Source organism: Nicotiana attenuata, chromosome 3 (genome assembly GCF_001879085.1).
Source record: "Nicotiana attenuata strain UT chromosome 3, NIATTr2, whole genome shotgun sequence".
In the NCBI taxonomy this organism is placed as follows: domain Eukaryota; kingdom Viridiplantae; phylum Streptophyta; class Magnoliopsida; order Solanales; family Solanaceae; genus Nicotiana; species Nicotiana attenuata.
This window is the reverse complement of record NC_031991.1, coordinates 17592855-17664943: the sequence shown is the minus strand read 5'-3', so window position 1 is coordinate 17664943 and position 72089 is coordinate 17592855. Positions and strand designations below refer to the sequence as shown.

Genomic DNA, 72089 nt, shown 5'->3' with positions numbered 1-72089 from the left:
TCATAACCTCCATGTCTCCTTTAGATATTGTGTGCTCTGATTGGTTTATAGGTAGGCCAGCACCTTCGATTGTTGTGCATGACCAAAAGCTAATCCCTACCTAAGTACATAGGCTCTTTGCAATGGATTCCCAACCCCTGACCCCCCTTTTGGATGAAGTTATTAGCTCTGTGCTTTACTATTACTGTTTTCCTATCACCCTTTACCCCTCTCTTTTGTCCCCTCAGTTTTAAAACTCTATTCCTGCACTTCCACCATATTGTTAGACTTAAGTTCTGTCCCTCTTGTGTGAGCCTTGCCTTGGGACCCATGAGCTCCCTCTGAACTTGGACACATAAGGGCTGGCCCTTCCACACTGCACTCATCTCTATCTGGTTCCATGAACCTGGGTGTAAGCACTGCCCGGGGTCCTTTGAGACTCTTAGGGAACTCTGACACATCCAGGTCTGAGAAAAGCTTTGAAACATGGCATCTTAAGGCAGTTTATTCCATAGCTCAGGGAGGAACCAAGAATCAGGCTTCCTCTGGTTGTAACTGTTTTTTATATTTTGATGTAATTCAGTATTTCTGGTTTGTAATAATTTGTAATAAACACTCGGGGTTGGCTAGTGGAAAAGGGATAGGTAATTATGCAAGCTCAAGGGTAGAGCCTATAGGGCTGCTTTCAATTTTGCATGCTCAGTCTGCATTTAGAAACCATGTCTATAGGACTTACTTTAAATCTTGCATGTTCAACTTCACAAATAGATAACCTGCCTATAGGAATTATCTAAAACTCTGCACGTTTTCCCTACATATATTTTTCAATATGCAAAATACTTTCAAAACAGCATATATATGCATATAAGTATATCCAAGTGTTTTATTATTTTTTCACAATTTTTAAAGATTTAAATCGATTTATTTTTCCCTCTTGTTATTCATAAAATTTCAATAAATACTTCCAAAACTATCATTTGGGTAATTACCTATTGTATTCTCATATTTATGTTAAAATATAGCCAAGGGAATTTTTATACATTTTTTACAAATTTATTTAGTATTTTTAAAGCTAAATTGCATATGATTGCAATATTGGCCTCTTGTAAAATTTAATTGCATTTATGTTCACAAGATTAGGTCTGGTATTTTTTAATAATTAATTATGTACTATACATTATATTAGTACCTTTAATTTAGTTACAGAAATTATTTTATTATTTTTTATAAATTAAAATGGGGAAAATGGCTATTTAAATTATAGCCATATTGGCATTTCAATTACGGCCTAAATTAAACCCAACCTAGCCCAATTTCTATTTAAATTACAGCAAGAAGGAGGAAGGCCCTCTTTTCGCCAATGGATCACTTAGTCGGAATAAGCGGGCTTAGGTTGATGCGGAATAAGCTATTTTCCCCTGGGTAAGCTCGGGTTAGCCTGTCAGGGTGAATGCAGGTAGTGGATGTAGCTTTTCTTCTTAAGCGTCTTAGTTCGTAGCTGCCGAAGTGTAGCATTGAGGTGAGAAGCACTAGCTAGGTGGAGTCTCCTTTCGGAACTACTTCTTTTCCTTTCTCAGGAAAGACTGCACTGCTTTGGGCCCAAGATGCGAAGGGAATGAGCTCGGCTGCTTCTCCTCCACACTTTTTCTCTGTGCCCGTTCGGCATGCGCTACAAAGTTCGTGATGCAGAACTCATTTGGTTCATCCTATTGATGTGACCCATCCGAAATAAATATCTTCCAAATAAATGTGAGAATTCCAATGAATCCCTAATTGTCTTTTTTTGTTAGCCTATCAATACCCAGGCCCCAAATACATCAACCTGACCCGGCTCTGGTTAAATCACGGCTGTTGATCATTTTGATCAACGGTCCATATCTCTCCTTTCCTAAATTAAACTAACCTATACCCCCAAAACCTAATTCATTCTCACTACCGACCCCGCCGCCCTAAAATCCTCTCTGCTCTAAAATTCTCTCAACTTAACCCTAATCTTCAACCGCCGACCTCCCATCTCCGGCCATCTCAGGTCACCTCTCATCGTCTCTTAAGCCTCCAATGGCTTCTCTCATGCTACGCTCTTCTCTGAGGCCTTCAAGGGCCCTGGGCCACACCGACTTGCATCTAGGGTTTTGCATTTTTCTGTTCTTGGCTACTTCAGTGTGATTTCGAGCGAAATCATGCTGTACCTGTTACGATCTTTGAGGTTCTAAGCAGGTCATTCCGTTTCTATCAGGGTTTCCTTTGAAACCCTAACTTTGTTATAATCTCTTAAGATCTGTGCTATTTTTTTTGGCAATCTAAGTCTGTTTCTTTCTATGATTCTACACTATTCTCAAGCTTCTTCTGAAAAATCATCGATTTCAAGTTATTTTACTTTCTTTTAAAAGTTAGGGTTTTTTGGAATTTCTTCTACACTCTGTTTAAATCGACTCTTCATGTTTTAACTTCTATATCTCGAACGATCCTATGTTTTTACTCCTTTTTTAACTCGTCTATGTTGAAAACCCTAATTTCTTAGCCTCAACCTTGGGTTTCTGAGTTTTGTTTTGATAGTATGTGTGTTTCTATGATTTTGTGACTTTTGTCCTATGTTTGTTCTGTTAGGGTCCCATATTATGGTTATCCTTGCCTATTTTGTGATTCTACCTTATTTTTGTTCACGAATTCTTCTGATTCTTCACTTCTCCTACCTGCATCACGCTTAGCCTACTAATTCAAACTATGCTCTGCATCAATCCTTCATTTTATATGTGATTCTTGTCCTACTCGACCTCTTAGGGTTTTGATTTTTGCTTACTATATGTTCGTTCTTAAAGAATGGGGATAAATCATTGTTATCTCCTATTTTTGCATCTTTGAATCCTGTGATTACTCTTTCACTGATTCTGCATGATTATTCTACTGATTTTTACCTTGTAGATTGTTTTTCTGACCTTACTCTATGGTTGATTATGCTATTAATTGATTGTTACATTATTTCCTTTATTAGAACCTTATGAATCTATCCCTAATTGTTTACTATGTGCCTACTATGTTTGAAGTATTTCCTTATTTGTTATGCTCTAGTTACCATTGATTTCCTTCCTTATTTGCTACCTGTTCTTACCATTCGAATTAATTCCCTTAAATTATGGGAGTGCTTGTACTAGTTTTGCTCTAATTGATTCTGAGTTCCATAATTACTATACTATTATGATTCATGCCTTATTTTACCTAGCTTCGAACTACTATATATACATACTCTCTCATTAACACAAACGGACGAACTTTTAGTTCTGAACTCACACTTACATCAAACGCTCTCTCTTGCTTTACTATTTGTGTTGTTGCCTGTTTAGCCGACTGAAAGCCAAGGCTATATTTCAAAGTCCTGCTACTTTTCTTTACTGCACCTTGCTTCTTTGACTGGTATGTTCTAATTAACTTTTCAGCACCAACAACAACATGCTTGACTACTAATTTTTTGCATTCTTGTCTGCCTACTATTTGTATTCAATCCAGTATCATTATTTAGCATGTTGTAACTTCCCTTCTCCTGTTCTGAATCAATGTATGATGACCTGTGAATCCTAAATCCCTACCCCAATGTGTTTAATACTTATGGTTTGTTTGGGGCATGACAGTATCGAATGTTGCTGAACATGGCCCAAACTTGGTCCTCTTAGGATCATAACCTCCATGTAACCTTTATATGTTGAGTGATCTGTTTAATTTACAAGCATGACAGCACTCCCTATTGTTGTGCATTCCCAGAATTAACTCCTGCCTAAGTATATATAGGCTCTTTGCAATGGATTCCCAATTCCCTGCCCCCCCTTGGTGTGAAATTATCAACTATTTGAAGTGTTAATGGCTGTCTCCCATCACCCTTTTCCCTCTCCTTTATTCCCTCATCTCTTAGAACTCAGTCTCTGCACTTTTCACTCTCTTCTTAGACTTAAGTTCTGTCCCCCTCATGTGAGCCTTGCCTGGGGACCCATGAGCTCCCTCTGAACTTGGACACATGAGGGCTGGCATTTCCACACTACACTTGTCCCTATTCTGGTTATGTGACTTGGGTGTGAGCACTGCCCGGGGTCCTATTGAGGCCATTAGAGAACTCTGACACACTCAAGTCTGAGAAAGGTCTGGAATAAATGGCGTTTGAAGTGGTTTGGTCCATAGCTCAGAAAGGAAGACAGGAATCTGGCCTCCTCTGATTGTAATTTCTATTTTTTTTTATTTATCTTCTGATGTAATTCATTACTGGGTCTGTAATAATCTCTGTAATAAACACTGGGGATGGCTAGTGAAAAGGGTCGGGAATCATGCATGCTGGAGGGTAGATATCATGTCTATAGGACTTATGATTCTGCATGTTTAATTCTGCAATTTAGATATCATGTCTATACCTGCAATTTAGATATCATGTCTAGAGGACTTAAGGTTCTGCATGTTAATTCTGCAATTTAGATATCATGTCTATAGGAACTAAAAAATGGCCACAACAGAAAATTTGTTTATAAGATCTGTCATTTTAGATTATGTATGTTCAATTCCGCATTTTAGATACCATGTTCTTAGGATCTAAATGGCTAAAAATTAGATATCATGTCCATAAGCTTAAATTCAGTACCCCTTTGTAGAAATCATGCCTATAGGGATAAAATGAGCAACACTAGATATCCTGCCTATAGTGTCAAAAATCATCAAAAATATCAGTTCGATCTGAATCAGTTGTTCCTTTTATCTACGCGGTTTAGAAGGCATGCCTATAAGATTTCCAAAATCATTCGTTAAAAACTGTATGCTTTACTGTACTTCTGAATCAGTAATAGATATCCTGTTCATAGGGTTGTGCTCAAACACCTAGGCAAGCCTTAGGTGATAACAGCCTTACAAAACTGATTTCGCCTTGTTAATTAATGACTAACGCAACCAACAAGCAAGCCTGATTCTGACTTCCTATCTAAGTCATGTATCAAACTAGTCTGCCTCAGCAATTAAACTCCCCTCGTCCTTAGTATTTTTAATCAAACCTAAAAAAGTATGTGCAAGTCATGCTATTTATGTGTTTTGTCTTTAGGAGGTATATATGAGCCTTTATCTGTTTACATGCTTCCCTTTTATATGCCATATTATATGTTTTGTATGTCGCCTTAGACTTTTACCTTTTGAAATCAAAATCAGCCCAATATCCCTCCCCTTCAGGAATAGTAGTCCTAAGTGCCTCCGGGACTGATAGGAATGGGGCGGGTAATAGCATGCAATAGTGGTCGAGACCAATCCGCGCTTTAGCACCTTAAACGGGGTGGGAAAGGGTAGATATGGATATGATGACCGGTGCGCTAATACTACGTGTAGCCCCTCTTTTGAGGAGTGACTACCGGGTATTGCATTGATGTGATCCACATTAAATATAAACCTAGGACCCCTTCCTTTACTTCCCTTTTCTTTTAAAAGCATTGCAATTCCTGTTTAAAATCAGCTCTTTTAATTGCTCTTTCAAATTTTGTTTACTTTCAAACCATTTGTTATTTGAAATCCCCTCTTGTTTGAGCCTTATTTGTTTATATGTTAATTGCACCCAAATTCACAATGACTGTCTGGCCGGGAACCACACTAGTGGATCCTGAGGGGTGCCTAACACCTTCCCCTTGGAATAATTTCAAGCCCTTACCCAATCTCTGGTTAATCAAACTTAGAATTGAACCCCATTGGTGTCCTAATGCACCATAAATCATTAGGTGGCGACTCTTCAAATGCTAAACCTAGTTCCCAAAAGGAACGAGTTGTCTCTCCAAATGTCATAAACCCGATTTTCACTGAGGAAAAAGGGGGCGCGACATCATGGCGACTCTGCTGGGGATATTTAGGCTTTTACCATTTCAGACTATCATTGTGAATTTGTGCTTCTTTAAGTGCAATTACTTGTTTAAATCCTTTAAGCATTCAATCTCTTTTTTTCTTCAATTGCAAAACTGACTTTTCTTTTTGTTTCTTCCCTTTATTACTGCTTTAAATTGTGAAACTGCTGTATTTACTGCTTTTTTAACATTCAAATACGTGACAACATGCTTTTAATTATTGCATAATCATGCTCAACATCATATTCCACTCGTGCCAAACAAATACCATAACAACACTTATAATGAGTAGTTGTGCTCTTCCTATATTATCACCCCCCCTAAATCTGGTAAAGGCATATTTGCGATAAAAGTAGTTGATCAACGGTGTAGTCGACGATTTCGTGCCTTTCCCCCTTGAGTTGTCCGCTCAAGGGTACTAGTCTAAAACCCCATAGAAACCTTACTCTGTTAAACTGTGCATGCATCATGGTCAAACCTAGCTGGGTCAGTTATGTTGTCCACATAATGATCCTTTAAGAAAGCCTTGTCCAAAGTCCACTGGGTTTCCCTAAACCAAACAGACATCACCACGTTCTGTGCATTCATTTGGAGAACTAAATGCTTTATGCCAATTGTTGATATTAAACAGTCGAGTCCGATGGGGGTAAGGGCCTAACCTTATTTGTCTTGCAGAAATATGAGGCAAGAAGTCCCTAGATTCGGCATGTCACCAACATCCACCCAAAACTGCTAAGCTGGTGGAAAGATCTTCACTCTAGTGATCAAACTCTTGTCCGGAAATATTTGGGAAACCTACCTTCTCTCCTAGAAATCCAACCCAGCAACAAGATCATAGAAGCTGCTACTTTGTTATATGATTGTGAGAGGTCCGTGTTCCGCTTCGGGGACATTGAAATGACACCCTTGCTATAAGAGATAGGAGGATTGGCCGGTATAGCGTGGGAGACTCCAGGTTTGTTAATGCCTGAGAACTGCAAGGGCAGAGGCTTCCTTAAAATGATGGGTCTGAAGAAGAATCCAGAACTGACATGTCTGAAAGAATCCTATGTCCCATTTGACTATTTTTATGAGAGGTACGGTCACAACAAATCCTAGCGTACCTATCCTGACGAGTTTGCCATCACATCATTAGGGAATATTCACCGAAGGGTCTTCGTATTCATGTTTTGTTCCCTCGGATTGATCGTGTTTCCAATGAAGAAAGCAAGAATCCACACCAGACTGGCTATGGTAACTAAGACCTTAATGGAAGGGATCGGCGGGCAACCATTCAGCCTTGTGCCCATGATTATTGCGGAAATATATCGAGCTCTAGAGAGGTGTCAACAGGGAGCCAAACACTTCGAAGGCTGCAATTTGCTACTTCAACTTTGGCTCATGGAGCATCTCCAAAAGGGTGAATACCGACAAGAAATTCAGCGAAGGGACTAGGATGATCATATCGCTTTTCATCATCCGAAGCGAATGAATTACATGCCCAATATGTTCGCCCAACCGGAAAATGCTAGAGAATGGGTCGAGCTCTTCGAAAATTTGACTGAGGACCAGGTACAATGGATGTTCGAGTGGTTTTCGACCGAGGAGTTCATCACCCGATCCATAGATGCACCTTTACTCATATTGATCGACCTGAGAGGAACATACCCTTACGTCCCTCTCCAGGTTATAAGGCAAGAGGGTAGGAAGCAGGTTGTACCCAGGGTCGACAAGATGAGTCACTTCCGGGCTGACTTCCAGGATGATGATATTCCTTACAAGTGCCAAGCTCAGCGTATGTGGCACTGCAAGATCATCATGGGGAGGGATACCATCGAGCCAGATAGATACCATGCTGGTTGTGCTCCCTACTATTCAGGCTAGTTGGAGGATAATAATGATGGTCTGGGCCAACCTGGGTTTGTTCGAGGTCACAAGATCATAGATGAAAAGGCCGAGGCACAGGTCAAATACAACCAACTGCGCAAGAGGATCCGGGAGTGCGAAAGCGAGCACCGTGAGATACAAGAAGCCAATCAAAAGTTAACTGAGGAGTGGAAGGATATGGTTGTCAGTGCCAACAAGTGACTGGATACTTGGAGCGAGGCATAGTGGAGCTAGAGATGAAGTTTCTCAAGAGAGTCGAAGACTGCCAAAATGCTGAAGGAAACGAAGGCGCACATCTAGCCAGAGCCTACCTATTGCTGGGACTTCGCGAGTTGGGAAAGCTGTTCGATGGAGCTAGGGATGCTGATCTGGGGAAGGTCCTTATGGGACCAAATAGATAGGAGTTTTCTTCTTTTCGCTTTATCATGTAATAAGGCCAATGGCCATTAGTGACTTTTATTTCCTGCCTGTTTAGTGTCTTTTTGGGATTCTTCTATTTTTGTCAATAAAATGAGGCATTTAGCATTTTAAGTTCTCCAAATCTATTTGTCACTAGCCCTACCTCGGGCACAACGAGGTTCGCCAAATTAGGACACGCTTTATATTCCTGCACTACGTGTTTAAATATCGCAATACTTTTATGATCCTCACTAACTTGACTACCTTTTTTTCGTTTTTATTCCCCTCCCCAAAGGTTAGTTCGTGAACTCTGGCATGATCATCTTAAGCAGAGGGGCACATCTCTATAATTGGACCATCAGGACAACCAGAGCCCGACGAGCCTCGGGGTAGCAAGGCTAAAACAAGCATTATTCACTGTTTTTATTGAGTGATTTCCTTTTCGCATTTTTTTTAATTTCCGCAATAAGATCTTCAATGTTCAAAATAATTATTCAATTTATCAAAGCATGTTTGATTTTTCCAATGAATTAATATTTATTTCTATCATTTTCTCCTTACTTTAATTATACAACATTACTATTACTTATCTTGATGAACCAATGACTGTGACATGCAATGAAACAACGCAACAAACGGACATTGATTCAGAGGAAGATGGCATACCAGAGGAGATTGTCGAGGAAGTTGAGAACTTTGAGAACCGACCAAATTCCAACCTGGACGAAATCGAAATTGTTAACCTGGGAGATGCAGAAAATGTCAAGGAAACACGAATCAGCATTCACTTCTCGCCGTGAGAAACGAAGGAATACACAGAATTCCTAAAGGAATATAAGTACATATTCGCCTGGTCATATGACGACATGACTGGTCTAAGTACTTCTATTGTGGCCCATAAACTGCCAACTGATCCAACGTGTCCGTCGGTAAAGCAGAAACTCAGGAAGTTCAAGCCAGACATGAGTTTGAAAATCAAGGAAGAAGTCACTAAGAAAGTCAAAGCCAAGGTTCTCAAGGTAGTAGAATACCCGACATGGTTAGCCAACATCGTGCCAGTGCCAAAGAAGGATGGGAAGGTCAGAGTCTGTGTCGACTACCGGGATCTCAACCGGGCCAGTCCGAAAGATGACTTCCCTTTGCCGAACATACACATCCTGATTGATAATTGCACCAAGCATGAGTTGCAATCATGTGTAGATTGTTTCGCGGGTTATCATCAGATCTGGATGGATGAAGAAGACGCTGGGAAAATGGCTTTAATTACGTCGTGGGGAATTTACTATTACAAGATGATGTCGTTCGGCCTAAAGAATGCAGGGGCCACTTACATGAGGGCCATGACTATCATTTTCCATGATATGATACACAAGGAGATTGAGGTGTACGTAGATGATGTTATCATCAAGTCCAAGAAGGCCACTGATCACATGGAAGATTTGAGGAAGTTTTTAAATAGATTGCTAAGGTACAACCTGAAACTGAATCCTGCAAAGTGCGCATTTGGGGTTCCTGCTGGGAAATTACTTGGATTTGTTGTGAGTCGCTGAGGAATAGAACTGGATCCATCAAAGGTCAAGGCCATTCAGGAACTACCACCACCAAAGAACAAGAAGGACGTGATGAGTTTCTTGGGAAGACATAACTATATCAGCCGGTTTATAGCATAGTCCACGGTTATCTGTGAGCCAATCTTCAAGATGTTGAAGAAGGACGCCGCTACCAAATGGACTGATGACTGCCAAAAAGCTTTCGACAGAATCAAGGAGTACCTGTCAACACCACCAGTTTTGGTCCCGCCCGAGCCAGGTAAACCCCTACTACTCTACATCGCAGAGCTAGATGGAGCTTTCGGTTGCGTTCTGGGGCAGCATGACGAAACAGGGAGGAAGGAGCAGGCCATCTATTATCTCAGTAAGAAGTTCACCCCGTACGAAGCCCGGTATTCTCTGTTGGAGTGCACCTGCTGTGCTTTGACTTGGGTAGCTCAGAAGCTGAGACATTACTTCTGTGCCTATACTACATACCTCATATCAAGGATGGATCCTCTAAAGTACATCTTTTAGAAGCCCATGCCCACTGGCAAGCTAGCCAAGTGGCAAATCCTGCTGAGTGAGTTCGATATTGTATACGTAACTCAGAAGGCAATCAAGGGACAAGCATTGGCAAACCACCTTGCTGAGAACCCCGTAGATGGAGAATATGAACCTTTGAAAACATATTTTCCCGATGAAGAGGTATCGTTCATAGGAGAAGACATTGCAGAATCCTATGATGGTTGGAGAATATTTTTCGATGGAGCAGCAAATTTCAAGGGAGTTGGCATAGGAGCAGTTCTAGTATCAGAAACCGGTCAGCGTTATCCAGTGTCCGCCAAGCTCAGGTTCCCGTGCACCAACAACATGGCCGAATATGAAGCCTGCATCCTAGGGCTCAAGATGGCCATTGACATGAACGTACAAGAGTTGCTAGTTATTGGAGATTCAGACTTGCTTATACATCAAGTACGAGAAGAATGGGCAACCAAGAACTCTAAGATACTTCCATATCTACATCATGTACAGGAGTTGAGAAAGAGGTTCACAAAGCCAGAATTCTGATATGTTCCCAGAATCCAGAACGAATTTGCCGATGCATTGGCTACCCTGTCATCCATGATACAGTATCCCGATAAGAACTTCATTGACCCCATACCGGTGGAAATTCATAATCAACCAGCTTACTATGGCCATGTTGAGGAGGAAGCAGACGGAAAATTTTGGTTCCATGATATCAAGGAATATTTGGCGAAAGGAGATTACCCGGAGCTTGCCAATCATACTCAGAAACGCACATTGCGGAGACTGTCCAGCAACTTTTTTTACAGTGGAGGAATCCTGTATAGGAGAACTCCTGATCTGGGACTACTAAGGTGTGTCGACACAAAGGAAGCATCCAAACTGCTAGAAGAAATCCATGTTGGGACCTGTGGTCCACATATGAACGGTTTTATCTTAGCAAAGAAGATAATCTGAGCTGGTTACTTTTGGATGACTATGGAAACGGACTGCATTCAGTATGTCCGAAAATGCCACCGCTGTCAGATACATGCAGACATGATAAAGGTGCCTTCAAATGAGCTCAATGCAACAAGCTCACCGTGGCCTTTCGCCGTTTGGTGAATGGATGTTATTGGACCAATCGAGCCCACCGCTTCCAACGGGCACAAATTCATCCTAGTGGCAATGACTTCACCAAGTAGGTCGAAGCATCATCTTACAGAGCAGTGACTAAGAAAGTCGTGGCGGACTTTGTCCGCGACCGCATTGTTTGCCGATTCGGGGTTCCAGAGTCAATCATTACTGATAATGGCTCCAATCTCAACAACGACTTAATGAAAGCTATGTGTGAAACCTTCAAGATCAGACACAAGAATTCTACAGCCTACAGGCCTCAAATGAATGGAGCTGTGGAAGCCGCCAACAAGAATATCAAGAAGATATTGAGGAAAATGGTAGAAAAGCATAAATAGTGGCATGAGAAGTTACCATTTGCTCTATCGGGTATCGCACCACAGTCCGCACATCGACCGAGGCAACCCCCTATATGCTGGTTTATGGTACAGAGGCGGTCATTCCCGCCGAAGTCGAAATTCCTTCCTTAAGGATCATACAGGAGGCTGAGCTCGACGACGCAGAATGGGTAAGAAGTCGTTACGAGCAGCTAGCTCTTATAGATGGGAAAAGAATGAACGCAGTGTGTCATGGTCAACTTTATCAGAACAGAATGTCCAGAGCCTTCAACAAGAGAGTCTAGCCGAGACAGTTCACACCAGGGCAGTTGGTGTTAAAGAATATTTTCCCGCATCAAGATGAAGCCAAAGGGAAGTTCTCTCCCAACTGGCAAGGTCCATACATGGTTCATCCGGTTTTTACAAGAGGAGCCCTCATACTCGCAGAAATGGACGGGGAAGTCTGGCCAAAACCTATCAACTCAGATGCAGTCAAGCATTACTATATATAATCCTTATGCTTTCCTATATGATGTAATTTGAACTATGTCTGACCTGATTCCCGTTTAAGAGGGGATACGTAGGCAGCCTTATGAGTTTGGTCACAATTTAATAAAATTTTCGTTTCCCCCCTGCAATTGGAAACTGGGGCAGAATTTTGAGGAGGACCCTCAAAATTCCGAAGTAATTTCATCCGATCATCGCAAACAACACAATGGAAGCACCAACCCGTCAAACTGGGGCAGAATTTTGAGGAGGACCCTCAAAATTCTGAAGCAAGAGGTGTCACAATGTCCTGAACCACGCCACAGTCGTCGGTTTATCTAAAAATTGTTTCTTAATTATATACTTATACCGTATTTTTACAAAGTCATGCATGTTTATTACTGAAATTGCCTTGCTTAGCGATGCTACCCCAATAATACGCACAGTATCACCAAATCAAAGCCGAGCGGGTCAAGCATAGACAACGGGGATACGAACTAACCTCCCCCCTTTACAAAACTCACGATTTTCCTTTGTTTGCAGGCACTTGGATTGCGAAATCATCGAACGTACTATACACTCACGAGACAAACATTGTTCAGGAATACAACTCTCAGAACCATTGCACTTATTCACATTTGCTACCCACACGCATTAGCGACATTCCGTGTGTCACGGTGTCCCCAGCAGTCACGATACTGCCATCTACTATCAGCTAAGAAAGCTCTATTACCATTTGCCCTTTTATTTCTTGCATAAGGCTACCATTCTGTCTTCCGAGACTAAACGCTGTCTCCATCTGCATTTTCTGCATTGCATAAGGATACCATTCTGCCTTCCGAGACTAAACGTTATCTACATTTGCATCTGCATGGCTGAAAGATCGCCACCTCTACATCTGTATGGCTGAAAGATCGCCACCCCTACATCTGCATGGCTGAAAGATCGCCACCTTATCTACATGCATGGCTGAAAGATCGCTACCTCTACATTGCATGGCTGAAGATCGCCACCTCTACATTACATGGTTGAAAGATCGCCACCTCCACATTGCATGGCTGAAAGATCGCCACCTTTACATTGCATGGCTGAAAGATCGCCACCTTATCTACATTTGCATGGCTGAAAGATCGCCACCTTTACATTGCATGGCTGAAAGATCGCCACCTCCACATTGCATGGCTGAAAGATCGCCACCTTATCTACATTTGTATGGCTGAAAGATCGCCAGCTACTGCATTGCATGGGCTGAGAGATTGCCAAATACTGCAACTCATGGGCTGAAAGATCACCAAATTATCCAAAGGCGTCATCGTTCGGAGGCATCATGTTCATGGCCCGAGAACACCACGTCATGGCCTGAGGATCCCCTTTGTCTTGTGCATATCATTATTCAAAGGCATCATGGTTCGGAGGCATCATCCTCATAGCTCGAGAGCACCATTTCATGGCCTGCGAATCCTTTATTATACGCTTCACGACCCAGGATATCATGGTCTAAGGACGTCATCCTAACCGTCCAGAGACAACATTCATGGTCCGACGGGAATTCGCATCATGTTTAAATTTACACACAATATACGCTTGTATTGCTTATTTGCAGGTAAACCGGCGAGCAACGGCCATCTCGGCAGGAGCGATCCCACTCCAGTTCCCGCAGCCCTATTAGAACTTAACCATTCGCCCGACCCCAGATATTGCGTCCGTTCTTGAAAAGTCTCCACCGGCATACTCCGCCGACGGATCCTGAACTACACACGGTCTGATTCCTATAAGACCAGGGATATGTAGGCAGCTCAGAAGCCAGGGTGCGGCCTGAACCTCTCCAAAACCATTTCGCTCAGTCAAAATTGGCCATCATATCTTTACCCGAAAATTCTTTCATCATTCCCGGGTAAAGAGGGGCAGCTGTTGACACCCAATTTTTCCCTACATATATTTTTCAATATGCAAAATACTTTCAAAACAGCATATATATGCATATATAAGTATATCCAAGTGTTTTATTATTTTTTCACAATTTTCAAAGATTTAAATCGATTTATTTTTCCCTCTTGTTATTTATAAAATCTCAATAATTACTTCCAAAACTATCATTTGGGTAATTTACCTATTCTATTCTCATATTTATGTTAAAATATAGCCAAGGAAATTTTTATACATTTTTTACCAATTTATTTAGTATTTTTAAAGCTAAATTGCATATAATTGCAATATTGGCCTCTTGTAAAATTTAATTGCATTTATGTTCACAAGATTAGGTTTGGTATTTTTTAATAATTAATTATGCACTATACATTATTTTAGTACCTTTAATTTAGTTACAGAAATTGTTTTATTATTTTTTATAAATGAAAATGGGGAAAAGTAGCTATTTAAATTGTAGCCAGAATGGCATTTCAATTACGGCCTAAATTAAACCCAAACCCAGCCCAATTTCTATTTAAATTACCCGACCCAGGCCCCAAATACATCAACCCAACCCGGCTCTGATAAATCATGGTCGTTGATCATTTTGATCAACGGTCCATATCTCTCATTTCCTAAATTAAACTAACCTATACCCCCAAAACCTAATTCATTCTCACCACCGACCCCGCCGCCCTAAAATCCTCTCTGCTCTCAAATTCTCTCAACCTAACCCTAATCTTCAACCGCCGACCTCCCATCTCCGGCCATCTCCGGTCACCTCTCATCGTCTCTTAAGCCTCCAATGGCTTCTCTCATGCCACGCTCTTCTCTGAGGCCTTCAAGGGCCCTGGGCCACACCGACTTGCATCTAGGGTTTTGCATGTTTCTGTTGTTGGCTACTTCAGTGTGATTTCGAGCGAAATCATGTTGTACCTGTTACGACCTTTGAGGTTCTAAGCAGGTTCTTCCGTTTCTATCAGGGTTTCCTATGAAACCCTAACTTTGTTAGAATCTCTTAAGATCTGTGCTAATTTTTTTGGCAATCTAAGTCTGTTTCTTTCTATGATTCTACACTATTCTCAAGCTTCTTCTGAAAAATCATCGATTTCAAGTTATTTTACTTCCTTACAAAAGTTAGGGTTTTTCGGAATTTCTTCTACACTCTGTTTAAATCGACTCTTCATGTTTTAACTTCTATATCTCGAACGATCCTATGTTTTTACTCCTTTTTCAACTCGTCTATGTTGAAAACCCTAATTTCTTAGCCTCAACCTTGGGTTTCCGAGTTTTATTTTGATAATATGTGCGTTTCTATGATTCTGTGACTTTTGTCCTTTGTTTGTTCTGTTAGGGTTCCATATTATGGTTATCCTTGCCTATTGTGTGATTCTACCTTATTTTTGTTCACAAATGCTTCTGATTCTCCACTTCTCCTACCTGCATCACGCTTAGCCTACTAATTCAAACTATGCTCTGCATGAATCCTTCATTTTATATGTGATTCTTGTCCTACTCGACCTCTTAGGGTTTTGATTTTTGCTTACTATGTGTTCGTTCTTATAGAATGGGGGTAAATCATTGTTATCTCCTATTCTTGCATCTTTGAATCCTGTGATTGATCTTACACTAATTCCGCAGGATTATTCTACTGATTTTTACCTTGTAGATTGTTTTTCTGACCTTACTCTATGGTTGATTATGCTATTAATTGATTGTTACATTATTTCCTTTATTAGAACCTAATGAACCTAGCCCTAATTGTTTACTCTGTGCCTTTTATGTTTGAAGTATTTCCTTATTTGTTATGCTCCAGTTACCATTGATTTCCTTCCTTATTTGCTACATGTTCTTACCGTTCGAATTAATTCCCTTAAATTATGGGAGTGCTTGTGTTGATTTTGCTCTAATTGATTCTGAGTTCCATAATTACTATACTATTATGATTCATGCCTTATTTTACCTAGCTTCGAACTACTATATATACATACTCTCTCATTAACACAAACGGACGAACTTTTAGTTCTGAACTCGCACTTACACTCAAACACTCTCTCTTGCTTTACTATTTGTGTTGTTACCTGTTTAGCCGGCTGAAAGCCAAGGCTATATTTTAAAGTCCTGCTACTTTTCTTTACTGCACCTTGCTTCTTTGACTGGTATGTTCTAATTGATTTTTCAGCACCAATAACAACATGCTTGTCTACTGATTTTTTGCATTCTTGTCTACCTATTGTTTGTATTCAATCCAGTATCATTATTTAGCATACTCTAACTTCCCTTCTCCTGTTCTGAATCAATGTATGATGACCTGTGAATCCTAAATCCCTACCCCAATGTGTTTAATACTTATGGTTTGTTTGGGGCATGACAGCATCGAATGTTGCTGAACATGACCCAAACTTGGTCCTCTTAGGATCATAACCTCCATGTTACCTTTATATGTTGAGTGATCTGTTTAATTGACAAGCATGACAACACTCCCTATTGATGTGCATGCCTAGAATTAACTCCTGCCTAAGTATATATAGGCTCCTTGCAATGGATTCCCAATTCCCTGCCCCCTTGGTGTGAAATTATCAACTCTTTGCAGTGTTAACGACTGTCTCCCATCACCCTTTTCCCTCTCCTGTATTCCCTCAGCTCTTAGAACTTAGTCTCTGCACTTTTCACTCTCTTCTTAGACTTAAGTTCTGCCCCCCTCATGTGAGCCTTGCTTGGGGACCCATGAGCTCCCTCTGAACTTGGACACATGAGGGCTGGCATTTCCACACTGCACTTGTCCCTATTCTGGTTATGTGACTTGGGTGTGAGTATTGCCCGGGGTCCTATTGAGGCCCTTAGGGAACTCTGACATACTCAAGTCTGAGAGAGGTCTGGAATCAATGGCATTTGAAGTGGTTTGGTCCATAGCTTAGAAAGCAAGTCAGGAATCTGGCCTCCTCTGATTGCAATTTCTATTTTTTTTTTTAATCTTCTGATGTAATTCATTACTGGGTCTGTAATAATCTCTGTAATAAACACTGGGGATGGCTAGTGAAAAGGGTCGGGAATCATGCATGCTGGAGGGTAGATATCATGTCTATAGAACTTATGATTCTGCATGTTTAATTCTGCAATTTAGATATCATGTCTATAGGACTTAAGGTTCTGCATGTTAATTCTGCAATTTAGATATCATGTCTATTGGACTTAAGGTTCTGCATGTTTAATTCTGCATTTTAGATATCATGTTTATAAGAACTAAAAAATTGCCACAATAGAAAATTTGTTTATAAGATATGTCATTTTAGATTATGTATGTTCAATTCCGTATTTTAGATACCATGTTCTTAGGATCTAAATGGCTAAAAATCAGATATCATGTCCATAAGGTTAAAATCAGTACCCCTTTGTAGAAATCATGCCTATAGGGATAAAATGAGCAACACTAGATATCCTGCCTATAGTGTCTAAAATCATCAAAAAAACCAGTTTGATCTAAATCAGTTGTTTCTTTTATCTACGCGGTTTAGAAGGCATGCCTATAAGATTCCCAAAATCGTTCGTTAAAAACGGTATGCTTTGCTGTACTTCTGAATCAGTAATAGATATCCTGTTCATAGGGTTGTGCTCAAACACCTAGGCAAGCCTTAGGTGATAACAGCCTTAAAAACTGATTTCGCCTTGTTAATTAATGACTAACGCAACCAGCAGGCAAGCCTGATTCGGACTTCCTATCTGAGTCATGTATCAAACTAGTCTGCCTCAGCAATTAAACTCCCCTCGTCCTTAGTATTTTTAATCAGACCTAAAAAAGTATGTGCAAGTCATGCTATTTATATGTTTTGTCTTTAGGAGGTATATATGAGCCTTTATCAGTTTACATGCTTCCCCTTTATATGCCATATTATATGTTTTGTATGTCACCTTAGACTTTTACCTTTTGAAACCAAAATCAGCCCAATATCCCTCCCCTTCAGGAATAGTAGTCCTAAGTGCCTCCGGGACTGATAGGAATAGGGCAGGTAATAACATGCAATAGTGGTCGAGACCAATCCGCGCTTTAGCACCTTAAACGGGGTGGGAAAGGGTAGATATGGATATGATGACCGGTGCGCTAATACCACGTGTAGCCCCTCTTTTGAGGAGTGATTACCGGGTATTGCATTGATGTGATCCATATTAGATATAAACGTAGGACCCCTTCCTTTACTTCCCTTTTCTTTTAAAAGCATTGCAATTCCTGTTTAAAATCAGCTCTTTTAATTGCTCTTTCAAATTTTGTTTACTTTCAAACCATTTGTTATTTGAAATCCCCTCTTGTTTGAGCTTTATTTATTTATATGTTAATTTCACCCAAATTGACAATGACTGTCTGGCCGGGAACCACACTAGTGGATCCTGAGGGGTGCCTAACACCTTCCCCTTGGGATAATTTCAAGCCCTTACCCAATCTCTGGTTAATCAAACTTAGAATTGCACCCCATTGGTGTCCTAATGCACCATAAATCATTAGGTGGCGACTTTTCAAATGCTAAACCCAGTTCCCAAAAGGAACGAGTTGTCTCTCCAAATGTCATAAACCCGATTTCCGTAGAGGAAAAAGGGGACGCGACAGGGTGTAAGCACTGCCGGGGGTCCTTTGAGACTCTTAGGGAACTCTGACACATCTAGGTCTGAGAAAGGCTTTGAAACATAGCATCTTAAGGTAGTTTATTCCATAGCTCAGGGAGGAACCAAGAATCAGGCTTCCTCTGGTATTAACTTTTTTTTATATTTTGATGTAATTCAGTATTTCTGGTTTGTAATAATTTTTAATAAACACTCAGGGTTGGCTAGTGGAAAAGAGATGGGTAATTATGCATGCTCAAGGGTAGAAAACATACCTATAGGACTGCTTTCAATTCTGCATGTTCAGTCTGCATCTAGAAACCATGTCTATAGGACTTACTTTAAATCTTGCATGTTCAACTTCACAAATAGATAACCTGCCTATAGGAATTATCTAAAAGTCTGCACGTTTGTCACCATTTAGATATCATGTGCTTAAGATCCAATTGGTTATAATATGGTATCATGTCCATAATGTTAAAATCAGTATAATCTTAGATATCATGCCTATAGGGTTTAAAATCATTCAACTAGATATCATGCCTATAGGGGTTAAAATCAGCAATGATATCGTCTGCAGAATCTGGAATTAGGCTAATTAAAATCAGTCTATTCTGAACCAGTTTTTTTAAATAACCTAATCCCCTAATTCAACGCGGCTTAGCAAGCATGCCTATAGGATCTCAAATCATTCGTTTTTTAGTCAGTACTGCTTTGTCACATTTTGAATCAACAATAGATACCATGTTCCTAAGATCTCACCTAAACACTTAGGCAAGCCTTAGGTAACAACAATAATAAAACTGAACTCGCCTTTGTTAATTGTTAATTGTTAATTGCTACAACCAGCAGGCATGCCTGATTCGTGCTTCCTAACTGAGTCATGTAATAGACCAGGTCTGCTTCAACACAATAATCCCTTACCTTAGTATATTTTTAGATTCAGACTTTGATTATTTTTTGAGTCATGCTATTTGATTGCTTTGTTTGAGGAGGTATATATGAGCCTTCAGTGTTTATGTGCTTCCCCTTTTAATGTGTAGGCCTATATGTTTTGTATGTCGCCTTAGATTTTTCACCTTTGAAACTCCAAGTCATCCTAATATCCCTCCCTTTTAGGATTAGTAGTCTTAAGTGCCTCCGGGACTGATAGGAATGGAACGGGTAATAGCATGCAATAGTGGCCGAGACCAATCCGCGCTTTAGTACCATAACGGGGTGGGAAGGGTAGATATGGTTATGATGACCGGTGCACTAATACCACGTGTAGCCCCTCTTTTGAGGAGTGATTATCGGGTATTGCATTGATGTGATCCATATTATAAATAAACCTAGGACCCCCTCTTCCCTTTCTCTTTTCTTTTAAAGCATTATAACTTCTTTTCAAAATCAGCCCTTTTAATAACTGCTCTTTCAAACTTTGTTTACTTTCAAACCATTGTGTATTAAAATCCCCTCTTGTTTGATCCTTATCTGTTTATATGTTAGTTGCACCAAATTCACAAAGAACTATCTGGCGGGAACCACACTAGTGGATCTTGAGGGGTGCCTAACACCTTCCCCTTAGGATAATTTCAAGCCCTTATCCTATCTCTAGTTATCAAGCAAACTTAGAAATAAACCTTGAAGGTGTCCTAATGTACCATAAATCATTAGGTGGCGACTCTTCAAAAAATGCAAAAACCCAGTTCCCAAAAGGAATGAGTGGTCTTATACCCAAAAATGTTATAAACCCGATTCTCCCGATGCGAGGAGGGAAAAAAGGGGGCGCGACACCAGGTACCACTCGCAAAAGTCGCATCTTGCCTGCATGGACTAGAAGAGCTCTTATTCACCCTTTTCCTCATTACAAGGGACCCAAACTAGTTTGGGTTCCTAAATCTATCCCATAATTTATATGTGCAGGGAACGGTGAGAGGAAGCGGACTGCAATGGATCATGGACAGTGGATGCTCAAAGCACATGACTGGAAACACCATGGATTTTCTCTCACTGAAAGCCCTACAGGGAGGGAATGTATCCTTTGGAAATGGAAAAAAGGGGTACATTCTTGGTGTCAGAAAGGTTGGAAAGTCTCTTTCACACTGAATTGAGAACGTGTACTATGTGGATGGCCTGAAGTACAGTCTCTTGAGTATCTCTCAAATCTGTGAAAGGGGAAAAAAGTAGAGTTCTTGTCTAAAGTGTGCACGGTTACTAATCTGGTAACTGGTGAAGTGGTTTTAGTAGCCAAAACATACGAGAACATCTATGTTGCTGATTTTGAATCTCTGCAAGCTGGTGATATGAGCTGCTTGAAGGCTGTTGATAATGATGCAGAACTGTGGCATAGAAGATTGGGGCATGCAAGCTTCTCACTTCTCAATAAATTGATATAGAAGGACCTGGTTCGTGGTCTGCCAATTCAAAGTTCAAGGACCACAGAGTGTGTGATGCATGTGCTAGAGGAAAACATGTGAAATCATCTTTTAAGCCAAAGAAGGATGTTAGCACATCAAAACCACTCGAACTCCTTCATATGGATCTGTCTGGTCCTATGAGAATACCAAGTGGAGGTGGAATGAAGTATATTTTTGTGATTGTAGATGACTATTCAAGATTCACTTGGACACTGTTTCTTAGAACAAAAGATGAGACCTTCGAGGTATTTGTGGCCTTTGTCAAGAAAATCCAAGTGAAGATGGAACTGAAAGTAGCCTGCATCAGATCTGACCATGGGACAGAATTCGATAACGCCCAATTTGATGAGTTTTGCAATGAAAATGGGATTACTCACAACTTCTCAGCCCCAAGGACTCCACAGCAAAATGGTGTTGTTGAAAGAAAGAACAGAAGTCTGGAAGACATGGCACGGACAATGCTTATTGATAGTGGAATTGCCAAAAGTTTCTGGGCAGATGCAATAAACACTGCGTGCTACTTGGTGAACAAGTGCATGATCAGGTCCCTCCTGAACAAAACCCCTTATGAGCTACTCAATGGAAGAAAACCAAAGATAACTCATCTGAGAACCTTTGGATGCAAATGTTATGTTCTCAACAACGGGAAGGACCAGCTTGGAAAGTTTGATGCAAAAAGTGATGAAGGAATCTTTCTGGGATATTCCTCTCAAAGCAAAGTCTACGAAGTCTACAACAAAAGGACACAATGTGTGGAAGAAAGTGTTCGTGTGTTATTTAACGAGACACCCTCTTCTAGCAAGGAAGGAAACAGTGATGATCAAGACAATGAACCACTTTTGGTTCTTAGGGAAATATCTGATATTTCAAATGGCAAGGCTGATATGATGAGCCAGATGAAGGAGGCATGTGAAGATAATGGAACATCCTCTTCCACTTCTCAAGAGGAACCTGGTACTCCAATTACTACCACTAAAGCTGAAGAAAGAGTTGGAGATGCAGTGCAAGGCACTCCACAGGTAGCAGAACGAGGAGTGCGGGGAAATCCATCCAATTTGCCCAGTTCCTCTACCAATCAAAATTTAGTCCCAAATAGGAAACACAAAAGCTCCCATCCACTTGATAATATAATCACCCCCTTGATTCTGGAGTTCAGACAAGATCAAAAACCAGAAATTCCCTAGCCTTCTCAGCATTTCTATCCCAAATAGAACCCAAAAATATCAAAGAAGCCTTGAAGGATGCAAACTGGATTACGGCAATGCAAGAGGAACTACATCAATTTGAAAGAAAGAAGGTATGGCACCTGGTACCTAGACCCTCAGACAGAACCATCATAAGGACCAGGTGAGTATTCAGGAATAAGCTGGATGAACATGGAAATACTACAAGGAACAAAGAAAGGCTTGTTGTCCAAGGATACAATCAGGAGGAAGAGATCGATTAGGATGAGACTTTTGCCCCGGTTTCTCACATGGAAGCTATTAGGATCCTCATTTCCTTTGCATCACATGTGGAATACACCTTATTCCAAATTGATGTGAAGAGTGCCTTCCTGAATGGTTTTCTTAAGGAAGAAGTCTATGTCAAGCAACCTTCAGGCTTTGAATGTCATGTACATCCTGAACATGTATTCAAATTGGATAAGGCACTGTACGGATTGAAGCAGGCCCCTAGAGCTTGGTATGAGAGGCTATCAAAGTTTCTCTTGGAAAATGGTTTCACAAGAGGAAAGATTGACAATACATTGTTTTTGAAGAAACGAGGAAGGAACCTGCTCATTGTTCAGGTTTATGTGGATGATATCATATTTGGGGCTACAGCAGACTCATTATGTGAAGAATTTGCCAAACTCATGGGAAGTGAGTTTGAAATGAGTATGATGGGGGAACTTAACTTCTTCCTAGGTCTTCAAGTGAAGCAGTCCGTAAAGGGAACGTGTATCAGTCAGCAGAAATACATCAAAGAACTTCTTAAAAGGTTTGATATGGAAGCATCAAAGGTGATCGATACCCCTATTGCTACCACTACTAAGCTAGACATGGATGATTCTGGATCACCTATAAATCAAACAATGTATCGGGGAATCACTGAATCTCTACTCTACCTTATTGCCAGCAGGTCGGACTTTGTATTCAGTGTGGGATTATGTGCAAGGTTTCAATCAAATCCTAAGGAATCTCATCTGAAGGCTGCTAAGAGAATTCTGAGATATCTTAAGGGCATACAGGACTTGGTTCTATATTATCCTTCAGGTGACAATTTCAACCTTATTGGTTATGTTGACGCTGATTATGCAGGTTATCTGGTGGACAGAAAAGCACATCCGGAATGGCTCATCTCCTTGGATCATGTCTAATCTCATGGGGTACAAAGAAACAAAACTCAGTGGCTCTCTCAACAGCTGAAGCAGAATATGTTGCAGCTACCTCGTGCTGTGCTCAGTTACAGTGGATCAAGCAACAATTGGAAGACTTTGGAGTATACATTGATTGTGTACCGCTTCTATGTGACAACACCAGTGCTCTTAACATGGCAAAGAACCCAGTTCAACACAAGAGAACCAAACACATTGATGTCAGACACCATTTTCTTAGAGACAATGTGGAAAAGGGACTTATTTGTATGAGATTTTGCTGCACGGAAGATCAAATTGCAAATATCTTCACCAAAGCTCTGAGCAGGGAACACTTTGAGAGAAATAGAGTGGCACTGGGGTTAACTAAACCTAATTGAGAACCTGGTTCTGCTCATATGGCTATGAAAATCATACTCAAGTAAAATTAGCTAAAGTGTTTTCTGACCAGGCCTAACTCACATCTATACTGTTGCAGGTAAACACGCATGATAATTATAGAAGCTAAAGGTACAGTGTTGAACTGCGAAAGAGAGCTACAAAATCCGTTTACAAAAACAGGTCAGGAACCTAGTTCCTATACCACGGGTTAGTTGTAATGTGTTTTTCTCATGCTTTTTCAAAAGACAACAAAATTAATTCAACTGCCACATCATCCGACTTTTCAGAGTCTGTATATCACGTCTTGTCTCTCAAATCTTTTCACTTCCTTTGCACGTTACGTATTCGCACAAACCTACCGTCGTTTCGAAATTCTTCAGTACCCGTTCCTCTCCCCTCTCATTATTAGCCCTTCCTTCCATAAAACCCTCTCACTCCCAGCAGTTCTGAACCATTATCTCTCATTGCATCTCTGTAATATTTTTTTCAGAACCCTCTACCACTTCTCTCACAATGGCCAACGGACAATCTTCTCCCTTTCCTGCCATCAACACCACTCCCACATCTCCACCTTCCTTAGCATCACCACTAGAAACCCACTCCTGCACTTTCCTTGATACTACTGTACCCACATTGGTTTCCTCTTCATCTCCGGTCTCCCTTACTCCTCCATAAAACCCTGCCTCACTTCCATGTGTTGCAACTTCCGACTCCCCAAAGGTTAACCCTGCCTCTCCTCCTTCTTCTGATCAAACCAAAGAACACTTGGAAAGTGCTACCCCTAAGGCGTCATAGGTCTCTGAGGAAGATCCCGATCAGTACTTCAACTCCTCCGTTCTAGATTCTGTGGCTCCCCTGGAGTCACCAAAAACAGAAGCGGCACAAAATATCATGGCTATCACTGCTGAGAGTCTTACGAATGAAAGAGCCTCCCCTCTTCCTGAGTCTCAAGGAGAAGAAACTCCATTCTTAGGGGATGAAGGGACTATGGTGCTTTTCGTGTCTCCGGTTCAAGACACAGTCACAGAAAAACCTGTTGGAGAACCTGATTCTCCTTCAGCCGAAACAAACCAGCAGACCATCTTCTATACTAAGCCCTTGGAGTCCATTATTCCTATTGAGGTACCTTTTGACGAAGATGATGAAGATGACATGGCTCTCAGTGCCCGTTTTAAGATACGCAAACCGGGAGTTACTCCTGAGTCTTCTTCCAAGCGACCCACTACCAGGTTGCAAAACAAAGAGGCTTTTGAGTCTGCCTTGCAGAAGAGTAAGCGGAGTATTAAGAAAAAGAAGAAGAGGTTGATGAAATAGGGTGAAGTTGTGGCTGACAAAAACATTCCAGTGGTTGAGGTTGATGAAGATGTTGTAGAGGAACCTAGTTCCTTAGTGAAAAGATCTACAAAAGTCCAAAGTTTGTGGTTGAAGCTTCCGAGGAAGCTGTGGAGAAACAAAGTGAAACATCTGTGAAGAGTGATGGTAAATCTAAGAAGGTGGTGGTTGAGAAAGATTTGTCTGAAGGTGATATTATGGCTGTTGCAAGTAGGAAAGGGAAGTCTGTTGAAATGTCTAGAAAATGAAAGCGGGAAACTGTGGGTGAACCTGGTTCAATGAAGACCATACCAAGTTACAGTGGACTTGGGCAGGAAAGATTGAGAACTCAGAAAGTCTTGTGGGGTCGCATGTTTGACCCGAAAATCTCGGAGATGGCAAGTATAAGGCAAGTTCTGGAGATGGTGGAATTCCAGCAATGGGGTCATTTGTTTAAAGAGGATGAGCCTAAGGTATATGAAGATGAGGTGCAAAACTTCTATGCAACTCTCTTCACTATTGAAGGGGACCATATCTGCGTGCTGGTAAATGGAGCTGACATTGTGCTTGACGCTTTAGCGTTGGGGAAAGTTCTCCAAGTTCCATGTGAAGGGATGTCCTCGATCAAGGGTTCTTGAGGAGCTAACTTTAGGATAGCCATTATGAAAGAGTAGGCTATCCAGTAGGGGGAACGGGTGCATAAAAAGGCACTATTTTTGGTGTATCAGCTTTTTTTTAAACTGGTCAATAAGGTTTCTTTTACCTCGTGCTGAGAAGGGGTTTGTAGATTCCAAGTCTGATCTGGTCTTAATGGAGGCTCTTGATGAGTTCACACCAATAAATCTGCCAGCAATTATGATAGAACATATGCAAATGGTGGCAAACTTTCAAAATGGCAATCAAGGACTTCCATATGGATTTCTCTTCACTCGGGTGTTCCAGTTTTACAAGGTACCTTTGGCCAACCCAAAAGTAGGCACCCGCAGGCGAACCTTCTCCAAAATAACTCTGGAAGAGTGTAAGTGTGTAGACAAGGTTAGGGGAAGCACTTCGACAATTTCTCAGCTGATAAATGCTCAGAATTCTGCTACTGAAGAAATCAAAAGGTTGAAGCTCAGAATGCCATACTAGAAACTCAGCTCAGTCAAGCTGTTAGGGCACCTGGTTCTGTTAATTCTTCCCATGAAGAAGTTGCCCGTTTGACTAAGGAGAATGCTGAGCTGAGGCAATAGGTGGAGAACCTACAGGAGAAACTGCTTGAGGAACAGATGTCTGCAAATGCCCGCATGGACCTGGTTCTCAAAACCATTTCCTCCTCCTCCAAGCCTCCCTCTTCTAGTGCCCCCTAGGATCCTCTCAGTGACTAGTTTTCTTATGTTCTGATGTTTTGTGGCTGTTGTTTTCTTTTTGTTTTCTTTTTGTGATGGCATGTTGGATTCCACCGCTACTGCTCCCGTTGAAACAGTCCAATTTAATCTTTGCAAAATTATTATCAATGGAACAGCTCTTCTTTTGCTAGTACAATGCTTGTCTTCCTTCTGCTTCTCTTTTCTATCATGTTGTGTGCACATATGGGGCATGAGTTAGCTGTGTTAGACTTCTTTATGCTTTTTTGTCTGATTGTGCATTTTTGATGATGCCAAAAGGGGGAAGAGTTGGTTAACTTGAAATTGAAGCATGTGATTAAGGGGGGAACATAAGAATCAGGGGGGAACATATGAGGTTACTGGTACTTTATCTGGTCAAGTTAAGCTCTATAATTAGTCATCAATTTTAAAAGTTTGTCATCATCAAAAAGGGGGAAATTGATGGGCTTAAGGTCTCTTAGTCTTATGTTTTGATAATCTAACAAACTTTCTGCATAGAACCAGATAAAGGACCTGATGCATGCCTGGTACAATCATTCAGCAATGGACTCAAGATAATCTGGGCAGTGTGCCTTTGGATTCACAAGAACCAATTTAGGGACCTGATCCCTAGGTGTTTCCTAGGCAGAAGTACAAGTCAACTCTACAGCTGGAAAGCAACTGCAGAAAGTGACTGCCTGTAACTGTGCACGCTACAGTGCAGCAGTCACTTCCCATTTGGGAAGAGGCATGTACCAACCAAGAATAGACATCATCCTTGGGATGTCTTTTGAAGTATAATAACATGGTGTAAGGCAACAAGATATTTACTTGAGCATTTAGTGATATTCTCTCAAGCATTGAAGATCTGATCCAACATTGAAGTCACAAGTGTGTCAAGAACAAGAAGACAACTCCACTATGGACCAGTTTCACTAAGAGTCTATGCGTGTCCTTAGTTGAGTTGTAATCTTGTTTTTTTGTTCTTCATTGTAACTCCTATCTTGCTTTCTTAGAAGCTTTGTTTTAGGAAACTCAAAATCATAAACCATCTGTGTTTGTGTTGTGACTAGAGTTAGTCATAGGTTGAAGTCTTTGTAACTAGTGAGTGACAAAGTGGCTTGTGATAAGTGTATTACAAGTTATAGTGATTGAAGTCTTTGTAATAGAGTCATTACAAAGTGGCTTGTAATAGTGTAGTTACAAGTTAGTGAAGTTGAAATCATACCAGTGTAGGTCGTGATTTTTGTCCCCTTGGGTTGGGATTTTCCCACGTAAAAATTATGTGTCTTATTTACATATTGTTTCAGTAGTTAGCACTGAGGGAACTGATATAGGACCAGGTCTCTATACAGTTGGTGGACTAATATAAACTATCACAAACATTTGTCTTGCACCTATCCTATCAAAACCCTGTTTTCTCCCATTGATAACATTCTTTGCTTACTCATTGTTGCAATTGTCATTAGTCAATAGTTTAGACTCTTAGTTAATTTTAGTTTTTATCACATATATCTCAATTGTTGATCATCTTGGATAGCAATCTAGCTACAACCTACGATAATATTATTTCACTCCAATCCCTATGGATACGATATTATATTATACTATATTTGACTAGCGGGCATATTTAAGTGTGTGTTTTGCGCTCGTCGGGTAAAATAAGGCCGCCGCATCTTCCTCTGTGAAGGTAATTTCATCATATTCTGATGCTTCCTGAATTCTATTTCCATGAGTGACAGATGAATTTGTCTTTTTACCTACCGAAAACGCCACTCAATTAACTTTAATCCCACGAAAGATCATGTTAATCGTTAGGCGGGGAGACCCTATGGATGGTTTTGCTGGTTCTGTTGCATCTTGACTCCTCCCGTAGTTGTTAGCCCGGTCACTTAATAATTATCTTAAGTGACCATTTTTAAATAGCATTGCAACCTCGTCACGAAGATGCCGAAATTTCCCAATTCTATGGACATGTGTTCAGTGGAATTCACACCAAAAATTAGGATCCCTTTGATTAGGATCTGATCAAATCGATTTCCGGAACCTTGCCTCCTTGATATTTCTCATGGCCGAAACCAACTCTACCAGACTAATGTTTGAAGTTTTAATATGATAACCGGGGATATCCTAAATTTCGGGACCCCGATGATTCTTTATCCTACAATGTCCTACTATTACGACCACGATCTGTCCTTTTATCCGGTACGAATATTTCCAATGACTGAAAACCTTTAGCTCCACGTCCATCAGATCTTTCATTTGATAAAAAAGGTTGGAAATGGCTCCTGGATGATCTTCGGTCTACATCAAAACTATTTTGGAACTTTTCCTGATTCCGATAGCGATTACTACCCTTATAGGAAACCGAAGAACTCAGTTGATCATCTTTAATTCTGATTTTTGATTCATAACAATTATGGACATCTGCTCATGTGGTTGCCTTAAATTTTAACAGGCTCTCCTTTAATTTGCTTGAGGCCCTTGGTGAACGCCTCTATTGCCCATACATTAGGTACTGCCAACAACAGTATTATCTCCTTTTGGAACCGGATCATGAACTCTCGAAGCAATTCAGATTCTCCTTGAGCAATTCTGAATATATCTGCCTTCCTGGCTTGGAATTTTCTTGCCCCGGCATGAGCTTTGATGAAATAATCTGCAAGAATTTCAAAAGAATCAATTGAATGTTTAGGCAAAAGAGAATACCACATTAAAGCTCCCTTTCTTAGGGTTTGCCAATTTTTTGTAGCAAAACAGATTCGATCTCATGTGGAGCCAAATCTTTTCCCTTTACAGTCGTAGTGTAAGTTGTGATGTGCTCCTGTGGATCCGATGTTCCATCACACTTCGGAATACCCGACATCTTGAACCTTTTTGGAATCAACTCTAGGGCCTCACTTGGTTTGAACGATAGGTGAGTATACTTCTTTGAATCCGGGCCCTTCAATAACGGAGGTGCCCCCGAGATCTGATCCATCAGATAGTGAAATTCTTTAGCATTTGATTCATCCGATCATTCATTTCCCTCATCAACCTCATGAACTCTGTTTAAAAGGATCATTTATGTTGTTATCATTTTTGGATCCACTGCCCGCTCCACCTAATTGATCATCATTGAATCTGAACTCCTCTCGTGAAGCGATGTTACCAGTTCTTTGTGCTGTCTAATTTGCAGGCACGCTGGGAAGGGCTCAAACTCCTCCATTGGAATTATTTGAGGCCATCGATAGTGATTGCTGGAGCTCAGTCATTATTCGATCCTGTCTAGAGAGATGATTCATGATTTTTCTTTGGTGTGCTCTCAAAACTTTCACCGCATCGGCAACGGGTTCATTATCCATATCATCAGGGGTAGGACTCCTCACAAGCCGAGTATTTCGTTCTTCCCGGATCGGAGTTGCTTCATTCCAATCGTTGCTGGTTTCACTAGTAGAATCATCCTGCTGATTTCCACCACGGAAATTGTCCTCATGCTCATTAACATTGTTTGTTCCAACATGAGCGAGTTGTTGGCATTATTAGGTGTCATATTTGTTTTTGTTTTACTAAAGAAAAGCATGAAATACATTAGTGAAAGATGAATGAATCAAAGTAATACCACAATTTCTATGTCGGCGCCAAATTATTTACCCGTAAAATGGTACAGTCGAATTTGTATATAGAGACGTGAATTAAATTGATCCGAGAAAATAAAATGATAAAGAACAAAATTGAATAAAGTAAAATAATTGAATAAGAGACAAGCTGAGCCTCGAATTGTGCTTCTCCGGTAGCAAGAACAAAGTACTTGGTAAAAAAAAATATGTTTAGCCTTTTTCCATAAATGTATTTCGTGTCCTTTCTGAATACAGATTTCTCTATTTATAGCAAAATTAGGAGAGACAAGATCTCCAAACCAAACTCCTCTTTAATGTGAATAAAGACCCTTGGTAGCCGCATAACGGTTGAGTATAAATGTTAAGATTCTTTGTGACAGACTCTCATTGAATGCTGCATTCTTCAATTCGTATCTTACTTTCAAACTTTTCGTCTCCGGTTCCAATATTTTCGGAACTCATACTGGTCACATGCTCGTAACCAGCGCCAACTATTAGCTGACACATACCCTACCTGTCTTTACTGTCACGTGTCAGCCATGTGTCGACTCGACGAACGTCTACCGGTCATTCGTTAATTTTACCCTCATACGCCAACTTTGAAGGATTCTTGGGATTCTTGAGATCTCTCGACAAATCATGGGATTTGGAGGGTTATAAAGATTCATGATAGCAAATATAATATAACATAAACTAATCATCTCCAACTTCCGTTGACGATTGGGAGGGGGTTGGGGTGAAAAAGTGGTTAAAATATCATGGTATAGCCAGTTTTCACACTGGTCAATGAAAAATAGCCAGCGTTTATCAAGTCAATGAAAAATAGCCACTATTTTGCTGTAACAGGGACCGGTCCAGTATAATATACGGGAGTTCTGGTGCATGTGTACGAACTCCAGCATATTATGCTGGACCGGTATACTTTGCTAACTCCTGTAAAATTTGCGGGAGACTGGAGCACCAGTGCTCCAAACTCCAGCATATTATACTGGACAATTATACTTGCTGGAACTCCCGTAAAATTTGCGGGAGTTCCAGCATAATTATGCTTGAACTCCCATAAAATATGCGGGAGTTCCAGCATAGTTATCCTGGAACTCCCGTAAAATTTACGGGAGTTCAAGCATACTTATGCTAGAACTCCCGTAAAATTTGCGGGCATATTTTTCCGGATTTTGAACAGTGTTTTCGCTCAGATTTAAAGTGGCTAAATTTCGATGACTTTTGAAACTTGGCTATTTTTCAACGACCAGTGATAAATCTGGCTATTTTTGAATTTCTCCCGAAAAAGTGGCGTCCAAAGCCATGACCTAGATCCCATTTCTTTTTTGGAACCAAAATTCCCGAAGTGAGACTCTTTTATGGACCTTCAGCCCATGCTGGAGACGGAGCTAAACTCTGATGGTTCATGATGCCTTCAATGCCATAGCAACATAGATTGTGCCAGCCTCTATAATGTTCCACGCTGTCAACCACGCCATTGCGCCACCTTTTTGAGGGGAAAATACACTTACTCTTTCAATCCATTCCAAACTAACTCCCTCCATTATCAAACGTCAATATCAAGCACATTATTCTGAATAATAAACATGTAGTAATACATGTTGATTGGCGCGCAATTAAGAGCCCGTTTGGCTTAGCTGATTTAGAGTAGCTGATAATCATTAGGTGCTGAAAAACACTTTTAAGTGCTGAAGCTGATTTAAAACATAAGCAGTTACGTGTTTGGATAGAAGTGCTGAAATTAATAATATGCAGCTAAAGAACTGGGTATACGAAGAGTTTTGTTTTAAAAAGAAGTATTTTAGGGATAGAATAGTAAATATTTTGGTCAAACTTAAACTATTTATAAGCTGAAATTTGATAAGTTGGGGGAGACCAACTTATGGCTTTTGGCTTATAAGCACTTATAAGCACTTTTAATTTTACCAAACGCGTAGATAAGCCAAAAAGTGCTTATAAGCCAGTTTGACCAGCTTATAAGCTTAGCCAAACACCCTCCAAGTATATGTCAAGGTCGTGTATGTAGGACATTGTGCGGGGCGCTATACTAGAGAAGTTGATAATTGTAATGACATGAAGGATGAACTCAGCAAGATGAATAAGACTAGGTCTTTCAGATGTCCGGAAGAAAGGTTTCATCATATATAAATGATATGTATCTTTTATTTTCCTTAAAACCCTTTGATCAGTTGCTGCTTCTTGTAAAGTTACATTTACAGCATATGTTCCATATCCGGATTGATGTGCTAACTAGTTGGAGCAAAGATGGCAACTTTTCCGGTCAGAAAGAGAGATGGAAGATCGTCCCAACATGTAACTGTCTTCTTGCAAGAGAGGAATCAGAGGTGCTTTGAAGACAAATACAGCACCATTCAAAAGCTGAAGATGAATTGTTTCGTGCTGTTCTATTTTTGGTGTAAACAAGAATATTTAGAGGACGCTGAATCTATTTTTGACTATTGGTACACATAGGATCTTTACTGGCATTTTGCTGTGTAATTCTTTATCAATTTACAACTTGTATGGTGCACTTCTCTATATAGAAAACTGTTACCATTATAGAAAAAAATTGAATCACCTGACAATTTTTCTCGTTTTGGATGCAGACTAAAAACAATAACTAAATATACCTTACATTTTTTTTGGGTGAGTCAACAAAATCTAGCTAAATTGGGTACCCAGTCCCTTAAACTCGACTATATACAATATATGATTGCTAACAAATGTTCAATTATGTACGCCAATTTCCTAGCATGCTCGTAAACAATAAATCTGTCAAAAATTGGAAGGGACCTATATTGGATGCCTCTAAATACAAGATTTGCCTATCTTAGAGTGGGCAGTTGCAGAACCAGCTGCCCGCTCTAAGTTAGATGGGAGATCTCACCTGTATCACTTTCCATACCACCACCTTCCGAGTTAGCTGGAAATGCATTCTCTATGTCAGCCTCCTCAAACAGCTGGTTTTCGTTTTCAAAATCATGAGATGGAGATGGATTGCCCTCGCCATCATCAGGTGACTCATCAGCTGCAGCCGAACTGTAACTTCTATCCATCAAATCCTGGTTTGTATCATTTATTCCGGGTGATAGCGCGGGTTTCCCGTTCTGGACAAAGTCTGCAACTCTTACCTAATAAAATTCGTTAACAGCCATATTAATCCCAGCTTTCTCATAATAATCAGTGAAAGAACATAGAATTTGTTGCAGCTCGGAGTGATAAGCATAATCAACAGAAACAAATAACCTAATGTCCCGACTCCTTAAACTGATCAGAAGCCTTTTACTTTAACATACTCTTGTGTGTCTGTCTCGTTGTACACGACCAAGTATGGTTGTTTAGGTAAATAGACCAATTATAAGGTAAGGTTTGGACTTTGATTAATTCATTTTTTTACTAATATGCTCTAGTTTTAGGACCAATTTAAAGATATATACTAAAGGAGACATTTAGAATATAAAGAGTTCTGTGGAATATTTGACTCCTGAAATGATGGTAAAATTAAAGTAAAATAGGGTGGACATACTAAGTGGTTAAAAGACTATCATCTTTACAAACTAACTACAGTTTTGAGAGCCTTCTCAATCGAGCACAAGTCAAAATTTGTGACTAAAACCTACTGGTTTAGATCTTTGGAATCAATTAATCAACTATCATTCTCGTCTGCAATTTGCAAAGAACAAAAAGAAAAAAAGGGAAGTGCCCAAGGTCGGACAATATCTACTTCAGGGAACACGTTTGCTCTCCTCAATTTGTGTCTTAACATTTCCTCCCTTTTCAAATATTACTAGCTAAAAAACATGTGTATTACATGGTAGCAATGGAGTATGGCAATAAATATTGTCATTTTTATAGAAAAAATAATGAATGTAAAAAGTTTTAAATTAAATTATTTTTTGTGCAAGAAAATAGAGAGAATTAATTTTCATAATACTCATTTTTTGTTCACACTTTATTTAACATTTTAAGTTAAAATTTGAAGAGTTCTATTCTCTAATTTATTACTCCTGTCCTGATAAGCATGATGATATTGTGCCAATATGTATAACTGAACAAGAACTTTTTAGAAGCGGTAAAAATCTGTACAAAAGGAGAGTGAACATTCTAAAATACACTCTTTCTTTTTTCATAAGGAGCATGCTTTATCTTCCATCGAGGACTCTTACTCTTAGTTTGTCAACTATGTCAACTTCACTACATTTGTCACTTCCCTCTATCTTAATTTATCGGGCATAGTGTTGGATTTTACATCTGTTACTGCTACTGTTTCTTAGAATAATTAGTTGTTTAGTTTTAGGAGGAGTCTGCTAGAAGATTCAGAATTTTAATTATAGTAAGAGTTTAGTAATTTAGTTGTAGGAGGAGTCTACTACTTTATTTATTTGGCTATTTAAATCCCTATAATTAATAAAATTTTAGAGACCGTTTTCCAATCCTATTTTTCAACTTCTTGCTGCTAGCATATTTTCTAAAATCCATAACAATGGTATTAGAGCTCCATTAATTTTGACGGATCTCTGAATTTGCTGAAAAACAACCAATTTCAACCACTTTTAAACCATACGCATTTTTACACATACCGATTTTTAACCAAATTTTTAACAATGGCAAGCAGCGGTCTCTCTTTCTTGAAGCTTATGATCTATGGGAAGTTGTAATGGAAGACAGACTTATACAACCACTTCCTGCAAATCCTACCCTTGCCCAAATCAAAGCTCATTCAAATGAGAAAACCAAAAAATACAAAGTCAAAACTGTAATTCAAAAGTCAGTTACAGATTCAATTTCTCTAAAATCATTGCATGTGAGACATCAAAAGAAGCTTGGGAAACACTCAAACAGGAGTATCAAGGAAGTGAATGAGGCTGACAAAATCAGATTTTAAATTTGAAAAGAGATTTTGAATCTCTTGGAATGCAAGATGATGAGACCATCGCTAAGTATTCTGACCGAATTTCTTTAATTGTCAATAGAATCAGGTTGCTTGGCGAGGATTTCAAAGATGAACGGATAGTTGTAAAATTCTTGTGACAATTCCCGAGAGAATTGAATCCAAAATTTCCTCTCTGGAAGAGTCTAAATATCTCTCTACCATCTCTGTTGCAGAATTAATAAGTGCTCTTCAAGCACAAGAGCAAAGAAGGGCCTTCAGACAAGACAAAGTTACTAAGGGTATTTTTTATGCGAACCACCAAAAAGAAAAAGTCGATTATCCTTATTGCAAATATTGCAAAAAGAAAACACACTTGAAAAAATTTTATTGTGGAGACCTGATGCATTATGTGGAAATTGCAAACAAAAAGGTCCTGTTACAAAAGTGTGCAAGTTAAAAGATGCTCATGCACAAGCACTAATAGCAGAAGAAGGAATTGAGGATGACCTTCTTTTTTATACTGCAGCAACAGAAGCAAGGAGGAGTGTTGGATTTTGCATCTGTTACTACTACTGTTTTCTAGAATAATTAGTTGTTTAGTTTTAGGAGGAGTCTGCTAGAAGATTCAGAATTTTAATTATAAGTAAGAGTTTAGTAATTTAGTTGTAGGAGGAGTCTACTACTTTATTTATTTGGCTATTTAAAGCCCTATGATTAATAAAATTTTAGAGACAGTTTTTCAATCCTACTTTCAACTTCTTGCTGCTTGCATATTTTTTAAAATCCATAACACATAGTTGTTCTTTTGATAGTATTATTGTTGCATTGCAGATTGACTTCACAGTTCAGAGCCGAGCTAAATGCGCCCTGGTTGTGGGTGTTATCAAGGACAGTGGAACTGGATCAGCAGTGACAGGAGGGAAGCTTGAGAAAGATTAACACTAAAACTCTCTTTGTATGCGTATGGAATGAAAGAAATAAACAGTTGTATGTTTTATGTAAACAAAGAATAATGTTGTATAGGCAACTGGCAAATTTAATATATATATATAGACATCTTGTACATACTTTGACACTGTTTTGGTATTTAGTAATGAAAACTTGACTTTAAAAAAGAAAAAGTATAAGGATGAAATACGAAAAACACTTGATCATCAGTGCTAGACCACTAGGAAACCCTAGTTCACCTCACAGGAAAGCCAGCTAGTGCTAGACTACTAGTACTGGAAATAATGTCACACCACAGACATACAATCTTAATGGTCCAATACTAGTAAATTCATAATAAATATTCATTCAAACATGTAGAAATGAAGCATGAACTTGCATTCTTTAACGATTAATTAGTACCTGCAATGGTTTCATAACTTTAGACACTTGATCATCAGTTTTATCAACAACCTCTTGGGCTTGCAGCTCCATAGAATCTCGAACAAGTTGACTCAGAAAAGTTACATCATCAGACATGACACCAAACCCTTTTAGAAGTTTAGACCCCAGCTGTAAACTTGTCTGCAGGAATATATAGGGCGTGATCAGATTCCACATACACTGAAGCAATGAAAAAGAAGAATTGCCATTGCTGTACCTCTGCACCTTCAAGAATGGCATCTGTTGCTCCTACTTTTTTCAGATCTAATAAATGCATCATGTCTTGAGCTCGTGCATATATTGGTACCTATAAAAATTAACATATTCAGTCAAGAAATAGCACAAGGTCAGAATTCAAGAGGTGATAGACCCGGAACATGACACTATGATGAGTCATTAAGAGTCCACATGTGCTGAGGGTATCTAACAATGCACAAAAATACTAGTCACAGCTTTGTACTTTTCTGCTATGTAAACTTTCTTATCCATTTTGATCTGGATTATCCTTGCTTCAATTTGTGAAATTTAACTTTTTCTCCCACTTTTCCATTTCAGCCCACAATACAGTGATACACAACAGGGAGGGGGATAAAGTACCGCTGGAAAGGCTAGTCGAATTCTCTGAACAGCGTCTGTGGTCCTATCTTTTCCTCTGTACATGACCATGACTGCTTTTGGAGAAGATATACCAGCAGACTGCAGAACTGCAGGACGTGAACCATCACCGTAGAGAACAGGAAAACCAAGGTTTCTAGAAGCCTGTTGCAGTAACAAGGACAAAATATCACTAACCAGTTCCTTTGATTTTCCAATAAGAACATGCAATGTTGCAAGTAGCAGACAACTTAATCTATGAAATGAAATAACCTCTACAACTTTAGGATCTAGATCAAAAGCAACATAGCGAAACTCCTCGCTATCACTTGAAGCTAGTGGTGTTGACAATAAATTGGCGAGGACCTGTGTGGAGAGAAAAAAGAACAAAGCATCAGAAAAACAAAGCAGAGCTTCTTCCTTATCAACAGTGATTGACAATTGCATTACCTGACCCATTTGGCCAAATCCAAGGATAACTACTGGTTCGCTCACATCAAAATTTGCCATTTCAGCAGTTCTCTGAAATGATCATGAATTTTTCTTTACATAAGTAGTTATTAGAATAAGTAACTTCTGATTCATGAAGATCAGGGAGAGAGAGTATGAGGACCCTAGAAAACTACTCTGCTCTATTGCAAATAACCTCAAAAGAAAGACAATAAAGCATCTCATTTTTTCCTCAACAGGTGAGGCAATCAAGCATCTTTACTAAATTATATTTACGTGTAACACACGAATCTCAACTAAGTTTGCATTCTAACGTGTTTTCTGAAACTAAAATGCATTTAATTCGCTGCTACAGTAACTCAGTTTTCATATCTGAAATTTCAAGATTCAAGAGAGACACCAATGGGATAATATTCAAAGAGAGATAGTGGTCATGGCGTAATCAGCCTCATTTCAATATTTAACATTCCTCAAACTCAAGGACTTGTAAAAGACTTACATCCTCATTGTCAAACTTCTCACCAATAAACTCAGAAGCTTTCCGTCCAATTTCATTGAGTAGTGGAGTCAGTGCCATAGACAGCACAACAACAATAATAAGTAGTTTATTTAGCTCAAGTGGCAGTACTCCTAGCCTACAATAAAATGGCATCGTTACTACGTTGAAGAAAATAATTCTACTTCACAGAACTTCAGATGAAAGTCACCTGTTTGCTAGGGAAAAGACCACAAATCCAAATTCACCTCCTTGAGAAAGAAGAAATCCAATTCTCACACTCTCCTGAAGGGATAGGCCAACTCGGGGACCTATTGCTGTTATGATCAATGTCTTGATAACAATCAGACCAGCCAAAAGGGAAAGCACATTTGGCCACTCACGGAAAAGAAGCTGCATGAGATTAAGAATTATGTGAAAATGGATAAAGGATTACAGGCCCACAAAGAGTGCATGCTACAGTACATAACAAAGGTCATACTTAGGAGGAAATACCTGCATATCAATAGAAGTTCCGGTAGTCACAAAAAATAGTCCAAGAAGTAATCCTCTGAATGGCCTTATATCAGCTTCAATCTGAGTACGAAAGTTTGTCTCTGCTAGCAGAGCCCCAGCTAAAAAGGCTCCAAGCTGCACCATGGGATAAATATCAAATGATAAACCGAACTGTTATCTGCCTCAATTGGCATCACTTGTTTGAGATATATCTGACCGTGTCACTAAAGCCCAACTTCTGTGTTAAAAGTGATGTTCCTGCAACAGTCAAAAGGCAGAGTGCAACAAAAGCTTCCGAGCTTCTCGTTTCTGCAACAACCTATAACCGATAAACACGACTTGTTGTTTCAGCAGCAAAAATATAAGTGTATCTATTCACTGTTCCTATATTCTCCCCTGGTTACATTTTATACTTGGCCAAAGAACAAGGATGAGCACCTCAAAAACTCGCCTCCATATGTACTTCCCTCCGAGAGAAAGCAACCCCAGTCCACCTAAAGCCTTCAGACTTTCTTTAGCAAGCATTGGCAAAATACTTTCTTCTACCAAATTCTGCAGAGATTTGATGATCAAACAATACTCATGGTAGTCATAAACACATATAGCAGTAGTGCAAAAACAAGAAATGGCAAGTCCGTTAGCTTGATCATACATCTGTATAAAATTTAAGGAAAGTTAATGCACATACCCGTGCAGAGGAAATTTAGACTCAGTTGGGAACAAATTTTGCTAAATTAAAACTCATTGATAGCTCTTGCAATTAAAAATATTGTCCATGTATGAGATACTTTTACCTCTCTTCCTTCAGGGAAAAAAAATATCTAAGTACTAGTTAAGATAATGATGCTTAGACATCAACTTTAAGTTCAATATTTTCCCACTAACTGCATCAAAGAAAATTTATTTACATTACAGGTTTCCAAGCTCCATGTACCTGGGTCTCCAGCACCGGTAGTATGACTAAAAGAGGCACAACAGCAATGTCCTGCGGATATCAAGCAGTATAGAACAAATGAGGAAAACTAAACGGGCAACATGTCCTTGAATATTCACACCATTGTCCTTGGACAGAATGCAGAAAAGGAACAAGACCTTTTCGCCATTCCAAATGCAAGTGATGTGCCTTAAGAGCATTTATATGTCAAACATCTAGACCTATACGAATATCAAAAGTTCTAGTTCCTTTACTAGTTCTTCATTTCTCTTGTCTCTCTTTTACTTCCCCTTGAGGGATGGGATAAATGTATTTTCTTGAATGTAAAGATGAAAATAGAACCTGAAGTAGAAGTATTCCTAAAGTAGCTGAGCCAAATCTAGTTGGAAGCTCACCCTTCTCTGCAAGAATCTAAAATTATACCAAAATGAGTAGAGAACCCATTGATATATTCACAAGCAATAATTTCAGCTTCTGCTGACATAGGGTAAACCCCACATAAATTCAGCAAGTAAAGAGAAGATATATTTATTTTTCATTATTGGAAATTATTCTCGAAAAGTTAAAAAGGATAAAAAAAAAGGAAGAAAGTTAAAGCAAGAAAACTAGAGGTAACAATGAGAATACACATGAAAGTTCTCTAAGAACAGGTTCAGCATCAGTAGGAAATTCCATATTTGTGTAAGTCTACTACATAAAGCCACGATAAATATTAGCTTGAAAAGGTCTAGATGTCAGGAAACAAAGGGTGCTACTGAAGCTTCTCTCTCATTGCAACAGAATGCTATCTCTGTATTATCTTACAGAATCTCTCGATTCCAAAAGTGTCATAACCGTCAGTACCATACAGAATCTCTCGATTCCAAAATTCAATCTTTAAAAAATCTTTCTATTTACGCATAAAGGCAAATAAACAGGAATGAGGACAAGAGAAACTGAGTCACGCACCAGCTAAACAACGGGTCCATGGCATTAAGAGTTGTAACAGATCTAGGACTGCAACTACATGATTTGTAGTTATATAGATGCTGAACTGTGTGATGGGGATACATTTTAATTACAGGATGCTGTTCTATCATTTATGCTAGTGGTCAAAATCTGATAAGATGTATCAAGTGCACAATGTACTACTCCCTCCATTTAAATTTAGATTGTAATAGCCCAGCCCGCTAGTACTATTGTCTGTTCTGGCCTATGCCCTCACGGGTTTAAAACCCTCTTGTGTTTTGCCAATGTGGGCCGATGTGGGACTCAGCATCCTTGCTGATGTTTGCCCACCGCATGGGATTCGCCTAGACTCAGCACTGAGGTTTGCCCCGCCTAACCGGGATTTGCCTAAACTCAGTTGAACTTTGACCCACCATCGGCAAGGCTGACACAAGAGTGGCTCGGATACCATTTGTAACAGCCCAGCCCGCTAGTGATATTGTCCGCTCAGGACCTAGGCCCTCACGGGTTTAAAACGCGTCACTAGGGTCTAAGTCTTGTTAACTTATATACCCAGCATCCCTCTTGTGTTTTGCCGATATGGGACTCTGTCTAAAGTCTGGGGTGTTACATAGATGATGTAGTTTGACTTGGCACAAAATTTAAAAAAAAAGACTTTTGAAACATGTGGTCCTAAAAGCTTAAAGGCCAAAAGCTTTGTGGGGCCATGATATTTTTGTGGCTATAAAAGTTCTCATTAAGGGTAAAGTGGGTAAAATGAAAAGTTTAAAGTTATATTGTTTCCAAATATAGAAATGTGTCGTTCTTTTTGGAACGGACTAATAAGGAAAGTGTGTCATTTAAATTGAAACAGAGGAAGTACTTTGCAAACTTCAAAAGAACTTAGTCTTGTCATCACGAAAAACAATTGAAGTATGTCATCACGGAAAAGAATTGAAGTATAAAATAGAAGTGAGTCAGACATCAGAGAAGTTTTATGATAGTTGCAAGACAAAGTCACAGCCATATCATAAGCAGAAGCCTAGTCAGCAGTAACTAAAGTAATCAAATAAGTTTCACCCAAAATGCCATTAACAAGGGATACATGATAAATATCTCCTAAAAGTTCAATGTTCAGCTGTTGCAGATTTACACTCAAAATAGCATTAATAGGATGCCAAATATTTCCGCAGAAATGAATCTTTAACAAGAAAAAGCGATTTGCAGAGTTCATTCGCAAACCAGGCATTGTAGCATAATAAATTACCTGCAGAACAAAAGCTGAAGAAGATAGAGAGAGAGCGGCACCAATCACTACAGCCTCATCAACACTTCTAATATTCACCTGCATCCTAAATAAGTTACTGATGAAGAAGCAAAATGTGGATAAAGGAGAGTGTAGATGGTGGGTAAGTGCCTAATAAATAACTATGCCCAAAGACGAAAAAGAGGAAAAAGAAGAAGAAGAGAAAAGCATTGTTTATATCTCTATGAAAAAAGAAAAAAAAGAAAAAGAAGAATCACTACATCCAGTAAGCCACTGATGAAGCAGAAAGAGGATAAAGGTGCCTGTAGATGGTAAGTAAGTACCAATTGAGTATCTATATTTTACTGTATAAATTAATATGAAAAAGAAAAAAGGAAGAAGCCTTCTGTCCTTTCTTATGAAGCCTTGCCTTCTAGGACCACCGGCTGATGGGGGATTCTAATGACTTTCTCAAGCCCCAGATATGACTTGCATGATCTGCCTGCTACAGCAGTTATTTTCTGTAGTCTTATTAACATCTCTAGGTGACGCATTCCTTTCACACCCGATGAAACCTGAATCAGACAAGCCTCAGAGCCTAGAGCAGATAAGCCTAACCACTAGCTGAAAATGCTCAAAACTATTTCAACACGTAAATGTACTTGAGGCACATATACAAATATTGAATTTTTGAACCGTCTCATCTCAAAGTTTAAGCTGTTGAAGATGGAATACTCTTTATTAACTAATTTTAAATCTTCAACATGCCACTTCACCTTCGAACCTGATACTTTTTCTTCGCCCAAGCATAAGAAAATATTTTGTGAAATGTACCATCTGTTAGAAATAGAATACTTCAATTTATTATTTAAGCCGTTGACACGCCTATTCAGAACACTCTCTCTCTCTCTACAAATATTGAATTTGTGAACCGTCTAAGTTAGCGAAGGTTCAGGAAATCAATTGTATGAATAAATAACATAAATATTGGTTGACCTTTACGATATGAATATACCTAAACGAATGATATTCACAGTGGCCCATGCTGTTCTGCCACAGATGTCATTGTAAAAGTACAGTAGCATATATAAATTAAGATGAAAGAAGGCAAAACAACGTGAAGTAATGGATTGCTTCAACAATTACATGATTGCAATTTAGCAAGGAGCACCATTCTTTCTGGTTTCCTTAAGAGAACGAAAGTGAAAAATGACAAGGGACTAATCAACAGAACAATATAACCAAAAAAAACATGGTGAAATGATGAAGAGCTAAATAGAGTAAACGAAGGAAAGGACTGACAAACTACTTAGTCGTGTCTGGTTAACTATTTACCCAGTCGGGTTTCTTTCTTCTATGTGGTATACCAACATACCACATGCACACTCCTGTATCTATATATATTTCTAGCCTTCCATAAAGGCCTTTCTGTCAACTACGCAGAGGTATTTCAGTACAATTAGTTCCTAAAGGAAGACTTACCAGATCAGGCCTTGAGTGAAAAAGAAACTCCAGAATCTTTGTTCCAATAGCATCATTAGGTGGAAGCTCGAATGATGTAAATGCTAGGGTTGATAATACAACCTTCAACGTAACGAACAAGAAAATACAAGGCAAATGTTAGAAGGACCTCATAGTACCTAGGTACAAATATCCTAAAGGAATTCACCAAATAGATAAACTCAAGCATTCCATTATACTAGAGCACCCAAAAATTTGCACATACTTGACTTTCATAACAACCTTCAACAAAAAGATGTTAGAAAGACCTCAGTACATGAGTACGAATATCCTTCAGATGCAGGACAGAAATAAACCTAGGGCCTGATATAATTTTTAGCTGCTTAAGAGGCAAACTTTTCCTCATCAGTTTGAATCAATATTGTTTATTAAATATTTCCAAATTATGAAGGGCATAAAATAGTGCAAACAATGTAAGCTAAAAAATTACACAAAGAATACAATGTTGCATGTACTAATGCAAATGCTTTTTTCCCAAAAGTATAACAAAAAACTCTCGTCCCATCTCCGATCCTTTCAGCCCTTTATCATCATGCTTTCTTTTTCCCAAATAATTTTTTGCCCAAGAGATAGCTCATCCAGATTTAAGTTTAGCATTTCATTACAAAGATATTAGCTAAGAAAGTAAAACCTTCACTGAAAACCAACTGAAACAAATAAAAGTACAATAACAAGTGCTAACGGGTTCCCCAACTTACACACAACCATGTAATGAAAACAGAAAAAGAAACACTTGGTGTATCATGATTTGTGAAGTCTTAAACAGAACTTAAATAGAAATGTGTCAAAGAGAAAGAGAAGGGTGGGAACTCTGGCTTTGAAAAGCATGCCTGTAACAAGAAGGGGATTGTTTCCACCTGGTAAGGAAGAGATGGAGCTGCCCTCGCTCCTCCATCATGCTAACGGCAGACGAAGGAACATAAGCGGATAAACTGATATCTCTTGAGACACGGTGATAAGGAAGGTTCGCAATTTATACACACCGTTAGCTTTGAGCTTTCGTTACTATACAACAACAACTACTACTACGTCTCAATCCTAAACAAAGTTGGGGCCAGCGATATGAATCTTCACTTCTTTCTTTAAGCTCAACTTATATCATCATCATGCCAAAATCAAATAACAATAGTAGTGAAAATTAAGTTTTATATATTTGATAGTAATAGTAAAAAAGAAAAATAGTACTCCCTCTGTTTCAATAAGAATGAACCTATTACTATTTGGGGAGTCAAATAAGGTTTTTTTTACCATGTTTTTTGCAAATAGTTATTAATTTTTCTTTTGAGAAGGAAAGAAAGTAGTTTTTTGCAAAAAGTTTTTAGATATGTTGAATTGTTGTAGATCTTTTAAAAGAAGAAAAGGATTCTTGTATTTCTGCGTATTTCTTATATCCCTAAGTAAAGGTATTTATACACTAAGTCCTATGACTATTTTAGGAAGTAAAAAAAATTACAATCAATTATAATCGATCAGAATAAAATCAAATCAAAATCAAAATCAAATTTTTCTCAATCAGAATCAAATCTTTCCTAATAATTAAGTCAATCAACATCTCCCTCAAGTTGGTGCAAAGATGTCGCACATGTCCAACTTGCAAACCAGCATATGAAAAGTTCGTTTGTTGAAGCCCTCGATAAACACATCAGCTAACTGTTTTTCCGTGGCACATTAAACAAACTCAAGACACCAGTTGTAATTTTTTCTTTGATGAAGTGTCGATGAATTTCCACATGCTTTGTTCGGTCGTGCACTCATGCTGGACTGGATTATGAGCTATACTGATGGCAACCTTATTGTCACGGTACAAGGAATGTTTTCCTTTTCAGACAATCTCAAATCCTCTAATAGCTTTTGTAGCCAAAGCAGTTCGCAAACACCCTGGGCCATAGCTCTATATTCTGCCTCCGCACTTGATCTAGCAACTACACTTTTCTTCTTGCTTCTCCAAGTAACTAAGTTTCCTCCTACGAGCGTACAGTAACCGGATGTAGATATTCTATCATCCAGAGATAAGGTGATCATGTTTGGAGAAAATTAGACATTTCCCTTGAGCGGACTACAGATACCACAAAATGTGAAAGACAACTTGCATATGAGGATCTCGGGGATCATGCATTAACGGACTCACCAAGATAACTGAATAGGCTATGTCTGGTCTAGTATGGGAGAGATAAATAAGTCTTCCAACCAACCTCTGATATTTCTCCTTATCAACTGACTCTCCAACTCCGCTTTGTAACTTGTGATTGCTTTTAACGGGAGATTATGCGGGTCTGCAACTTGTCATACCAGTTCTTTCAAGACATCCAGAATACATCCTCGGAGAAATAAAGATTCCTTTTTTTGATCTAGCACCTCAATTACCAAGAATTACTGCAATTTTCCTAGATCCTTAATCTCAAATTCATGTGCCAACATTCAATCGGGCCATCTCCTCTTTCTCATCTCATGTCATTACTATATCATCAACATAAACTATGAGAAGAGTGAGCTTACCGTATGATGTCTTATGAAGAGGGTGTGATCAACATTGTTCGTTACCAAAGGAGATCATTGCTTTGCATAATCTGTCAAACCAAGCTTTGGGGGATTGCTTCAATCCATACAAGGCTTTCTTCAATCTGCATACCTTTCCTTGACTTTGTGCAGTATCAAATCCAGGAGGAATCTCCATATACACTTTTTCTTCTAAGTCTCCATGAAACATCAAACTGTTGCAAGTCCCAATCAACATTAGATGTACAAGATAAAAGAATTCTAATAGTGTTCATCTTAGCAACAGGGGCAATGTCTCTTGATAATCTACTCCATAAGTCTGAGTGAATCCCTTAGCCACCAATCTTGCTTTGAATCTTTCACCCGAGCCATCAGCTTTGCAGTGAAGACCCATTTGCAGCCAACCAACTTCTTGTCTGGTGGTGAAGTGACAAATTCTCAAGTCTCATTTTTTGACAAGGCCTTCATTTCTTTAATCATAGCTTGCTTCCATTTAGGATCTGCAAAAGCTTCCCTCCAATTCTGGGGAATAGACACAGAAGAAATAGACAAGGCAAAGGCTCTATAGGAGGGAGACAGAATTATATGAGACAAAATTAGATAAAGGGTGTATGGTGGTACAAGATCTGACTCCTATTTTGTAAGCAATAGGTTCATCTAACTCATTAGGAAATGTAGATAACTCACCAGTACAAGAAGGTTCATCTTCAGTAGATTGCATGATGGCTTCTTCTAAACTATTTTTCCTTGAGTAAGTTTTCAAATCCAGCCCATCCAAATGCCCAATAGTCTCTTCTTGAATTCTTTCTCCAATTTCACTTTCCTCTATGACAATGTCATCAAGAGGTCCAGTAATGGAATTAGGTAGGATCACCTCTTCCTCCTTATTGCTTTTCCCATGAAGAGGTAATAAGGTAATACTGAAATAGGGCTCAGATTCTCGAAAAGTAACATCCATGCTAACAAAAGATCTCCTAGAGGGAGGATGATAACATTTGTAACCTTTCTGTGTCATAGAATACCCAATGAAAACACATTTCATAGCTCTAGGATCAAGTTTCCCATAATTTCTAGTGTGGACAAAGCAAACACACCCAAACGCCTTTGGAGGGACGATATATTCATTTTACCTTTTAAAGCTTCCAGAAGACTTTGAAAATTGAGGGTTTTAAATGGCATTCTGTTGATAAGATAGGCACTCACTAGAATAGCATCCCCCAATAAGGTTTTGGTAGATGCATGGTGCATATAAGAATCGTGCTACTTCTGACAAATGGCTATTTTTTCTTTCATCGATCCCATTTTGTGCACAAGTGTAAGGACAACTAGTCTAATGGACTATCCAATTCGACTCCAAATAAGCAACAAATCTTTTATCCATGTATTCACTACCATTGTCAGTTCTCAAGATTTTTGTTTTGGCATCAAACTAAGTACAAATAATCTTATGAAATGACTAAAAAAAGAGTAAACTTCAACTTTTGGCTTTAACAACTATACCCAAGTCATCCGAGTGAAACAATCAATGAAAGTAACAAACCATCGACTACCGGACAAAGAAACGGTTTGTGTAGGACCCCATACATCAGAATGAATAGTCATAAATGGAGTTGTGCTTCTATTATCATTCACAGGATAAGTGTTTCTAATATGCTTGGCATATTCACACGCATCACAGCACAAAGAATCAAATTGAGTCCTTGAAAATAAATCGGGATATAACCTCTTCAAAAAAAAGAAATGATGGTTGTCCTAACAGTCTATGCCGTTGTATTATTTCTTGGTTGACATCCTTACTTTCCCCAAAAAAGGCGTGACTAGAGTTTTGAATTCCATCTAAGATAAACAAGTCATCATGCAATCTACCACTGCCAATCCTTTTCCCTGTTTCAAGATCCTGAAAAATACAATGATCGGGAAAGAACTCGATTTTACCGCTTAGAGCTTTGATGATGGCACTAACGGATAAATGATTGACAAGGAACGCATGGACATGGAGCACGGATGATAGTTTAATATTATGAGTACAAGCGACAGAACATGTTCCAGAGATAGTTGTTAAAGAACCAATGGCTATTTTAACATTATCTCCTCTGAGACACGGAGAATAGTTTTGAATGCCTTTAGAAGAGCCTGTCATGTGTCTATTTGCACCAGATTCAACAATCTAAGAAATAAGGTGAGCAGCAAAGGCGGTACCTGATTACACATAATTAGATGTGGCAACATTAGCGGAGTAAAGTTCGGCTAGGAGACGACGAAGAAGTTGAATTTCATCTGAAGACAAGATTTCTCCGGAAACCGTCTCTTTGAATTCTGCCCAATCAGAAGGAAATTTGAAGAAAATTGCTCAAAAATAATCTGCCTTGCCGGAAACCAAATCTGTCTTGACGGAACCAGAAGGGGTTTGTGTTGCGAACAGCCACCAAGAGAGAGAAAACTCGACCTATTTGATAAAAACGGAACTCTAGTGCTGTGAGGGAGATAACTTACCTCAAAAAGGCAGCAATGGCTCTGATACCATTTAGATTTTTTAGAAGAAAAGGCTTCTTGTATTTCAGCGTATTTCTTACATTCCTAAGCAAAGGTATTTAGACACTAAGTTCTATGACTATTTTAGGAAGGAAAATAAATTACAATCAATTTACAATCAATTAAAATCATTTAGAATGAAATCTTTCTCAATCAAAATCAAATCTTTCCTAATAATCAAGCCAATCAACAATTGTTAATTATTGTGACTTATAGTACTTTTATGTAGTTTCTAAATATGTAATTCTATTTCAAACTTTCTGAATTTATGTCCGAAGTCACACCGAGAATTAGTAAATTTGACCATCATACTTGGAAAAGGTTAAAACAAATTGAAATAAAGGGAGTAATATTTAAAAGCCTATTCCTAACTAGTAAGTATCCCCTATGTGGATCTTTTTTGTTACTATAAATCAACAAAATAATTATGAGAGTCTAAAACATGATTGGACATTCTCTTAGTTCAAGTTTTTTTTTTGGGTTTATGTTTCCTACCCTGTGTCCGGTACCAGCATTGGGGCCCGACTACCACTCTACCACACCCTTGTTGGTTTAGTTCAAGGTTTTCATTGCAGAATTTTCCACTAATAGTAGTACCTTAATCAGGTCTAGAATGAAATTGGCTGGTAGAGTGAATCAAACCTTCTGTCCTAAAATAGAGCAGAGGATGAGTGATTTACTATCAGCTCAGGTGGTGCTTGAAGAAAAACAAAAGTACTCTAGCAACACCAGAGTGTAAGCCTTTATGTATCAACCACACTCATGTCAAGACGTGCTACAAAGATTAGATGAGAGAGTAAACTGATGTGATAAAAACCAAAGAAGATGAGGTGAGGACTTCCTTGATGAAAGTGGCTGATTCCAACACACACACATCGTGTATCTGTCCGTATATTATCCGTTAAGCTTTATCTATAGAATTTGTTATGCAACAGTGACTATCCATGAGCCAGAAACCACAATAATAAGATAGAAAGAAAGATAGGGGGAATGAGAACCATATTTTAGTGGTAGCTCTATAGATAGCAATACCCGACACCCTGTTAGTCTCATTGGAAAGATGCAATGGAATCGAAACTCCTAACGGCCAGGAAATGGTTCCAAAAGCTGAGAATCAACTTTTACTCTATGTACAACCATATCCCATGTAATATCTGCCACGTGCTAATTCCTAAAATATCAGACAAGAACTGTAACAAATGTCTCAAGAAGGAGATGCATTGTCCTCAAGCACAACCTGTCCGCGAAAGCATTGTAACTTCTTAAAGGAAATCTAATAGAATAAAATGTCTGTTGCTGAAACAATAGATGGTCTTTAGCGATGAGATGTATTATATAAGTAATCCATCAAATGTGGCGATTCAAAATATTTTATGACAAAATACCTGAGTCAGTCCCATGCCAAAGGCAAACTTTGCAAGAGCTTTCAAGCGTGCAAGTGAAAGCTCCAATCCCATTTCAAAAAGCTGTAAAATGATACTTCCTTCAGTTAAATCCAGCCTTGCAACATTCTTAACAAACAAAAAACAAGCAATACAAGAGAAAGAATACAGCATATGATGAAAATGGGAGAAGAGAAAATTTTTGAATTAACAAGTTGAATCCGTAATCCTGTGATGTTAAAGAAATGAAGGGGGCAACATTTAAATTCTAGCAGATGGAACACAGAGCATATTCCTCCATTTAAGATATACGCCATCCGTTTCAATTCATGCGAACCCATTTGACTGGGCATGGAGTTTAAGAAAAGATAGAAGACTTTTGAACTTGTGGTGTAAAATGAGGCACATATACTTTGTGTGGCTATAAATCATTGTATAAAGGTAAATTGTTTCCAAATAAGGAAGAGGTCATTCTTTTTGGCACAGACTAAAAAGGAAATAGATTTACATAAATTGAAACAGAAGTAACAGAACTTGGAAAGGTCTAAAGAAACCTAGAACCTTTTGAAATACAGATTACTTGGGTTATGTTTCCATGGAAATATTGCTAGTCGTTTAGAGCTAAGTTCTAGACATAAAGCTTTCTCTTCTTTTTTGTGCTTCCTTACCCTGCAATAGTCCCACTTTAGCAAACCACAGCAATATCAGCCTTTATTTTTCAAGATTAAATAATGTATTCGCTTGTCAGTTCCATTCTCCACCCCCCACCTCCCACGACAAAACAAAATTCTGATCCAACCAAAAATAAAATCACTGATCTTAATTAAAATGGTCTTTGCTTGTCCACATAGATTTAATTGATTGTTTGAGATTGATCTTTACATCCGAGAATACACAGTACATAAGAAAAACAAATTATTTCACATAAGTCTAAATGCAAGCAGTGGGATGAATACAATATCAGGTAATACCATATGCATGGCATATTATGCAAGTCTATCAATAGATTTCTCAGTGTTCTTAGGATAAGTAACAGAAAATTCCAGCTCTGCAGATAAAAAGGTTTTTAAAAAAGAAAAGGAAGAACAAGAACAAAAGAAGCGAGAGAAGAAAATGATACTAGATTGTTAGGCATTACATGCACAGTTAAACCCTCAAAATGGGATGACAGCAATCAATGAGCTTACCAAGAAAAGAATCCCCCATTCGGAAAGAACTTTAACATCCGTGATGTTTCTGATTAGCCCAAATTGATTGAGCACAACTCCAGCAAAGAAAAAACCAAGTATCTGAAAGCAATAAACAGATTAGCACCACATGACTACAAGAGATCAAATTTTAGTTCAGTACTACTCAATCACTATCTCCAACTTCAGTGACACGCAATTTGATGCGATTCCAACAAATTTCTAGGTTACAAATAAATTCATCCCATGCTTTCACGAATAAACTATGAGAAAGTAAGTGTTTGCAGATACGGGAGGCCATGTCACGGCATCATGTCAAGTAATTAAAGACATAATCACTTCTAGGAACTTCATGTTTTTGTCAAGGAAGCCAAAGAGTCATTTAGCCCGAAGAGTCACTAGATTGTTTTAAATCTTAATGTGGATGTGCTATAAGAGCCTTGAGCTAGACTATGAACTGTAGATTATTTTCCAAATTCATCAAATACCCTCTTGAAGAGTTGTAAAATATATCAAACACTTCACCTAGGTTATGTAAATTTTGACTCAAGTGCCGGTGCAAGTACTAAAAATGGCTGTTATAGTACTAAGGTTTTCAGCAGATTGATATGTTATGTTGAACACTAGCAACAGAGTTCGATAGATAGACTCAGAGGGTGGCAAGTATAGTAAATGTCAAATATAAACAATTCAAAGTTCTTTTCTCACCAAGTCAAAAGCTGCTTTATTCTCTCATTGGAAAAAACAAGTTCAAGGAAATAAGTCTTTGGTTGAACTAGGGTGTAAGATGGATAAGTAGGTCCTACTCACTCTAAAGTTAACTTAGAACAGAATCCAAGATACAATTTGAACTGAGATTGTTTACATCGGTATCTTGACAATAGAGAATAAAGGCATATAATTCACTAAGATCAATGTTGGACAAATGTAGGACACAAGAATAGGGATGTAAAAAACTGTCGCGAATTTATTTTTGGATATCCTCAGTTCCAAAGGGGCATATTTAGAAATCAATGTCACGTGCATGGATGCCTTTCCTTTTTAGGCTACACCAGATCATATCTACATTGCCCAAACTAACTACCTGCTATACAGCAACATTGATACTGATTGAGCAAGAAATTAATACCTCAATGTTGAACAAAGGTAATCTTGGCGAAAGCTAAGGCCTTATTTGACCAAAAAGTTCATCAGCAAAATTTATTCACTAAACGAAGAGAAGCTTTACTAACGTATCAAATAACATAAGGAGATAGCACTTGATTAAAAAAGCGGAAATTTTTAATAATAAGGACTTATCTTATGATACAGACACGCATAACCAATATTGCACACATGTTGCTGATTATGAAGCTAACAAAGATAAAGGACTTGAATATTGTAATCAACTCACAGGGCTAGCTTTTATGCTCTTGAAGGCAGGAACAACCAGTACAGTCACAGCTAAGAATGTCAAAGTGTCCATCCCGAGGTCATTGATAACATCAACAGCACTGGCAACATCAAGTGATGCATATATCTGAAACTTACTCCTCAAAGACTTCTGGTGTTTTAAGATGCAAACCCCTCTTCCACCGCAGGAAAATGAAAATGGTGTACTTTTGCAGACACCATTTGTTCCAGAAAATGGACGGTTTATCTTGTGATGCAAAGAAGCTGATGAAATATGAATGGATTTGTTACAGGCATATGATACATTAGAATAATGTCGGCGCACATAAGATGCTGTAAAAGTGGACCAGGTAGAGCTCGTTTGAGATATTACATTATATCCCTGCAAGTTGAACATCAGGAAAAAGGGTTCACTTGCCAAGATATTGCCCTTAAGAAACTACAATTAAATCTAATTAATTTGAGTATATTTCACTAGAGAATTCTAAACAGATGTAGAGAGACTATAAAAGAACATGAAAGAAAAGCAGATATTCAGATGAAAGCAGCACCAGGACAAACTTAAGTAATCAGCACTATGTGGTAGTGGTCGGTTGACGACCACCATAAAAATAGTCAAATTATAATGAATCCCCTGAAATATGGATAGAGGACTCACGTAGCCGCCTCCAACAAGTTTCTAATTCACATAGTGGACTACTTTGCTTTAAAAAGATAGTAAAAAGACAATTATTTCAAGGCAGTCCACTCCAACAACCACCATAGCATAAATTGGCAAAGAAATACTAAGATTAAATAATGTTAGAACTAGAGTTGTTGGGTGTGCAAACAAAATTTCACATCCACATTAATAGTATTTTTGGGCTGTTTTAGAACAACACTTGGTATCACAGCCTAGGTCAGCGAGATGAGTATGGCGCTGACAGAGTGACGGTGTGGGGTCATAAATACTGTAACAATGTGGGTGGCACACGGCACACGGTGAATCATGAAAATTGACCCATGGATCGTGTAGGGGCACGTGGAACTTAGTTAGAGCGGGATATCATTGAGTGTACTAACAAAGTACTACAAACTCAAAGAATATACAAATTTATGAACATATATGGAAAGTCATACCTTGGCCTTGGGACCTGGACAATGAAGGATCAAGTCAAACATAGTGTTCACTTTGAAGACAACAAAGTGAAAGATTTACGAAAGACACTAAGCATTGAGCAAATCTCCAATAACCCAAAAATGGATTTTCATGAAGACTTTCCCAGATTATCGAATTGTTTTTATTATGAGTCTATTTTTAAACTGAGAATGAAAAGTTAGTGGTAACAGAAGCAAAATCCAAGAAAGAATTTAGAGGGTGACGAGTGGCCACGCTGTTTAGAGAGAGGAAGACAAAGGGGTGTTAAGGGGAAGAGAGAGAACCGGAGAATCTAGATTGAGGAGCTAAGTAGAGATGTCTGTTGTAGCAGCAGAGAATAACTGGTTCATGGACGAAAATGGATTTGGAGGATTTCTCTGACAAAAGACCGCTGTTTACGTGGCCTGCTAAAAATGTTGATAAATTTCTGGTTTTCCTTTTTCTCTTTCCATATTTTTCTTTCTCCAATATTTTGGATGTCCCACACGGCCACATCATATTTATCCGAACCCAAAATCCCGAAAATGTGGATGGACGATTGGTTCTCCGTAATGACAACTTCTCTAATTTATAGCAATTTGCCCCTCAGAGTAATAGTTTTGGCAAATAAATTTTGAGAGAGAGAAAATATCCCTATTGTTTGTTATAAATAAGAAAAATACATAAAGTTGCACGCTCAACTTGTCCCTAAAATTAAATTTTCAACTCAATCTTTATGGCGTTATACTTGTTGGAAGTGAATTTAATAGCTCCCTGAAATATATATATAACCGGTTGCACAATGAAAAGTATTGCATACGCTCCCTATGTCTTGGCCACATATTACCACACCAGATTAAATTTGATTTTAACTTTTTTTATAAAAAATTTACTCCTTTATCTTATCATTTTTTTATTTATAAATTTGCATCTCTTTTCTTATATTTGTTCTGAAAATCTCTTTTCTGAGACTTCCTTCGTACCCTTCACCCCAATTAAAAACTTTTAATTTAGATAAATTAATTTTCAAGTTAATTAAGATTTTTGGCATTGTAATACCAAGAGGAAAATGGTTGAGAAGAGAGATATGAATGTGATTTGAGGTTGACCAGAGAAAATGGAAGCTCGCCAGTGTCGGAGGAATTTTTCTGGCCAACATCTAATGGGATTTATGGTTTAATTGAGTTATTCCATGTTAAAGCATTTTCATGGGTTTTCAATAATCAAAGGTGAAAATACAACCGATGATTTTTGCACCCTTCGATTAATATTTCATCCTAGTTTTCTGTAAGGAAGAGGAAGGGGGATCAGCAACAATGGAGGTTTTGCTGGTAGAAAAATAAGAGGAGAGACAAGTAAAGTTGGAGAAAGAGAAAAGGCAAAAGAAAAAGAAGAGGGCAACAGCTAATTAAGTGTACTAGATACATAATATCCAATAAATATTTGACACGTGTACAATTTAATGAGTTTTTAACCTTTTTTTGGCTCTTCACTCGCGTTTAAGAGGATTCTTTTTTTTCTTTGCCACGTCATCTTTCAAGGAGGTATTAAATTTATTTCGGACAAGTTTAGGGTGGAAAAAGAGAGCCCGTAAAGGTTGAGTTGGAAACTGACTTTTGGAGACAAGTTCAGGGTGCATCTTATGTATTCCCTTATAAATAAGATGAAAGAATGTGTCCGTCCATCTAATCTATTCATACATGGCATTCCATGAACGTCTTCTATATGTGTATTGTCACGACCCGAAATTCCAATTGCGGTGCCGTAATGGCGCCTAACGTTCACTTGCTAGACAGGCCAATATTAGTACAAAATTAATAATTTTTAGACAGTTAAAGCAATACAATAAGAATTAAAGCTATAAAATTTTAAAGTAGATATAACAACTCTGACACCAACTAGCCAAAATTCAGAATCTTGTGTCACAAGTACATGAGCATACTAAAAGTGCTACAACCAATTTCTGAATGAAAGTACAACTGTCTCAAATACAGTTCAAACTCATGTCATGTACATGGACACCAATAACATGTGTGACAGCATATCTACAATACACAGAGACCGAGATATAACCTGCAGATATAACTATCATGACTATACAGTATGACTACGGCTAAGGCAAATAGCTCAACATGGCGAAAATAGCCCTATCATGTCTCAACAAATTGAACAAGTAGCATAGGCATGATATCTAACATGAATAATATCCCACACAGTCACATAAATGAGAAAACATGATATCAAAGGAGCATAATCGCAAAATAAGGCATATAATAGCCTAAAAACTACCCAAATTATGAATACCTTGGTGCACGCACCCGCGCTTGTCACCTAGCATGTGTGTCACCCCAACTCATCACAAATAACACAGTTTCCAGGGAAAACTACCCTCAATTCCAAGTTTAGAAATGTTACTTACCTTGAACAAGTCAAATCAAATACCGAGCAAGACAAACAACACTCTAGAAATGCCATCCCGTGCATATCAACCTCCGAACGGTTCGAAACTAGCCAAAAGCAACTTAACAACATCAAATAATGCCAAAGAAAACAAACTCAATCAATAAAGGTTGAATCTTTAATCAAAAGTCCAAAATAAACCAAAAAGTCAAACTCGGCCCCGCACCTCGGAACCTGACCAAACTCACAAAATCCGACAACTCATTCAATTACGAGTAACTATACTAGTTTCACTCAAATTTGACTCCGTGTCAATGTTCAAAACTCAAAATTTCACTTTAGGGAAGTTTAGACAAAAATCCCCAGATTGTCTTTAAAATTCATTATCCAAATGACAAAATCGAAGATAGATTCATGAAATATAATCAAAACCGAGTCAAGAATACTTAACCCAATCCATGTGGTGAAAATCCTCTCCAAAATCACCCAAAAACGAGCTCCAAATCTCAAAATGTGAATAAGAATGACCAAACCCTCGATATATAGCTTCTGCCCAGGCATCTTCGCATTTGTGACATCCCCATCACAAAAGTCGCTTCTGCGACTAATCCGCTTCTGCGAAAACAACTAACCAGCCGACCTCTCACACTTGAGGAATATACTGTGCTTCTGCGACGTAGCGGGTGCGAGGACAATGCTCCGCATATGCGCTCCCTCCGCTTCTGCGCCCACGCTACCACACATGCGCCTTCGCAGATGCGATGGAATCTACGCATCTGCAAACTCCTGCCCTAGCTCCAAATTGCGCTTCTGCGCTATACCTGCCACGCCTGTGGCTCCGAACTTGTGTCCAAATTTCCCCAGGTACGGTCACATCAGAAATCCAGCCAAAACAAGCATCAACAAACATGTTCCCAAATGATCCGAACCACATCCGAAACGCACCCGAGCCTCTCGGGACCCTGTCCGAATATACCAACAAGTTCTAAAACACAACACGAACCTAATCGAGACCTCAAATCACACATAACAACATCAAAACCATGATTCAGAACTCAAATCAAACTTATAAACTTTTGAACTTTCAACTTCTAAAACTCGTGCCGAACCATATCAAATTAAGTCAGAATGATCTCAAATTTTGCATAGAAGTTCCAAACGACATAACAAACCTATTACAACTCCCGAAACAACAATTCGAACCCGCTATCATCAAGGTCAACCCTCGGTCAAACTTATGAACTTTTCAAACCTTCAACTTGAAAACTTTCGCCAAATAGTGCCGAAACCTTCTAGAGACATCCAAATACAAATCCGAGCATACGCCCAAGTCTAAAATCACCATCCAGGCCTAACGGAACCACCAAAAATTCTTATCAGAGGTCAAATGCATAAAAGTCAAACTTGGTCAACTCCTCCAACTTAAAGTTTTCTAGTTGAGAATCATTCTTCCAAATCAATCCCAAATTACTTGAAAACCAAAACCAATTATTCATACAAGTCATAATACATCATAGGAAGCTACTCAAGACTTCAAACAGCCAAACGGAATGCAAATTTTCATAACGGCTGGTTAGGTCGTTACATTCTCCCCCACTTAAAAATACGTTCGTCCTCGTACGTGCCAAGAATCATTCCAAAGACATCAAATCATTGTGTAAATTCACCTTGCACATACCTGGGGGTGATCCCACGTCACCCCAATCCATATAAGTCGGACAACACAACCTAACTGAAGATCTTCTCTTCAACCTTAGTCCATAAACCTTAGAATCAAATCCCCAATCTTCGGAATCCATTACAAGACCCGATTCACACTTTTACACATTGTATAAGTTTGAACAAGCCGTATCAAACCATAACCATAACCCAAGATGAAATCACATGATATACCACATAACTCGCATACTCCTAGCAATAATTTTCGATCACAGTAGCAACTCAAAAACAAACCCGGTACCGGTAATAAACCTCATATCAAATTAAAACCTCGTTCAAAACCTTAGTACATTGCCGATGATGAAAAAACACGTTGAAACTCATAACCACTCACCAGATCAACAAGTAATGGAGCTCTCTCACTCGATAAGATCCATTACCAAATTATAAGTTGACTTCCTATATTATCCTTCAAATCATACCGTAATCAAATCTGATAGCACTCATTCATGGTCCAGTGACCTTGTCCCATCAAATACAAGCTACTCTAGTGACATGTCAAACGAATACTACCTAGAGCCACAAACTGTGCGATCCACGCACCAATAAGCAACAACTCAAGTGTACCCAAAAGTAGAAAATGATTCAAATGAGAGAACCATCCCGCAAGCTCGACAAATACCACCACAAGTGCAATGCTAGGAACCTATCACCCAAAGGAGAACCAAAGCACACAAAATAAACACAAAAGATCATATCCCAGCATAACTTCACCGCGATGCGTGACACAATCCAAATACCAGTCCACATGAAATACCTCGAGTCATAATGCTTAAAATTAACAACCATATGCAAATCAACATCAAATACACTAAGTGCATGACCATAACCATGGAGAAATGAATAGCACAATGTACCACAACCTAGAAAGACTAACCAAAGCGTAATCAACCCTTCAACGCCCCAAGAACCATCTCGCTCAAATTTTGGCACAAGACCCAGACAAAATGCACCGTGTGAGCAAATACCCAACCATGGAAACGTGTAGTCAAATAATCTTGGTATTGTCCATGTACTTTCACATGTTAAAAAAATTGAGCTGAGAATCATGTTAAAAATCACGCTGAGGCTATATGCCAGTATTATTGAGACCCACAGAGGTCATATTGTTGTTATATTAATTGTTTAAATTATAATTTCACACTCAGTCACGTTCATTCATTTTATATCATATCTCGGTCTCTATTGTTATCTATTGACACATCATATCATCATTTTTTGGCCGATTTTCATGATTATTGAGAGCCCGAGAGACTAGAGAGATTTATAACTGAGTGAGGCCGAGGGAGATATTCATACTATAGCACGTGATTTGTCCGTGCATCATGTGAGTTGTCCGTGCGGATCCAGATATTGATACTATAGCACGTGAGTTGTCCAGGCAGTACGTGCGTTGTTCGTGTGGATCCAGATATTGATACTATAGCACCTGAGTTATTCGTGCAACACTCGAGTTGTCTGTACAGATCTAGATATTGATATTATAGCACTCGAGTTGTCCATGCAGCACGTGAGTTGTCCGTGCGGATTATATCGCTTGGGCTAAAGTAGCCCCTCCGGAGTCTGTACACCCCTAGTGAGCACAGGTACCTAATGAGTGTGAGTGTTGAGTGCTGAGCGAATGGACGGATTGAGTGACTATTGCTCTGAGAGGATGCATTGATTTCATTATTGTGTACTATAGTTGTTATATATAACTGTCTTGGAAATTTCTAAAAGATATTATCTTCTGTTCTAGTCCAACTTGATATGAAATTATTGTTCGAGTTTTAAATGTTAAATTTGAAAGCATGCCTACCTACATATGTTGGAAATTGTTGTAATTAGCCTTAGATGTAAAGCTCGTCACTATCTTCAGCTCTTTATTTAGTATTGTTACTTGCTGAGTTGGTTGTACTCATACTACACCCTACACCTCGTGTGCAGATTCAGGTGCTTCTGGGTACGGCGACTGTTAGATCTTAGAGTGTTATCTGTTGGAAACTATCAAGGTAGCTGCTTGGCATCCGCTGACCTTGACTCTCTTCCTTTCAGTTATTGTAGTGTTCTATATTTTTCAGACAGTGTTTAATCAGTCAGGCTTTGTTATCATTTAGATGCTCATGTACTCAGTGACACCGGGTTTTCGGAGTGTTTTATCTCGGTATTAATGAGATTTTTGTATTAACTCTAAATATTGTATTTGCAAACTTAAAAGAAATTGTCATTTACTGAGGTTGTCGGCTTGTCTAGTATTGAGATAGGCACCACACGACAAGAGAGGTTTTGGGTTGTGACAAGTTTGTATCAGAGCCTAGGTTACACAGGTCTCACGAGTCATGAGCAGGTTTAGTAGAGTCTTGCGAATCGGTACGGAGGCGTTTGTATTTATCTTCGAGAGGCTGCAGAACCCTTAGGAAAATTTCACTTTCTTGTATTCTGTCGTGTGAACTTGTTGATTATGGAAACTAAAAATCCTGTAATTCTATTCTCTCACAGATGGTGAGGACACGTACTTACGGATCGGATGGCCAGCCACTAGTTAGGGCCGTAGTAAAGGTCGAGGCCATGGTAGAGGTCGAGGTGTAGCTCGTACAGCAGTTGGAGCAGCACCTGTAGGACCACTAGTTGCTCCAGCTCAGGAGCAGGTTCCAGACATAGTTGAGCCGACAGGACCAGCTCACGCACCAGCTGTGCCTATTATGATTCCAGGCCTCTAGGAGACTCTAGCACAGATATTGACTATTTGCATTGGCCTTACTCAGGTGGTCTCGGCTCAGGCCGCACCAGCCACTTCTCAGGCTGGGGGAGGTACTCATACCCCTATGCCCGTACTCCAGAGCAGGTAATGTAGGGACTTCAGATACCGGGGATATTACCAGTCCTACCGGTTGCAGCTGCTCAAGCCCATGTGGTCCCTATTATGACTGACGATAAGCAGAGGATATTAGAGAGGTTTTGGAGGCTCTAGCCTCCATCATTCAGTGGAACTGAGTCAGGGGATGCTCAAAACTTCTAGGACAGATGCCAGCAAATTCCTTGTATAGCGGGTATTCTGGAGACCAGTGGGGTCTCGTTCATTACTTTTTAGTTTACTGGGGCAGCCTTCAGATTGTGTGAGGCTTATAAGAGGCACAGGCCGGTCGGTGTATCACCACTTATATGGCAGGAGTTCTCCATTCTCATCTTGGAGAAGTTTGTGCCGTAGTCTTGTAGAGAGGAGCTGCACAAATAGTTTGAGAAGTTACGTCAGGAGGGCATGTATGTGACGCAGTACGAGATAAGATTTTCTGAGTTGGCTCTTCACACAATTTGGTTGGTTCCCACAGATAGGGAAAGGATTAGGAGGTTCATTGATGGCCTCACATATCAGCTGCGGATAATTATGACGTGGGAGAGGGTATCTGGTGCTACTTTTGATGAGGTGGTCAACATTGCTCGGTAGATAGAGATGGTCCGTAGCTAGGAGCTTGGAGAGAGGGAGGCCAAGAGGCCTCGTGGACCGGGTGGTTTCAGCGGTGTTTCTTTAGAGAGTCAGTCCTACCACAGTAGGGGTCGTCCTTATAGGCTCGCTCCAACGACTCGTGCAGCTCATCGTGGTGCTTCAGCTAGTCACGATTCTTACAATGCTCACTCAGGCCAGTCTACGTTCAGTGCACTACCAGCTCAGAGTTCTCACCATTCCCTGTCCGCTTAGGCTTTTACAGTTAATTCCTTGGGTTATCAGGAGCATCAGTTCTGTTAGAGAAGGGGTTGTTTCGAGTGCGGAGAATTTGGTCATATCCAGAGAGATTGTCCTAGGTTGTTGAGTGGGTCTCCACGGTAGAGTTCTCGGCCGATGGCACCAACACCAGTAGTTACACCTCCCACCCAGCCAGCTCGTGGTGGGGCTCAGTCAGCTAGAGGTCACCCAAGAGGGGGAGGCCGATTAGGTGGCAGTCAAGCCCGATTCTATGCTATTCCTGCCAAGCCAGATGTCGTGGCTTTAGATGTAGTGATCACAGGTATATCTATATTATTTGACCCTGGTTCCACGTATTCGTATGTTTTATCGTATTTTGCTCGTTATCTAGATATGCCCCGTGAGTCCTTAATTTTATTTGTTCATGTATCTAGGCCGGTGGCGATACTATTATGGTGGACCGTATGTATCGGTCGTGTGTGGTAACTATTGGGGGACTGGAGGCTAGAGTTGATCTTTTATTGCTCAGTATGGTTGATTTTGATGTGATCTTGGGTATGCATTGGTTGTCTCCTTGTCATTCTATTCTGGATTGTCACGCAAAAACCGTGACGTTGGCGATGCCGGGATTGCCAAAGGTCGAGTGGAGAGGTTTTCTAGATTATGTTCCCAACAGGGTAATTTCTTATTTGAAGGCTCAAGGTATGGATGGGAAGGGGTGTTTGTCATATTTAGCCTTTGTGAGAAATGTTGATGTAGATACTCCTACTATTGATTAAGTACCGGTCATGCGAGACTTTCCAGATGTATTTCCTGCAGACCTGCTAGGTATGCCACCCGATAGGGATATTGATTTCGGTATTGACTTGGTGCCGAGCACTCAGCCCATTTCTATTCCTCCGTATCGTATAGCACCAGCTGAATTGAAAGAATTAAAAAAGCAACTTCAGGAACTTCTTGATAAGGGGTCATTAGGCCTAGTGTGTCGCCTTGGGTTGCAACGATTTTATTTGTGAAAAAGGAAGATGGTACTATGCGAATGTGCATTGACTACAGGCAGTTGAACAAAGTTACAATTAAAAACAAGTATCCCTTGCCGCGCATTGATGATTTATTTGACCAGCTTCAGGCAGCGAAAGTGTTCTCCAAAATTGATTTGATCTGGGTATCACTAGTTGAAAATTCGGGATTCGGATATTCTAAAGACGGTATTAGGACTCGTTATGGTCACTATGAATTTCTCGTGATGTCTTTTGGGCTGACCAATGCCCCAATGACATTTATGCACTTGATGAATAACATATTCCAGTCGTATCTTGATTCATTTGTCGTAGTATTTATTGACGATGTCCTGATGTACTCACATAGCCAGGAGGAGCATGCACAACACTTGGGTATTGTATTACAGAGGTTGAGATAAGAGAAACTTTATGCAAAATTCTCTAAGTGCGAATTCTGGCTTAGTTCAGTGGCATTCTGGGGACACATAGTGTCCAGAGAAGGAATTAAGGTGGATCCGAAGAAGATAGAGGCAGTTCAGAGTTGGCCCAGGCCATCTTCATCTACCGAGATTCAGAGTTTTCTCGGTTTGGCCGGTTATTATCGTCATTTTGTGGAGGCATTCTCATCTATTGCATCGCCTTTGACTAAATTGACCCAGAAAAGTGCTCCATTCAGGTGGTTAGGTGAGTATGAAGAGAGCTTTCAGAAGCTCAAGACTACTTTGACCACAGCTCCAGTTATAATTTTGCCCTTAGCATCGGGATCTTATACTGTATATTGTGATGCTTCTCGGATTGGTATTGGGTGTGTTTTAATGCAAGATGGTAGAGTAATTGCTTGTGCTTCGCGCCAGTTGAAGCCACATGAAAAGAACTACCATGTTCATGATTTAGAATTGGAAGCCATTATTCATGGGAGGCACTATCTCTACGGTGTGTCTTGTGAAGTATTTAAAGATCATATGAGTCTTCAGCATTTATTCAAACAAAAGGATCTAATTTTGAGACAGCAAAGATGGTTGGAGCTGCTAAAGGATTATGATATTACTATACTGTATCATCCCGAGAAGGTCAATGTGGTGGCCGATGATTTGAATAGAAAGGTGGTAAGTATGGGTAGCTTTGTATTCATTCCTATTGGTGAAAGGCCTCTTACAGTTGATATTCAGACCCTGGCCAATCAGTTTGTGAGATTAGATATTTCGGAGCCTAGTCGGGTTAGCTTGTGTGGTTTCTCGATCTTCCTTATATGACCGCATCAGAGAGTGCCAATATGATGATCCCCATTTGTTTTTCCTGAAGGACACAGTTCAACACGGTGATGCCAAAGATTTTACTATTGGAGATGATGGGGTATTGAGGATGCAGGGTCGTATTTGTGTGCCTAATGCGGATATGCTGCGTCAATTTATTCATGAAGAAGCCCACAGTTTGCGGTATTCCATTCATCCGGTGCCGCTAAGATGTACCAGGACTTGAGGCAGCACTATTGTTGGAGAAAATAAAGAAAGATATAGTAGGGTTTGTAGCTGGGTGTTTAAATTGTCAACAGATGAAGTACGAGCATCAGAGACCGGACGAATTGCTTCAGAGACTTGACATTCCGGAGTGGAAGTGGGAGCGTATTACCATGGACTTCGTAGTCGGACTTCGAGGAAGTATGATGTTGTTTGGGTGATTGTAGATCGATTAACCAAGTCCGCACATTTTCTTCCAGTCCTTACCACTTATTCTTTGGAGCGGTTAGCTGAGATTTATATCCGCGAGATTGTTCGCCTTCACGGTGTGTCGGTGTCCATCGTCTCAGATCGGGGCACGCAGTTTACCTCATAGTTTTGGAGAGCAGTGCAGCAAGAATTGGGCACACAGGTTCAGCTGAGTACAACCTTTCACCCTCAGACGGATGGACAGTCTGAGCGCACTATTCAGATATTGGAGGATATGCTACGCGCTTGTGTCATGGATTTCGGGGGTTCTTGGGACCAGTTTCTGCCACTCGCAGAGTTTTCTTACAATAACAACTACTAATCAAGCATTTAGATGGCTTCGTATGAGGCTTATATGGGAGACGGTGTCGGTCTCCGGTGGGTTGATTTGAGCCTGGTGAGGCTAGGCTATTGGGTACTGACTTGGTGCAGGATGCTATGGAAAAGGTTAAAATGATTTAGGATCGACTTCGCACGGCGCAATCTAGACAGAAGATTTATGCTGACCAGAAGGTTCGTGAGGTTGCTTACATGGTAGGAGAGAAGGTACTGCTCAGAGTTCTGCCTATGAAGGGTGTTATAAGGTTTGAGAAGAAGGGAAAGTTAAATCCTAGGTACATTGGACCTTTTGAAATACTTAAGAGGATTGGAGAGGTGGCTTATGAACTTGTTTTGCCACCTAGTTTATCGGGTGTTCAACCAGTGTTCCATGTATCCATGTTCTGGAAGTATATTGGATATCCGTCTCATGTTTTGGATTTCAGTACAGTTCATCTAGATGGTTATATGACTTATGATGTGGAGCCGGTGGCCATTTTGGACTGGCAGGTTCGAAAGTTGAGATCAAAGAATATAGCTTCAGTGAAAGTGCAGTGGAGAGGCCAGCCAGTCGGAGAAGCTACTTGGGAGACTGAGCGGGGGATGCGGAGCAAATATCCACACCTATTTGAGGCTCCAGATATTATTCTAAACATGTTCAAGGATGAACGTTTGTTTAAGAGGTGGAGAATGTAACGACCCGGTCGGTCATTTTGAGTATTACAACCAAGTTTCCCCATTTACTACTCAATTTATGCTTTACATTTATTATATGACTTTCCGGGGTAATTGGTTCGGGTCCGGTGAGGTTTTGAAATGAATTCAGACACTTAGTCTCCAAAATAAAAACTTAAGTTGAAAGGGTTGACTGGATGTTGACTTATGTGTAAACGACCCTGGAATAGAATTTTGATGATTCCAATAGCTCCGTATGGTATTTTGGACTTAGGAGCATGTCCGAAAAGTTATTTGGAAGTCCGTAGCTAAATTAGGCTTGAAATGGCTAAAACAAAAAATTAAGCTTGGAAGTTTGACCAGGGAGTTGACTTTTAGTTATCGGGATCGAAATCCGATTATGGAGATTGGACTAGCTTCGTTATGTTATTTATGACTTGTGTGCAAAATTTAAGTTCAATCGAACTTGATTTGATAGGTTTTGGCGACAAATGTAGAAGTTGAAATTTCTTAGTTTCGTTAAGCTTGAATTGGGGTGTGATTCGTGTTTGTAGCGTTATTTGATGTGATTTGAGGGCTTGACTAAGTTCGTATCACATTTTATGACTTTTTGGTATATTTGGTTGAGGTCCCGAGGGCCTCGGGCAGAATCCGGATGGTTAACGGATCAAAATTTGGACGCAAGGGAAATCTGAAATTTTGGCCTTTTGGTGTAATCGCACCCACAGATTTTTGACCGTAGGTGCGAGCTCGCAGAAGCGAGTTTGGCATCGCAGAAGCATGAGGTCCGCAAAAGTGGACTATGCGTCACAGAAGCGTGACCGTAGAAGCGGCACACGCATCGTAGAAGCGGAAAAGGGGAGGGGGCAGCCTCATCGCAGAAGCAGACGCTTCACCACAGAAGTGAGTTGCAGAAGCGGACCTCTTGTCCACTAGAGCAAAGGGAGTCGCAGAAGTGGTTGCTTCACCACAAATGCGATACCGCTGATGCGGTTAAAATTTCTACAGAAGCGGGAACTCCTGGACTGTACAAAAATAGAGGGGTTCCGAGCTTTTGCCATTTTTGGGCATTTCCAACACGAGTTGAGGCAATTTTTGAGCGAGAGTTCATAGGAAAACTGGAGGTAAGTCACTTGTGATCATTTCTACTTCACAATATTGAATTATCATCGAATAATCCGACTAGATTACGTGTTTTCGAGGTGTAAATCGGGAATTTGGACCTAGGCATTTGAAAATAAGATTGGAGGATTTGAGGGTCGAGTTGATGTCAGAATTTGGTAAAATTTGCATGGTTAGACTTATGGTTTAATGGGCTTCAATATTTTTTAACTTTTGTCGGGTTCGGAGACACGAGCCCCACTGGCGATTTTTGGATTAATTTCGGATTTTGTGGCGAAAAAATTGTATTTTCATATGGAATTAATTCCTACAATTGGTATTGACTGAATCGAATTAATTGTGACTAGATTCGAGGCATTCGGAGGCCGATTCGTGAGGCAAAGGGATAGCATGATAAAGGATTACGCGGTTTTAGGTAAGTAACAGTTCTAAATTTGGTTCTGAGGGTATGAAACCTCGGATTTTTGTGTTATGTGATTGGGTTTTAGGTAACGCACATGCTAGGTGACGGACGTGTGGGCGTGCACCATAAAAATTGTGACTTGGTCAAATTCCATAGAAACGTGTAGTCAAATAATCTTGGCATTGCCCATGTACTTTCATGTGTTAAAGAAATTGAGCTGAGAATCATGTTAAAAATCACGCTGAGGCTATATGCCAGTATTATTGAGACCCACAGAGGTCATATTGCTGTTATATTAATTGTTTAAATTGTAATTCCACACTCTGTCATGTTCATTCATTTTATATCATATCTCAGTCTCTGTTGCTATCTATGACAAATCATATCATCATTTTGGGCCAATTTTCATGATTACTGAGAGCCCGAGAGACTTGAGAGATTTATGACCGAGTGAGGCCGAGGGCCTGATTGAGAGATATTGATACTATAGCACGTGAGTTGTCCGTGCAGATACAAATATTGATACTATAGCACGTGCGTTGTCCGTGCAACATGTGAGTTTTTCATGAGGATCCAGATATTGATACTATAGCACGTGAGTTGTTCGTGCATCATGTTAGTTGTCCATATGGATCTAGATATTGATACTATAGCACGCGAGTTGTCTGTATAGCACGTGAGTTGTCCGTGCGGATTATAGCGATTGGGCTGAAGGAGCCCCTCCGGAGTCTGTACACCCCCAGTGAGCGTAATTACCTACTGAGTGTGAGTGCCGAGTGCTGAGCGAGTGAAAGGATTGAGTGACTATTGCTCTGAGAGGATGCATTGATTTCATTATTGTGTACTACAGTTGTCATATATCACTGACTTGGAAATTTCTGAAAGATATTATTTTCTGTTCCAGTCCAACTTGATATGAAATTACTTTTTGAGTTTTAAATGTCGAATTTGAAAGCATGCCTACCTTCTTATGTTGGAATTGTTGTAATTGGCCTTAGGTGTGAAGCTTGTCACTATCTTCGGCTCAAAATTTAGTATTGTTACTTGCTAAGTTGGTTGTACTCATACTACACCCTACACCTCGTGTGCAGATCCAGGTGCTTCCGGATACGGCGACTGTTAGATCTTAGAGTGTTATCAGTTGGAGACTATCAAGGTTGCTGCTTGCCGTCCGCTGACCTTGACTTTCTTCCTTTCAGTTATTGTACAGTTCAATATTTTCAAATAGTGTTTTTATCAGTCAAACTTTGTTATCATTTAGATGCTCATGTACTTAGTGGCACCGGATTTTGGGAGTGTTTTATGTCGGTATTAATGAGATTTTTGTATTAACTCTAAATATTGTATTTTCAAACTTAAAAGAAATTGTGGTTTACTGAGGTTGTCAGCTTGCCTAGTATCGAGATAAGCGCCATCACGACAGGTGAGGTTTGGGGTCATGACAATGTCGTCGCGTGGCTTCAATTAATTCCCTTACTAGCAACACGCCCATAATCCCACCTTATGCCACCGCATGAACATTAACCCTATCCTTATACTACCGCATGCACATCAATATCACAACACAATAACAAACCGCGCCATAAGTGCCCATATGCCACAACTTGCCAAAAATTAACAATACCAAAGTTTTCACAACATATAGCTCACGGATCAACCACAATATGACCAAGAATCTCAATAATAATAATATCAATGAAAATTACTCATAAGGAATGATATCTAAATAATCAACAACTTCAACTTTAATGTGATATTGGCTTTCATAACTTTAACTTCAATTACTCAAATAAAGGCATTTCCACTTCAAAAGTACAATGTAAGCTTAACAATAAAAGAGATGGTATGAAATAGTATCTATATCTAACTGCATGGAATCATGAGTAATAAGCAAATCCGAGTGAAAAACACGTACCACAATTCAATCCTTGAAAATTCCCTCCAAAATCGTCCAAAACCGAGCTCTCTAACTCAAAGTGTGAAGATGAAAAAAACACTTGACTCTAACTTTTTCTGCGCAGTTATTCTGCTTATGCGGATATTTGGTCGCTTCGTCGACTCTGTATTTGAAAAAATGCCTCGCAAATGTGGCTACACTAAAGCCTAGCAATTTATGCTTCTGCACTCCACACAGAGCATTTACGGACAAAAGGCGCTTCTACGCATCCGCTTCTGCAGAAAGAGCGTCAACCTGCGGTCAAAAGACATTAGGAAAAACTCCGCTTCTGCGAAAGATGACTACATCTGCGGTTGCGCACCTATGCATGAACCTCTACACGTGCGGAAACAGTTCACCGGGCCCAATCTCGCTTTTGCAGTGCCGCACCTACGGCCATACTATTGCAAGTGCGATTGCACCAGAACTCAGCAGGCATAGAAAATCTTCCAATGCCAAAATGAATTTGGATTAATTCCAAATCACACTTGGGGTCCCTAAGACCCCGTCCAAACATACAATCAAGTCCCAAAACTCATAACGAACCTACTCGAGGCCTAAAATCACATCAAACAACATCAAATCTATGAATCGCACTCAATTCAAGCCTATTGAATCGATGAACATTTAACATCCAAAAGTAACACAGAATAATATCAAACCAACTGCGAATGAGCTCAAATTTTGCACACTAAACCCAAATGACACGACGGACCTACAACAACTCCCAGAATCACAATCTGAACCCGTTGTTAATAAATTCAAGCCTCGGTTAAAACTAAACCGTAAAAGTCAACTCAAAAAGTCAACCTCAGGCTTACATCTCGGAACCAGACCATACTTACAAAATCCAAACATCCATTCTGATACGAGTTCAACCAAACTAAAATTATCCATTTTCGACCTCAAATAGGCCTTCAAACCCTCAATTTTTAGTTTAGGAAGTTGTCAAAAAATTTCCTAATTTCTCCTACTCAAAACACTAATTAAATGATAAAACAATGATGGAATCACGAATAATAAGCAATTCCGAGTCAAAAACACGTACCCCAATCCAATCCTCGAAAATTCCCTCCAAAATCGCGCAAAACCGAGCTCTCTAACTCAAAGTGTGAAAGATGAAATAAAACCCTCGGCTCTAACCTTTTCTGCGCTATTATTCCGCTTATGCGGACATTTGGTCGCTTCTGCAACTCCGCATCTGCAAAAATGCATCGCAGATGTGGCTACACTAAAGCCCAGCAATTTACGCTTCTGCGATCCACATAGAGTGTTTGCGGACTAGACGCGCTTCTGCGCATCCGCTTCTGCAGAAAGAGCCTGCACCTGCGGTCCAAAAATATCAGGCAAAACTCCGCTTCTACGGAAGATAACTGCATCTGCGGTTGCGCACCTATGCATGAACCTCTACACCTGCAGACACAGTTCACCAAGCCCAATCTCACTTCTATGGTGCAACACCTGCGACCATACTGTTGCAAGTGCGATTGCACCAGAACTCAGCAGGCATAGAAAATCTTCCAATGCAAAAATGAATCTGGATTAATTCCGAATCACATCTGGTGTCCCTGAGACCCCTTCCAAATATACAATCAAGTCCCAAAACTAATAGCGAACCTACCCGAGGCCTAAAATCACATCAAACAACATCAAATCTACGAAGCGCACCTAATTCAAGCCTATTGAATCAATACATTCAACTTCCAAAACTAACGCCGAATCATATCAAACCAATTGTGAATGAGCTCAAATTTTGCATATTAAACCCAAATGACACAACGTACCTTTACCAACTCCTGGAATCTCAATCCGAACCCGATGTCAATAAAGTCAACCCTCGGTCAAATCTCTTAACCTTCCAAACCTTCAACTTTTCAACTTTTGCCAAAAAGTCTCAATCCAACCTATGTACCTCCAAATCAATATCGGACATACGCCTATGTACAAAATCACCATAGAAAGCTATTGGAACCGTCAAAATTTTATTCTGTAGTCATCCACACATAAGTCAAACTCCGGTCAACTCTTTCAACTAAAGCTTCCAACTTTGGAACTAAGTGTCCCAATTCATTCTGAAACTCACCCGAAACCAAACCAACAACCTCGGCAAGTCACATAGCCACAATTGTACATAGAAGAGGTAATAAAGTGGGAAATGGGGCTAAAATACTCAAAATAACCAGCGTTAGAGAAACCGTGGAATTCGTCTTGAGTTCTTATTTTATAGATTTTTATCTATTCTTGGGAATTATTTGAGATTGCTACCATGAATATGCGTGATAAACTCGCTTATTCTGGAGTTATGACTTTACATGAATTTTAATATTCAAAGATTGATTGACGATTTAATTTATCATATTGGGTTGTTCATTCATATCCTGAGCCTAATTATTTTACTGCCTAGCTAATAGTGAAATACTATATATGAATCTTGAGTTGAACTTGAAAGAGGTAATTTTTTATTGCAATAGGATTGAATAGAGTGCGATCTTGAACCTAGTCATTGGAGAATTGATTTGCGAATACGGATATAAATATACGTATTTGTTGTGCTTAACCAATTGTGCAAGAAATTGCTAATGTGTTAATTTTATCTCTAATCCCATAGAAATATAGGGGTTAGAATAAATTGAATAGGCGAGTAGAAGTTGTCAAATTTCTGCGAGTATTATTGTCCTTGCATGTTGATAGCCCAGATAAATTAATAAGTCAGTTGATTGAAGAATTCACCAGGATTGTTTCCTAACTGCGACCCTAGAATATTATTGTCACGACCTAAATCGAAGAGCCACGACTGGCACCCGGTGCCTACTCAACCGAGCGCCACGTACCTTATCCTTCTTTACTATAAGACTCGTCACGGGCCATGATAGGCCACATCTATATATATATATGTAACAATATTAGAACATAACTCACATAACTAATTCTAAAATATTTAGATAGATACATAGGGGCCGACAAGCCATTGACATGTCATACCTAACTATACACAAGACACTGTCTACAAAGCCTCTAGGAAAACATGACCATAATATATAAGCCGGGACAGAGTTCCCGACATTCTCATAAAACAAAATAACATAAATAGAACGTGACTTGGCAATACTCCAGGAAGAAGTGGAGCTCGCTAACCAAAAGATGGTATCTGGAGTCAGTCTACAAAGGAGGGTCCTCACCTCGCCTATCTACACTTGTGTGGCATGAAACACAGCGCCCCAAGAAAAGGGATGTCAATACGAATAATACACTGAGTATGTAGGGCAGAACTGAAACATAATAATAAGTCAACATTAATGAAGTGCTACCGTATATGCATATTTATTATACTTATATATATATATATATATATATATATATATATATATATATATATATATATATATATATATATATATATATATATATATATATATATATATATATATAAAACCTCTTTTCTCTTGANNNCTTATATATATATAAAACCTCTTTGGAACTATTATCCATATCGATGCATGACTGCACAACTGATCAATGGTAACTGCCCGACTGGCCGTAGTTCGGTGGTAAATACATAACTGTCCAACCTGTGGTAAATAATGGTGCATAACTGCCCAAGCGGTGGTAACTGCCTGACTGGCCGTAGCCCGATAGTAAATGCATGACTGCCCGACCAGCCGTAGCATGGTGGTAAATAAATGTAACGACCCGGCCGGTCGTTTTAAGAATTAACGCCCCGATCCCATATTAACTGCTTTTTCCGTGTTTGTTTCTGCTATTGTGGGTTGCCGGGAGGAATTATTGGGAGTTTCAGAGAGTTTTGGGACACTTAGTCCCTAAATGAGAGCTTAAGTTTTGAAAATTTGACCGTAATCAGAACAGTGTGAAGACGGTCTCGGAATGGAATTCTGATGGTTCTGTTAGCTCCATTGGGTGATTTCGGGTTTAGGGGCGTGTTCGGATTGTGTTTTGGAGGTCCGTAGCTCATTTAGGCTTGAAATGCCGAAGGTTGAATTTTTGAAGTTTTCGCTTCAATAGTGAGATTTTGATCCGAGGGTCGGAATGGAATTTCGGAGGTTGGAGTAGCTCCGTAGTGTCATGTGATGTGTATGCAAAATTTCAGGTCATTTGGACGAGGTTTGATAGACTTTTTGATCGAAAGCGTATTTTGAGAGTTTTGAAGTTCTT

The 72089-nt window shown here is 39.4% G+C and overlaps 1 protein-coding gene across 2 annotated transcripts; it reads right to left on the bottom strand.

Annotated features, from left to right (window-relative positions):
- Positions 32540-53411, bottom strand: LOC109223357 (K(+) efflux antiporter 3, chloroplastic). Of its 2 annotated transcripts, none has more exons than XM_019387638.1 (19): positions 52981-53411; positions 51863-52243; positions 50470-50571; positions 49286-49366; positions 42834-42935; positions 41373-41450; positions 39521-39589; positions 39179-39229; positions 38658-38796; positions 38462-38553; positions 38245-38379; positions 37961-38142; positions 37753-37888; positions 37254-37325; positions 37077-37169; positions 36807-36968; positions 36427-36516; positions 36189-36350; positions 32540-33096 (listed from the first exon to the last, which is right to left on the bottom strand). In XM_019387638.1, the coding sequence occupies exons 1-19, from the start codon at positions 53020-53022 to the stop codon at positions 32830-32832; spliced, it is 2436 nt and encodes an 811-aa protein (XP_019243183.1). In that variant the 5' UTR covers positions 53023-53411; the 3' UTR covers positions 32540-32829. The 2 variants fall into 2 exon arrangements, with proteins under 2 accessions (XP_019243183.1, XP_019243184.1); XM_019387639.1 differs by having other exon boundaries at positions 38462-38563; positions 38683-38796.

Coding starts and splice junctions, on each gene's coding strand:
- LOC109223357 (XM_019387638.1), bottom strand. CDS start 53,022: ATGTTTGACTTGATCCTTCATTGTCCAGGTCCCAAGGCCAAG. Junction 36,969..37,076: donor TAGATCCTAAAGTTGTAGAG/GTTATTTCATTT, acceptor TTACTGCAACAG/GCTTCTAGAAACCTTGGTTT. Junction 36,517..36,806: donor TTCGACTAGCCTTTCCAGCG/GTACTTTATCCC, acceptor TAATTTTTATAG/GTACCAATATATGCACGAGC.